The sequence below is a fragment of the Stegodyphus dumicola genome, chromosome X1 (assembly GCF_044657685.1).
Source record: "Stegodyphus dumicola isolate Sdum_Otavi_A_Nest chromosome X1, ASM4465768v1".
Lineage (NCBI taxonomy): Eukaryota > Metazoa > Arthropoda > Arachnida > Araneae > Eresidae > Stegodyphus > Stegodyphus dumicola.
Window position 1 is genome coordinate 233098744 of NC_140780.1, and position 72089 is coordinate 233170832.

General features: G+C 31.6%; 3 long non-coding RNA genes across 3 annotated transcripts in view; 1 reads left to right on the forward strand and 2 right to left on the reverse strand.

Moving 5' to 3' along the window:
• Positions 1 to 27375: 27375 nt before the first annotated feature.
• LOC146993438 (uncharacterized) lies at positions 27376 to 33793 on the forward strand. Its single transcript, XR_015038675.1, has 2 exons — positions 27376 to 27570; positions 33625 to 33793. It is a non-coding gene; the product is annotated as an uncharacterized LOC146993438 (long non-coding RNA).
• Positions 33794 to 33847: 54 nt separating this feature from the next.
• LOC146993439 (uncharacterized) lies at positions 33848 to 42205 on the reverse strand. The gene is made up of 3 exons (XR_015038674.1): positions 42071 to 42205; positions 40724 to 40807; positions 33848 to 35653 (listed from the first exon to the last, which is right to left on the reverse strand). It is a non-coding gene; the product is annotated as an uncharacterized LOC146993439 (long non-coding RNA).
• A 27562-nt stretch (positions 42206 to 69767) lies between these two features.
• Positions 69768 to 72089, reverse strand: part of LOC146993440 (uncharacterized) — a 4720-nt gene continuing 2398 nt past the window's right edge. The window contains exon 2 of the long non-coding RNA XR_015038720.1: positions 69768 to 69932. This is a non-coding gene — a long non-coding RNA (uncharacterized LOC146993440). The remainder of the gene's footprint in view (positions 69933 to 72089) is intronic.

Consider the following 72089-nt stretch of genomic DNA (forward strand, 5'->3'; position numbering starts at 1 on the left):
TTCTTGGGTAGTTCACAAGTAAAAGTTTCTTGGGATCATGAATTGATATTAGCGCAGGAAGAATTTTTCGGTCAGCTTTGAAGCGAAGTGAATTCCAAAATAACACTAGTAACATCGGTATCTGATCTATAATACGGACATATATACAGTACTTTACATAAATTTTTCGTAATATATAGGCAAATGTCTATGATTAAGAATACATGATTCAGATATAGTACATCTGAAATACACCTTCTGCAAGAAATTTCGGCGAGAACATGGGTGTGCGTCATATTTACATGACTGCTCATCCCATCTGTTCTACCAGTCAGCATTTAGTTCATTAAACTTATTTTTATGGTTTTAATCAAAGGTTTCATAAGGAAATTCATGTAAGCAGAGTGAATTTCATTCTGATTGCATCACTCGCTTTACAGTGCTGTTACATTGATTTTCAAATGACCCGCGTACACTGGTTTTACGAAGTACTAATAAATTGCATGAAATCTTGTTGAATAGCACTATAAATATATGTAGCATGTTTGCACCGGAAAAAAAATTAGAGGTAATTCGAATCTTAAATTTCCTATAATCCGAATCCTGAAATACTATCGAATTTTTTTAATCTCAGATTTGACGACTTTTTCAGGAAGAACAAGAAAGATGAGAAAAACTTAATTTATTATCAAGCTTATAATCAAAGGTTTAAAATGATTAATATTAAACGTTAAGATAAAAAAAGATATGAAAATTAATGAAAAATAAATTTAAGAATGCAGTTTCTAAAAATACGCCTGTGCTTATTAAAAAGATACAAATAAAATCAGTAAATCACTTACGTAAATAAATCCTTAAATTTTCAAGTTTGTTTTCTCAAAATAATGTGTTGTTGTTGTTGTGTCTCACCTCACTTGTCTGAAAGTAACATCATAACAAGACCACTAAATTCATCGTGGCAAGGAGTGCAAAATTGCGCCTGTCGTTGGCGAGGCCTTCAGCACCATATTGGTGACAATATGACTTTGCTCAGTTCCGCTCCCAATTTAAATACCATAGCCATTTTTTTTAATTTGAAATGTGTTCTAATATTATCAAAAATAAGCAGAGGGAGTGTCTCAACATGAAATTTGATTGCTTGTTATAAAAATTTAGAACTCTTAACAGTGTTTCAAGATTTTGACAACGTTATTTTTTAAAGGTCCTTTAAGCGTCTTTGTGAGAGTTCTAAAACTCTATCAGCGATCTCGCGATCAAAGCAGTTTTTGGTCAACAAAAAGTCTATAGCAGAAGTATCAGGATACGTTGCGTTAAATAATAGAAAGGCTATATCTGATGAAGAAGCGTATATTACAAATGCTATATCTGCAATGTCTATTAGTGGTTCAGCCGTAAAAATACTGAATACTGGTAGTTCGACCTGTTTTCAGATCCCAATAACCACGGGTCGGATGCAAGGTTTCATGGTTTCGTCCATATATAAAGTATATGAACGAATATTCTTTAAAAAGTTTTTTACTAAGGCAGTGGTTCCCAACGTTGGGTACGCGTACTAGTACCAGTACGTGGACAAGCAAGATAGGTACGTGAAATATTTTGCAATTTAAAAATCTGTATTACGAAAAAAGAAAAGAAATGACTATAATAACTAAGAATCCATACGTTTCAATAATTTAGGTTACTTTTTTAATACTTTTTTACTTTTACGTTTTTGTAACATTTTACTTACTTATTATTTTTACAACAGCCCGATACAATGAAGAGATATATAGAGTAATCTGGAAGTTATAATTTCAACCTAAAGGAAGATCAATCACGCCACTGTCAGGTGGAGAATAGATGATGAGATCACAGGTTGAAGATATTTTAATCCAAAAATTAAAAGCAAGCCAGTTTTATTCTCCCCAGCTAGATGAAAGTACGCATATTTCCAATTTGGAACAGCTAACTTGCATATATTCGGTTTGATTTCAACAATGAAATACAAGAAGAACTATTATTTTGCAAACCATTAACAGCAAGAACAATTTCGCAAGAAATATTTAAAATAATTAATGATTATTTCATTAAAAATCACATAAGTTGGCTCAAATGTGTTGGAGTTTGTACCGATGGTACTCGTTCAATGATTGGAAAATTATCAGGCGTGGTAATCAAAATTAACGAAGTGGCACCATAATGCTAGTCTAAGCGCTGCATCATTCTCCCTGAAGCTTTGGCCACAAAAAAATATACCAGTGAATTTAAAAGAGGCTTTAGACGCGTTGATAAAGTTGGTTAAAAAATTTATCAAATTTCAAGCACTCTGTTCGCGTTTATTTACGGTTTTATGTGGTGAAATAGGAAGTGCTTATGCCACACTTTTACTTTACACCAAAGTACGGTGGTTGTCATGTGGTAAAATCCTTAGTCAATTGTTTGAGTTACGCGGTGAAATTTATATGTTTTTGACCAATTCAAAAATGTTTGAACGGAGATAATTTGATTAACGAGCAATGGTTTTGCAGACTAGCATATTTTTCAGACTTTTTTCAAGATTAAATAAACTACATTTGAGTTTGCATGGAGTTAACAATTCTGTATTCGACTTGTATGACAAAATAAGTGCGGGAAGAGAAAACTGCAATTCATGCAACAGTAAATTGAAAAACAAAATGTTTTCGTGAAGATTTCACAGCTCAAAACTGGATTTGCAATCCTTTCTCATTCACAACGGGGGTTCCAGATGAATAGTCCACAAAGGCTCAATAATACTGATATCTGTTAATCGTGGTGGCCATGGTAGATGTGAAAGTTTATCCTCATGCTCTGAAAGCCAGTCCCTAGACGATGTGAGCTAAGTGAATAGGAGCTCTCCCGTCTCGGAATACGGCATCAACTGTGGGGGAACAAATTTGTATCATGGGATGTATGTGATCAGCCAAAATGGTCATATAATCTTTGGCAGTAATGTGATCTTCCACAGCAATGATGGGTCCCATGGAATACCACGATATGGCTGCCCATTTGTACTAATCCTAACTAGCATGTGAATCGCTTTTTGTGTACAGAGTTTTTCGCTCGGAACATCTCGTCGTTCATGCAAAGCCAAATTGCTGTAAATTCGTTTGCTATTTAAATGGATGATATCTTTGTTATTCAAAAGTTTCATTGGTTTCTCAACATGATAAAAGTGACAAAGCTTTGAGAATTATTGCATTAAGTGCGATAAACACATTTTGTGTATAGTAATAATTAGAAAAGTTCTGGTTGAAGATATTCCGTGATTAAGGTTTAATTTTTAAATTTATACTTGCAGAAGCGCTAAAAAGGGCAGATAAGAAATCTGATTGGAAATAAACTCTTAAAAAGTATAAAAAAGAGCAGTTTACTAAAATTAATATAACAAATTTACAAGGACAATTTCAGATTTAAAAGAATAATAAAAATGTGATAGTGAGAAAATATATATAGATATATATTATCATTCTCTTTTAGTCTAACGCCAGTAGAAATTCTTTTGACGACTATTTTAAAAAGAGTTTTGCCCTACTAGTGATCAAGCACTTCACGACTCATAAATACTGCTAGCTCGTCTGTGGTTCAAGCCAAAGAGAATGAACTGGGTATAGAGTTAATTTTCGCTTTTTTTTTTTTTTTTTTCCTCCCGTGTGTGTAATGTGAAAAGTAGCCATTTTTCTTTATAAAGCTCTCCTATCTTTTAGGCAGGTAACCCTCATGTGCTTTGCCATATTGAAATAACCTAAGATCTTTTTTATACTTATAAATGATTAACTTCTGGAATAAAACTTTGAATGCAATAATATAATTCTAAAATTTACAAAAAAAAAAGAGAGAGAGAGGGACACTTCCTTTCAGTTAGATCGTGAGCAATCTATTTTGTTTAACAACTTTACTATGCATGAACAGATATATGCTCATGCAGTTTCTGTCAGAAATACAGAAATATCCGAGCTAAGCAACAGTACATACCACTTGAATTAAGCGTTGAGTGGGACGTCTTTTTATTGAGCAAATAAGGAGCACTTAATGAAAGTTATAGAATATTTTTAGGATGTAAAGCTAGCTTGTATTTAAAAAGTTGTACTAAAAGTTTTCCTCTAATCCTTCCTTTATGTTTTTCTTGAAATAAATATTCGTAAACAAGTTGCTGTTTAAAAACCAAATGAAATGCGTTTCTTTGCTTCAGCCAAATTTACTATAGATCTACATTAGGTTCGATTATTGTAAAACACGCAGTCTAAAGGAAAAAGATGCTTTCGTAGAAGACCTTCTGAGGTAAACTGGCTCGCATTCACCTTACACATAGTGAAAACCAGGAAAAAATACTCATGCAGCCTTTCCAATCGCCCAGGTTCGTGCTTAAGTCGAACTAGGAGTATTAGGCGATCTTTTAATTATTCGGGGTTAAATCTGCATCAGAATGAAAAGAAAATGTGAGAGCTCAAGGAGGGGTCAAGAAAGAATTTAAAATAAAATTAATGCAATTTATTGTTCAGTGGCTTTATTGAAGTTGAATGAAAATAAAATTTCTTGGAATATTTCTGGATACCACTGCAGAGTTCGTATCTGATTTTAAAGGAACAATGTAGAATACCTTTGCACTGAAATAGGCAAAAGACGGAAATAAAATTTTACATTGATTTCCATTTTCTGTTAGTAAGCAAAATAAAATGTCACCTTCATTGCTTATTACAGAATTATAGTGGATTGAAATTTTAAATCTAAGAAAATAGGATTCATAGTTGTGCTAACAAGATTGATCTTTCAAAATACGAAGTGAGAGCTATCAACATTGAAAATTGTTGTTTCGATGCAACAATAGCAATTGTTTTATTATTAAGACATGCAAATACGAGGAAGAGAAACTGATTGTGTAGATTTTTTTTAGGACAATTTGGCTAAAATGTAATCATGTAAAAATCTCCATTTTGCTGGAGCTAATACAAATACTTTGACATTTTTGTCAACTTCGCATCCGAGTTTTGCTTGCGTTTAGTACACCTTAGCGTAAAGTTTTGTGTGATGTACTAGCATTTATACTTGTAAAGTTACTCATATCGTACACTTGAGTAAAAGGTACAGTCAAAAGAAATCTTTCAAACATTTTTACAAAAAGAATTTAGTTCCTCAATTAGTACACGAAATCTGTATAAAAAAAAGCTCAAACACGCTGATATGCATAATGTACATGTTTATGCATCTTTATTCGTATACGTAGCTGCTTTATTTGGGAAAACACTCTCAATAACTGCCAGCCACTTTGTTACCTTCCCCTACAAAGTAGTAAACATTCAGATTAAAATACACTTTATCGACTACAAGCGTGCTCACCAAAGACCAGTAATTAGAAGAATGTTTTTTTCATGAGTGTCAGCCATTTTGCATAGGCGAGCAGCCTATAAATTACTCATAAAGGGAACGCCCGTCTTCCATATCAACACATTATTCCGACGCGTGGTGCTTTAATTAAGAATCACCATTAAAATTCAGCGACTCTTTTCAAATAAGTCGTGAGAGTCGATGGCTAGTCTGCCTAAACAACGCGAGGTGAAAACGATATCTTTTACCCACATTTAATACGCTCGAGTCGCGTGATTAACGAAGCCAAGTCTAGAGTGGTTTACCTCGGTCGATACTAACAGTAACAAGTATGCACGAGCAAGTCCGATGATTCTGGTAACGCGCACATTGACGTTCATAGTAATATTCCGTAATCATTCTTTTTTAGATCCTCTTTGCTTTATAATATATCTATTGATTAGGAGATTTAAAGCATTTTATAGTTATGGAAAGTAGAAGACTACGCAAGTTTCTTCTCCACAGTCACACAGCTGCGTCAACCAGGTAGTGAACCAAAAAAATGTGATATTGAGATAAAAATGTGATAGTGAGAAAATATATATAGATATATATTATCATTCTCTTTTAGTCTAACGCCAGTAGAAATTCTTTTAACGACTATTTTAAAAAGAGTTTTGCCCTACTAGTGATCAAGCACTTCACGACCCATAAATACTGCTAGCTCGTCTGTGGTTCAACCAAGTTTTCACCAGCTAAATTGTGGTTCAACCAAGTTTTCACCAGCTAAATTGTGGTTCAACCAAGTTAAGTTTCACCAGCTAAATGTTTTCTGTGAAATGTAAGCGATCAAACGAATAAATCAATGTGTTTTCGCTGTATCAAAAAGGCCTCTCAAAAAATTCAAAAAACTGATCTAGCTATGGAACCTTTTTAATTTTTCATTATTTTATAATATATTTTTAAACTCTCTCCGAATAAAAACACCTCATTAATTTTATAACTAGGCACTGGGACAAAACTTTGTTTCCGAGAAAGAAATTTCTCTGCACGGTTGGTATTCTGACTATTATTCATCTTCTAACGTGTGTTCTAACGCTGTGTGTTGGCGAAACTCCGATCATAAAATGTAAACGAATATTCAAATTATTATTGTGAGTAAGGAAAAGTGTATTTTTGAAAGCGCATACACATTTGATTAATATTTAAGTAACAGATAACGAATATATCATTATTTCCATAAATAATAAACACCTTCCCTTTGAAGAGGCGAGTTTACATACTTAACTTTTTAGCGAAAGCGCAAATTAAGTAACTAAACTTTTGGTTATGAAATTCCCAACTTCAGGTAAAAGGTTTACGTTAGTTTGTTTTGCGTATGAATATTGTTTTATCATTTCAACTTTTGCCTAAACTGAACAGCAATAAAAGGAAAGGAAAGAAAATTTCTGCGCAGGAAAGTTTTTATTCAGTAAAGATACAGTTAGGCCATCGGAGGAGAATTTTAAAATTATGTATACAGTTAATACCTGTTATTAAAATCTCGAATGTACGATAGTTTCGAGCATAAGAAAGGAAAGTAAAATTTTAGTATAAGATGTGTTATATTATAACACGCTTTTAAGCTTAAAGGTGGTTTTTAAGTTAAATTTCATGTATTCTGAATTTGTCCACTATGCATCATTTAAAACGTATTTTCTATCGTTTATAGGCTGAAAAATTTCAAAATATATTTAAAAGCGACGAATGAACTGGTTTTTTTCTTACAACAGAGAACCCAGAAATTAAGAAATTGTTTCTTTCTCATTTTGCCAATCAGACGTTACTACATGACTATACAGTGATATCTACAGGACTACAGGCATCTAATTATCTACATAAATGACATCCTGCGGGATACCTAATACTTTTAGCCTTTGCCAACTAGTTTTGCTAATACAGATACTGTACTTATCCTTTTCATAGGACGCGCCAAGAAAATCCCAGTTGAGTCTGCAGCTAGCAAATGCTTGTTTCTATCTACCATTGTAAGTATCCTTGATGAATAATTCTCATGAATCCTATAAGAAATAGAAGTATCCCATAAGAAGGGGTTAGCGGGGAGACCACATGCCCCGCCCGCGGTCTTTCATTCAAGTCGAAGAAGCTCGGAAAATCAGCTCTACTAGGACACTGAAACCTATAAACCTATGGCATTTACATCGCATAACTGTTTTTAGTTATTAAAATCAGGCTTGTATGAGTCATGAGATGAAATTCACAGAAATTTTTGTAAACAAGGTTTACTCATAAAATCACTTTTTACTATATTTTGTGCATTTGTTCACGCATAATTCTTGTTTTGGATATAAATCTTTTTTGGGTAAAGCAATGAAAATAGTTATGTTTAAAAACTACATTACTCTAAAAATTTGAATATTAAAAATAGAAATAAAACTCTGAGCATTTGTTTCTCACTGAAATGAAATGTACAGAAATCTGGATTATTATAATTTAAAAATATTAAATTTGTATTAATATCATTTTAAAAATATTACTCATAAAAAATTCTTCAATTGTTTAAAATATTAATATCAATTAAAATATTATTTGTTTAAAATATTTATTTTTAATTTGTTTGAACATTTTTAATATTTTAAACAAATTGTAACATCAGTATTATGTAATTAATTATGTAACATCAGTATTAGGTTAGTAACATCAAAATTGTGTAGCTGATATATTTATGTTTCACATTGTAAACTGAAATTTCGTTTATGTGTCTTTCTCATTTATACGTTATTTGTGAATGGTCTCTTGAAAAGAGGTATAAACAGTACTGTATTATTCTTTTAAACTAAATTAGATGTATTATTTGATTAAATTAAGCCTCAGATTCGAGAACGAAAAATAATTTTACATTTTTAAAAACTTTCAATATTGCGGTATTTTCAGTAGTAATTCCCATTCAGAGTTTCCTTAAAATAACAATAATAATAAATTTGTCGGTTTCGCAGGAAACATGTGTGCAGTTTGCAGAACATTTTAAACATTCTGGAAAAAAAAGTTAAATTTTCAGGTCCCTGCAGCTTTAAAAAAATCTCTTAACCGGCCATTTATATATTCTGAGGAAAGTGGTGTATTTAATTTAATTATAGCAAAGCACACTAGGGCTATCTGCCTAAGGGGAGGGATGCCTTCGTGGACGACTTTCTAAGGGAAACTGGCTCTATTCTGAGGAAAGAACTGTACGGAAAAGCTAAACTTATCACTGATAGGCATGCTTTTTTTAAAGCTTTTAAAGATATGCAAATATGGAAAATACAGCTGGGGAAAAAACGCTTATATTCTATGTTTTAAATCTTTCCCTATTATTCCAGACTAAAATTCTCAAGAATACGCAAGGAAAATAGCATTATTGCGAGAAGAATTTCAAAGCAGATTTGAGGAATTTAATGATTTGAAGTCCAATTTTGAATTATTTTCATTAGCATTAAAAGCGGACGTGAATAACATAACAAAAGATTTACAAGTAGAACTAATTTACAGTATGATGTAAATCTTATTTAAAGATTTGAAAATCTAGATATGATTAATTTTTATTCGTACTTCTAAAAAGATAAATATTGTTAGAGAATTTGTATTTGGTTTACTATTTTTAGTAGAAATATAATTAAAATTGTTTTATATCCCCGTGCAATGCAGTACGAGACATATTTAAAGATAAATCTACGCCGGAAAAGTTAAAATACAGGAGCACGCGAATTTAACATTTAATAAATAGATATCTCGTAATTGTAGTCTTTTGCTTTCCAGAAACGTCGACAAGATAAAAATTACCAGAATGTTTTCGTACATGATTAAAAAGCTTTAAAAAGGCCGTAAAAAAACATCTCAGTTCAGTTGTTTACTTAGTTCTTGTTGTTGATTGTAGCGAATTCGCGGTGAGAACGGATTAGCTTTCTCTGCACTTCGAATTGAGTTCTATTTAAAGTTTTAGTAGTTTAAAATATAACTACTGTGAGATATTGTAATACTGTACGAATATCTATGAGGAAATTTTAGCCTTTTGTTTTATTTCTTGGAATAAAAATAAATTATATCAACATTTTATCGACTTTTTATCGACAGTATTTAGAGAATAATCAAACTATAAAACATTTTATTTATTACACACCACACATAAACAAGCAAGCCAATGGGAAAAAGAAATCTTTTAAAAAATATGAAGTTCATTTTATTGTACGGTGGATAGCGTTTCGAAGCATTCGATTCTTCTACACGCTATATATTCGAAACTAATTTTATAAATCTTAATTTGCATTAGAACTCATTTTGCGTATAATATTACATTGTTTTGTTAAATTACTTATTAAGCAAAATTTAATTATAAAACGAACCTAGTGTGACACTCTTCCGAGCAGACTACGAAACAGCAGCTGCAACGCTTTGCGCTTGCAGCCTTCTATGAGTGTCATATGATTTCATCTGTTGGCTAAACGCAGACTTCCCTCGTGTCTTCGTTTACATGTCTTTTCGCCGGAGACGTGCTTTTCGTTCTCCGATTTAAATGGCCGACGTAGTCGTGTGAATAGACCTTAGGTCCGTGCAAAGAGGAAGCTTTGGGTTTGAATCTTTGTTGAATCCTTGATCTTTGTGAAGTTACGCTTTTCAAATTTACTTTAAACTTTTTGCTGCCTTCCAGTATCACTATAAGTACATCTATGTAGCGAAGAGTTCTAAGCATCCAGATATCCAGTTATCAGGAACCCAGATCATTTGTTTGTCTTTCTAGGTCAAACAAAATTAAAGTTATTTTGAGTTTGTTTACTTAGAAAGACATTAAATTAATTTAGATGAACATTTATGACATTTCGATACAATATTTGGCAAATAAGCAATCTCTAAATATTAATTGGCGAAAAATATGTTTTGTGAGTCTACGTTTCTTTGCTAGCACCGTAAATCTTTTTCCTTTAATCCAATGATTTCTCGTCGCCTTAAGCCTTAACTACTGAATGGTAAAAAGAGAAAAAAAAAAAAATTCTCCTGAGATACCTATATCCTTTTTAATTGGTATCTAAACAATTCAAATTTATGCAATATTGAAGATCCTTTTGTCTCCAGATTAAATATTTTTTGTAGATTGCAATCATTTAAGCTTCTGTCTCTCTCACTTCAAGTTTTTAACTTCCGCTCGCATCTCACTTCCAATTTTAATCTGAATTTGAAACATTTCTTGATAATTATGTGTGCTGGACACTTTAATTGCTAAACTCCTATTTAAAATTATCATGCCCTTTTTGAAAATCTCTCTCTTCCTCCCCCCCGCCCCCGCGTTAAATACATATGTAGTAGGCGTAGAAAAAGTCTCGGAGTGTGAAGAAGTAACTTTTGTTGATCATCACACTCTCTCTTCCTCCCCCCCCCCGCCCCCGCGTTAAATACATATGTAGTAGGCGTAGAAAAAGTCTCGGAGTGTGAAGAAGTAACTTTTGTTGATCATCACAAACACCATTTTTCAAAGGCACACCAATCACCAATCTTAGGGGTTGTCACTCTCATTACTTCCAGCTCATAGCTCCACGTGCGGCGTTATAGGTCTGTGGGGAACCATGTAATCTTTGCATTACGATGTAATCTGAAGTTAATATTTCGGAGAGGGGGAGAGTAAAGCTTTCCTCGCAACTAAACTGGTTGCGTGGGGTGGAATGGCTTCGACGCACGTCGTTCCTTACCCCAAGAGACGTCCATACTAATCCCGGCACCACGCACGAAATGCATTTGCCCCACTGCGCACTGATGCGATCGACCACGCCGCACCTGTTTCGTTATTCTCGGTATTCGCATCAGAACACTCCTCGACTTCGGAAAGACGGATCGAATTGTAGGGTAAGGTCAAGCCCGCAAGGCATTGATCAGGCTCTCCGTTTGCTCAGCGATGGTGTATAGGGTCAATTTTTTAATTCATTGCATTTAAAAATTACAAAATATAGACCTTCTTAGACGTCTAGCTTATAAAAGGACGAAATAAATAAATGTTGAAGTAATATAAAGTCTTCGTAAAACACAGATATAGCAATGTGCCTGGGTATTAAACTATTGACAGCACACTGTCAAAGTACACGAGTGATTATGAGTGAGTAGTAGGAAAAGGGACAAAATTTGTATCAAAAACGTTTATGCGGTCGAGAAGTAGCTTCCTTTGTATTTTTATGTAAGAGTTTTACATTTATGTTACGAATTAAATGGTTCTTGAACCAAAGCATATTTTAAAGTCTCATTCGAAGTTGGTTTCATTTTCCGTCCCACTACAGAATACGTTTCTTTGGGATATGATGGACATAGGACACTTTAAATGAGAAATTACGTATTGCAATAAGTATTAAAGTAATCAACTCTTCTTTAATTAAAAAACAACTTCTTTAAAAGCTTTAATCGTACATTAAAATAAGTGAAGAGAAAAACTAATTTGTAAATATTTTAACCTTCCTGATGTAAATCATATAATTTTGCAGAAGAATATTTGTAATACATGCGCAAATAATTGTCTAAATATCAAGCAGTTTAGTAGCTAATTAAATAAAAGTGTGTGAGTGATTATGGCAAAGCCTCGAGGGCTATCTGCCTAAGATGAGGGATGCCTTCGTGGAGGACTTTCTAAAACTGACTCGTATACACGTTACACATGGGAAAACCACGAAAACGCCCATGCACACATCCCGTTCGCAGGATTCTAACCTCGGACCGAACTACCAGTATTCAGCGACTTTACCGCTCGGCCGCTGGTGGGTCTTAATTAAATAAAAGAAAGCACTTGAAGGAATCGCGAGATGCTATAAATTCCATAAAATAGTATGCGTATTTGGCTATTCATTTGCTCAAACTAAGCTTTGAGTTCTGCTTTAGAAGGGAATACCTAAATATTTTTGCTGCTAGCAGCGTTTTGCCTGCAGTCAAATGTTTTATCAGAAATTCTCATTTCCTATGAGTAGTGAACCCCTTTAAATCTGAATGAGAGGTTTAATTTTCAATTCAATATATTCCCAACGTTTTCAAATTATTTGAAGATAAGATATATTTAAATATGATCATATGGTCTTAATAATCTTCTTATATTAGTCGAGATTTTAATTAATCTTTTATCAGGTTTCTTCGGATCAGTAAAATTCTCTTAAATGATGCATTTCCCTTTTGAAAGCTTTTGATTTAAGCTCTTCAAAACTAGTAAATTCCAGGCCAAGCAATAATTGTTCATCGTCATAACACGATTTAAGAAAACAATCCAGTTCATGTAAATTAAAAACATAAAATGCTTTCTGAAGTTTAAAAGAGGCCCACCAGCGGCCGAGCGGTAAAGTCGCTGGACTCTGATAGTTCGGTCTGAGGCTCGAATCCCGCGAAGAGCTTAGCTGCATGGGCGCCCTTGTAACTTTCCCCATGTGTAACGTGCACAAGTGTCAGCTTCTCTTAGAAAGTCCTCCACGAAGGCATCCCTCCCCTTAGACAGATAGCTCTCGAGGCTTTACCATAATCCCATAAACCAAACCAATCAGAATTTTAAAATCGTTGTAATGAATATTCTCACTAATTTACATATTAAAAAAGTTCATACAAATGTATTATTCAAGGAAACTGATAAATGTTTTCTTATGTCAAGTTTTCCTTTAAACTTCCCAATTCAAAGTGTGCTTTTGATGTGGAATTATTTATTTCTATGGAATATTTCTAATTTAATATTAGTTTTCTAGAATACTGCGATCATTCCCGAAGCTCAATATTATTTTAAATAATGAATTTCAATATCTTTGCAACAAGCTGATTGTTAAAATATTTTCTTCGAAACAATTTCAATTTATTTACTTTTTTTTTTTTTTTTTTTTTTTACATCAGTTATTGCAGTTATCACGGTCAAATCATTATCAGTTGCTTGTCTTCCTTCTCCGTAATATAAACTAACATTCTTAAACTCTTTCCTAATCGTGAAAGCTTTTGCACTTCAAATATTATTACTCTGCTTCTTTCAGAATAAAGCTCCAACTACCTTACAAATGATTCTCATAACTAAAGGCGATACGGTGCCGACGTTAATGGATAAATTAGAAACTTTAATAGAGATCTGGTCAATGAGCATTAGTCTAAATGACTTTCGCAAGCCATCTTGCTGAGTGAATTTTTATTTGACTGTAAGTTATGGGATAATGGATTGAACCGCTTAAAGGAAAACGGTAATCGCTCTTAGAAACCTCATTGGAAACGATGTCCCATGGACCCCTTCCGCGGATGATCATCTATCAAAAGCTAATTGGACAGTGCGGCAAAATTTTCATTTTTAATCTGTGGTAAAGTGGCAAGTTAACATTCGTTCTTTTGACTTTCCGGCTTTTCATTTCCCCATTACTACCATGCATCTCAGTTAACACAGCTCGTCTCAAACACTTTTAGATGAGAGATACTTTTAAAAATTAAATTGTAACTAGCGTTTTTGAGTAGATAATATCATTCCTGGATGCACAAAAAACAGGCATTCATTCTCCAAATTGAAAGAAATGAGGAATGATCATGAATCGAATTGACTATTTCAGTTTAGCCTATTAAAACTGCAAGAAGTTTTGACTTGTACGCTTTCACGAATTTGAATTTGTAATTTTCCATTGTCTATTATCAAATCATAAATTGAAAAGGTCATATATTTCTAAGAGACATGTCTGGATCAATAAAAGCACATAAAGCAAATGCTTTGACTCCTAACATACGTTTTTAGAGGATCTTCACCACCGCATAATTTGAGAAACGCATACGCGTTCATTTAATTAATTAATATGATACCAAATTTAGAAAATTGTATGAGCTGCTTTTTTGAAAGATTGTGGATTTTTAATTTTATGTAAGCAAAACTTAGCTTAGTTACCTTTTTTCCCCCCTCCATCCTAGATAATCTGAAAAACCCTCAAAAGATGACGAAGAAGCATGTGACTGGTGACATGCCAACATTTACGCCTTTTCGCCAAATAAACTTTCTGAAAATGTGATTTTTCATGTAAAATTATTCTGCAACGTACTTTTATATTTCTTTAGTTATATGTAAATTATGAGCTGAGAAAATCATTTAAAAATATCACGGAAATTTTACGAATTACAATTATGGAGATCTGCCTCGAACTGCTGCTTACCAAACGTGTGAAATTTAGCATTTGGTATTCAAATGCATTTTCTGAGATGTAACGGATGCGCCGAACTGGGTGAATTAAACTCTTGCTAACGAGTATTTATTGACTTATCATCTGAACTTATATTCGATCGATTAATTTTTCCTCCAAACTTATTTACCTCTGTATCATAAGAAGTGAATGATACTCAACTGCGCGAATTTTTTTTTTTTTTTTTTTCGTAGCAATTTGTGTGCTGTATACCTTAAGGTTCTCTTTATTAAAACAAATAATTTCGGGTAGCCATCTTTAAACAGCAATTTATTGGGCAAAAATGAAATAAAAAATTAAGAATTAATATCTTTTTTTACTCAATCATTCGTATACCCATTGTTACAGTTACTAGTACAGATATACATATGCACTATTTAGATATTCATGGTAATTAAAGACCACCATGAAATCTCATCACACCCAATAAAAGTGTTAAAAACAAAACTGCATTATCACATATGACTTAAAATACCAATATGTATGAAGTGATTATTTGATGTACTTGATCTTAATGTAAGAGTTTAATCTTACTTAAAAAACACTTTAAGATTCTTTAGAAAGTCTTAAGAAAATTTTAAGATTAGTCTTCTATTATATTTAAATGGTTATGCCCAAGAAATCCTTTTGAATGTTTCATTATTATGTGAAAGCTTACAAAATTTTTTAACTTAGAATGCAGTTTCAAGAATCCCTCAGCATTTGCTTTCACAAACTGTATTTTCACGGTTTGTATTCACATGTTAAAAGACGAAAATTTTTATTTGTAACTCAATAAAACATGGATTCATTAGTCATTTCGGGAAAGCAGCTTCCCTTCTGTATTTGTCAAACAACAATTAATCACGTTCATGTGAAATCCATCAACAAGAAGTTCGTGACTTCATATTTTGAAAGAATGGGCACATACTGTTTCGATGATGGGCATTTCATAACAGCCACAGGTCACATGAGAAACGTGTCGTTCCAATCGTCGTAAAAACAAGACCTTGTAACGTGATTCGCCTCTGTAACAGGCTTAGAGGCTAGAAGACCGTCAAATTCTTTCATTCGAAGTGACAACTAACTCAAGAAATATTTTCAAATGACTCTATTTAAAAAAATGGAAATAACACTCTGCGCATGCAGAATGAATTCTTAAAAGCATAAGTGACCTCGCTTCAACTAAATAAACTATTTTTCGTTATAAATATTAAAAAAATCCATGAAATATTAAAAATTACGGTATTTATTCTTGAAAGTAAAAAATTTTATTGCGTTTTCAGTCTCTGTCTACCTACCATCTCTCCTTTCTTTATGAGTCGAAAATTTAGAACAGGAAAAAAGAGTTTCCTGCTTGTTAAGTTGTTCGAAGTATATTGCCTAAAAAAAAATATTTTTATTTTGCAAAAATATTGAAACTTTTCCTTTTTCCCCACTTGAAATTAATTCAGTCTCTTTCATGTACCACTCGAAATTGATTCAGATTTTCCGCCGATTGATAAAGGCCCGTAAAATATGAAATTTTTTTATGCATTAGGGAATTATTTTAAATTTCCGTTCTTCATATTAAATAATTTTGTAAAATTATTGAAATCGATGCAGTTTAGAATGTCTTAGCACAGATTATTAAAAGCCGAAAGCTGTCTTTTTTTTAAACTATTAGAAGTTTAGAAGCTGGAAAACATGAGAATACTAATGCGCTCTCGCCAGGATTCGAACCATGGATCTTCGAACTGCCAGCTGATCGAGCTGGTAAGCACTTACAAGCTTTCCCATAGAAGAATTTGATAATTCCTTGCGTCCCTACCGCTTAAATAGTATTAGAGAAGGGTACGAGATCCAGTCAATCAAGTCCAAGAAGCCATAAATTACCGTTCATTTAGTTCGGAAGCCATTTCAGACACTACGGAGATTCTTGCTCCTATTAAAGATTAAAAAATATACTGCTAAATTTTCGAAACTTTTTTTATTCTGATCTTAATATTTCAATTTTCCATTTCACGTCTCCCCCCCCCCGCCCACCCTACAGAAGTTGGAATTATATAGCTTGAGTCATTCTGTAAATTGTTATTTCTTCGTACTAGGAAATGTTTAGATCGCAGGGTCCAAAACTTCCTGAATTCATCAAGATAGTTTAAGAAATATGCTAAACTGCTTTATCGCAGAACACCATAATTTTCCTTTATTTCTCTACAAAAAAAGTTCCCTTCATACCTCAATAAAGAAAAATTCTGATTCATTACAATGTAAGTACTTTTATCATAGCATTCATGAAATCAAGTGGATCGATTGTTTAAATCAAAGACAATGGGGGTTCATTTGGTTCAGTTAATATGTAAGTTTGGTAGAACGTGTATTTTGCTTCCTGCGGTCCATTGTTAAAATTCCAACGGGCAAAGTTTCAATATAATTTTTTTCAGAAAATCTTATAACATGCACCGAATCGTTTAATACTGCACAAAATCATTTTCGTTATGCAGTGTTTCAACGTAGATTTGTCATTCTCCTAGCAAAAGATTGTACTTTTCTTTGCATTTTTGATTGTACAGAAAGGGTGAAGAGCGAAAAAATTTCAGAATGCAATCAGCCTCATCGTGTGGCAAAGCAATTACATCCCGTTATTTTCTAATACGTTTCGAAAATAATAATATCGTATAATTAATATGCAATTATAAATAATTCCATAATAACATGTAATGATCCAATATTATTTTAGGACGAGTGCTTTATTTAATAAAGTATAAATTGAAAATAAACCCGCACGCTGTTGGGATGTAAGTGGTTAGCACGTCCAGCTAGTAACTGAAAATCCGTGGTTCGAACGTCGGAAAATTTAGGGCAGTTGATTTTCTACAATCCCTGGCTCCTAAAAATCTAATGACCTCTACAAATTAAAAAGTTACACAAATGACGCGGGCTATTAAGCATTCAGCTGACACTTTTATGCGAAATTTGTTCCTTTAAACAAATCTCTTTCAATAAATACTAGTCAGCTAAGTTTCTGCTTCAAAATTTTTGTAAATCTTTAATTTTTGCACTGAAAAATGATGTCATGATTTTTTTTTTTTTTTTTTTTTTTTTTTTTTTTAGCCCAAAGGGCGTTAGCCCAGAAGGGCTATTAATTTCGTTTTGGCATTTTAAATCCAAAACTTTAAATATATGTTTCACTTTTCAGATTGTTGCCCCAATGTTATCGCCCTGTGTTATATATAAAGGAATTAAATAATGAAGAATCTACATAAATGTATGCATGTTTTTAGCATTGTGATAAAACAACGGTACCTAGAGCCATCCAGTTCTGAATAACGTAATCCTCCACTGAATATGGGCATTTGGAAGCCCTAATTTGGAATTTGTTTTATTATCGATTTCATATTTTATTACACTTTAACGAATTTTTGATTAACAAACTCAACGATTTCAAAGCGAGCAATGGCAACATTGTACAAAAAAAAAAAAAAAAAAAAAAAAATCTCAAGCGCGCGAGACTGTGTATCAGAAATTCTAAATATATGCTCATTTAAAAATTACTTTGCGACATTGCTATTGAACTAAATTTTATGGTTTAAGTACAAAGAACATGATATTTAATAAATAAAGGTAACACACAAAACGTTAAAAAAAAGCAACTTTGGGCGTAATGTAAAAGCTGAAAGCTTTCAGATTTTTTTATGTGCGAGAAGCCTTAAATAAAAGGGAAATCTAACATAGCAAGATCATATAAATAGAAACAAAGCGCTTGGAGTCACGAATAGGTTTTTTTCTGTCATCGGAAAACATTCAAAACTGATGAGTGAAGACGCATTCCTGCTTCAGACCGATTCTATGTTATATAGCGGCGGAATGGAACGCTCCTGCAGCAAAAGAAATAAACTAGCTATATATTGTATTAAATAAGTACTTCAGAATTATCACGATCTCTCCCTTTCCTGTTTGAAATTCTCTTTTACATCGCGACCTCAAAACCGAGGAAATTAAAATCTATCTTTACTGCACAAATGAGAAATTTTAGTATGAATATTTAATTATTATTTTAGGATTAATTAAAGGATTAGTTGTTAGTTGTTAGTTATTATTTCACTTGAAAAATTTAAAACTAATGTCACGGTTTGCAATACACGAATCGCCGTTCATTAAACTCAGCTGCTTAATAAACTCAAATACGTTTGGAATGGAAGGGATTTTACTAAGCAACGGATACTATATATATTTTCAACATACTTTGCGAAGTTCCCTGGCGTTTCACCTTTAGACTATTGGTTCTGTCGTCTCTTGAAAAGAGCTCTTTCTAAGAGCAAACCCAGAAGGACTGATGGATTCCGGAAGGAAGTGGAAGAGGAATGGAAATCAATACTTCTGGAAATTTAGGTCATAGGGCGAGTTTACTTACCAGGTGGACCGGGCTTTGCTCTTATCATTAATCCTGGAAATTTGACGAAACCCTCCTGTCTTGGAAATTATGATGCAGACTCCAGATAGTCCAGAAAAACGGCTAAAGATCGAACATTTAAAAAAGTAGGAAATCGTTCTAGAAATGTGTAAACTAGAAATGTGTGTATTTCATAACTTATCAATTTATTTAATTTAAAAAATTAGAAATTTAATTTATTTTAAAAGATAGTAATTATTTAAATAATTTAATTATCTCTAAATTGCTTGCAAGCATTCATATACTATTTTTTTCCTTTTAAAAATTTAAAACTAATGTCACGGTTTGCAATACACGAATCGCCGTTCATTAAACTCAGCTGCTTAATAAACTCAAATACGTTTGGAATGGAAGGGATTTTACTAAGCAACGGATACTATATATATTTTCAACATACTTTGTGAAGTTCCCTGGCGTTTCACCTTTAGACTATTGGTTCTGTCGTCTCTTGAAAAGAGCTCTTTCTAAGAGCAAACCCAGAAGGACTGATGGATTCCGGAAGGAAGTGGAAGAGGAATGGAAATCAATACTTCTGGAAATTTAGGTCATAGGGCGAGTTTACTTACCAGGTGGACCGGGCTTTGCTCTTATCATTAATCCTGGAAATTTGACGGTATGGATGAACGGTATGGATATATTTTGTTTTAACGGTATGGATGAACAAGATTTTATGGATCTGCGCAAGCAGAACTAATTCATTTCCTGCAGGAAACTAGTTCATTTTCACATTATATATGGGGAAAACAATAAAAACACCTACGCAGTCAACCTGTTCACACTTGTAGTTCAACCCATTTGACCTTATAAGTATTCAGCGGTTTTGTTTACTGGACCTTTGATAACTTTTACTGCTTTATGGATCTTAATCTTTCGAATCTTAAAGCTGTACTAACGATAGTTAAAATTAAGGTAATATCATATTTCTAATAATTTATACTTAAGAGTTTTTACTTATTTATTTTTCGCATGCTGAATATTTTGCAGCCTTACTCACAACTCAAATTCTGAGCACTGATGTTGGAAGGGGCTACGTAATTGTTAACAAATCTGAAAGCTGGAATATCTAGCGAGTTGGTAGCTGACTTCTCTGTCGTAATATATTCTGAAAACTAAGTACGTTGTTTTTGCAACAAAATCTTTGTTTTGGGAATATATTAAGATAGAAAAGTAAACTTCCCACTCACATAATATTTACATACTTGTATTATTACTGCTAAAATAACAAAATGTAAACAGAATCACTAAGCCTCTGTAGTTGCTAAGATAAGTTTTTTGAAATATGAAAGGAATTTTTTTTTTAATTCAATGTGTGTTGTCTTTGACGCCATCTAACTTAAGTGAAGATAGCAGCTTGATAAAATAGAACGTATTCCTTTATTTTAAACTAAATTCTGCTTATCATAGTGATTTTTTTATAGAATTTTTAAAGAGGAAGACGAATGGATAAAACGAAATGTAAGATGATCTAAGATTTCATATTAGAGTTAGTTCTAAAAAATATCTGAAATAAGACGGCAACGAATCCTTAAAACTTGCGCAATTGGTGCAAGCGTGGATGCAGAATGAAATGTTTTGCATATTCTAGCAATTCCTTAACGTTTAGTTAAATAAATCCACTTTAAATATTCTATGTATTACAATGTTAAAGCTTCATTTGAAATATCGTGAAGTTTATAAGAAATAAAATTTTCTCTAACTGAATTTTAACCTCCAGTAGTTAACGATATAAAATTCAAGTAGAAAGACGCCTGATTTAACCCCATGCCATTTTCTTCCCCATTTTCCTCTTTGTTTCAGATCACGCTCTCGAAACCAAAAAATGCAACATAAAAAAATTGTAGCCGCCTCCTAGCGGACATAATGCTTTGAAACCTGTCCACGACGATGAAATACTAAGCAAAAGAGAAAAGCAGAGATAAGGAGTGATTAATTATTTTGTGCGAGGCATTTTCAATAAAACTCCTTCACTGTATGCTTTCACATTCTTGCAATCCATTATGATTCTATTAGTTGTATGCATCACGAAGTTGCTTGGGGCCCTTTTTATTGCTCAGTCCCTCCCCATCGTTAACCTCGCAGCGCTCATGTATTATGGTTTAATCAGGTCGGGGCATCCTTAGTAGCAGTAAAAGAATAAATATTGGTTCTAAATTATTTTTTCGTGCTAGCATTTAGAGTGGTGACTTGGAAAGCGCAGTGATTTTGGTATCACGTTCCTCAGAGATTCGGCAGACATTTTGTTTTACGAGTTAAGGTAATTTGAATTCTCAAAACATGCATTTTCACACATGGATTTGCCCCAACGAGCTTCAAAAATGACAAAACTATTACAACATTATGTATTTCTTAGTTTATTAGAGATGTAAGATTGCTGCAGGTAATAAAAGTAAAATAATCCTACTTTCCATAATATTATACCGAAAAATTTGGCGAGCTGCTCTACGCTCATCTGAGAAAGAAAGCAGAACAACTCTGGCACCTACAGTTAAAACGGATAACCTCATACTAAATCAAACATTCAAACCAGGTATTTGGGAAGTAGTGTACCTTTAAGTAATAATAGGAAATCTCTCCATTTCCCATCAAATGGGATATAGTGACTAAATTATTTGTAAATGCTAAAATTGTTTGTCTGGGTTTTACATGCTGGTCAACCGAAATTCACTATGCTAATACTTAATTTCATTCTTAAACTAGAATCCATTCAAAAATCTCTCTAGAAAGTGTTCTAGTTTTAAAGATAAACTAATGCATAAAATTAAAATTTAGCAAAAGTGTAGGAAACTATAAAAAGTTAAGAAAATATATATAAATATACGTATATATCTATTTAAATATTAATTTTGATTATCCCCTAGGAAGTGAAGAGAAAATATATCGTAATAGGATATTTACTAATCAAATTAATTTCTTAGAAGATTGAAGATGCACTATGGAAAATAAAACTTATTAGAAGCATTAAATTGCGTCTGAATTAATAATAGTAGCACAAAATAAAAAAAAAGCACATATTAAAAGGAAATTAATTATTGTTGATCCCATGGAAGCAAGCTAACTTTTCAAGAGGAATTAGTCTTTTCCACAAAATCACCAATAATCAGGAAATGATTGCTTTCGTCTTTTTCTTATATTTGAATGAAATCCCCTTCAAATTGCAAAAAAAAAAAAAAAAAAAAAAAGGCAATGTAAAATTTTTGAATTTAAATTGGTGATTTTGTGGAAAAAATTAATTACCTTTGAAAATTCAGCCTTCTTCCTTGGGATCAATAATAGCATTTAATTTGTGTTTTTCGGTATTTTTTGTTATTATTATTAATTAAAATATGATTTAATGCTTATAAGTTTTATTTTGCATAGGTTAATCTCAGTTTTCTAAGAAATTAACGTTTAATAAATATCCTATTGCAATATTTTTTGCTCTTCATTTCCTAGGGGATAATTGTCCTACCCAACGACCGAGTGGTAAAGTTGCTGAACACTGGCACGGCACGGGTTTCGAACCCCAGCGAACCCGCTGACTGCATAGGCGTTTTAATGGTTTTTCCCCATGTGTAACGTGTATACCATCCAGTTTCCTTTAAAAAGTCCTCCACGAAAGGATCCCTCTCCTTAGGCAGACAGCTCTCGAGTGCTTTGCCATAATCAAATAAACCAAACCTAAGGAATAATCAGAATTAATAATAAGATTTATATTTATAATCTTAGCAGCGTTAGCGCTGGATTTACTTAGAAAGTCCATCTATGCTTTATGTAACTATTACTTCATGAGTTATAAATACATACATATATATATATATATATATATATACAGCGAGAAGATGAAATGTAGTGATGAAAAAATTCAACTAGAAGGTTTATGAATTTTACAAATAAGTTAAGACTTCATGTAAACAGAACCGAGCCTAGGTACACCTGAGGCAAAGAGGTAAATTTCTTTACCTGAGGCAAAGCGGTAAATAAGCTGAATTTATGGTTTCTTCATTATCATATTTCATTTCTAATTCTTTATTTTACCAAACTGGAACCCAGTTCTTCGAAATAAACATTTTTATTTAATTGGGTATATCTACTTTGACTGATTGGCGTGTAACTACCATAGCTGTGCCTAGGTATTTTTTCTATCTGAGGCATTTCTATACTCAATCAAATTAACTGTATCTGTATAATTTTATATTCAACAAAACAACTATACTAAATCATCATGTAACTCATATAACACTTTTAATCAAAACTTATGTATTCAGAAAATTAATGTGTATAATAATTTATAAGAAAATTTTTTCTTTTATCAACTGCTATAAGTCTGATTTAATAACTTTTCTTTTTAACTTGTCTCCATATTCTGTAACATTTATAGTATTTTCACATTTCTGTAGAATATTTTCTCGCATTTTCTGTAAAGAAAGATGTAAGCCTTCTATTATGTTTGTTTGTTTAATTCAATATAAATAAAGGCTATTTGCCTAAGGAGAAAGATGCCTTTTATACCGAACTTTCTAATGAAATGAAGCTCGCATTTGCATTTTACGTGGGGAAAATAATGAAAACACCCATGCAGCTAACCCATTCTCCGACATTCAATGTCAGATTAATCCCTCTATAATAGGTGCATCTTAATGTATATTTAAAGTTTTTGATGGTATGGTTTTATTTACTATTTCTTTTTCTTTTGGTATTTAATTCAATGAAAACATGCATAAAATTTTAGACTGATTTGCTTAAAGAGGCGATTAGGTTCAATTCATTGTAATGCTTTGCCGTTCGCTGGTTTATGTAATTTCGAACATTATGTAAATATAAAGTATTACCAATGAATTAAAGATGATATAAAATATGTAATAATGGTATTTTTTATACTTTAAATGTTAAATAAGCACGCGTGGTGTGCAAATACTCAAGAATACCGCGCCTTTCTAATTGATTTAAATTTGTAACTTTAAAATGGTGTCCTTCGATATGTTTCAAAACTAAAAGTTAACTATCATAATTTTTTTTAATGAATTTTAAAAATTTCATAGCTAATTTTTCTTCCTCCTAGCCACTCGTCTGAGGCACGTGCCTCACTTGTCTCACCCTTCTCCCGGTTCTGCATGAAAAGTAAAAATTCAAAATTATAGGCTAAACTAGACAAGTTAATAATAAATAAAATACCCTCAGGTAGAAATGAAGTGATAGCAACTAAATATATTATCATAAAAATATGCATAAGAACCCGCTTCTAATAAATAATTTTAAATATTCCAAAAATGGCACACATGCATTCAGGGAGTAAAAGAATCGTCTTTACAGAAAAAAGCAGTTTCTTATTCTCTAGGGAAAATTATATACCCAGATCCATTTTTTTTTTTATGTGTGAAAACCTTATATCCTGTAATCGGTACTCTTCTGTTATCAGAAATGTATATACTTATGTACACGTATGTGCATATATATGTGTGCACACACATAAGTACATATGTAAGTACATGTATATATATATAGAGAGAGAGATGCATACATCAACATATACATGCATACAAACATACTTTTCTGGACCCGGTCGTGATAATAGAACATTGTCCTGTAATCTACAAATTGAAACATCAGTCTTTTGAACAGAGACTATATTTTCTACTCAAATTTTGCACTAAGAAATCTGTCTTCGAAAGAGTGAGTGAATATGTGAGGTAAAAATCCAGTTGTTCACCGAATTACGCAGGGTCATCCAAAAAGGTTTCAGACAAGCCTTAAAGATAGATCAAGAATACAGGAATATGTAACTGCAAACAACTCAGAGGTATTATTAAATTAAAATGCTATGTGCATTAAACTACAAGATATTTAACATTAATATCAATGTTTAATATTTAAAAAGAGTGTCCTTATTTGATATATTTTTTGTACATTCATAAAGCAGTCTCATTAATTTTCTTGTAGCTTTTATTCATTTAGAAAGGGTCCAATTTGTAGAGCTTCTTTATCTTGAAATACTTTTATTCGTAGACCTCAATACGTATACCGTAAGGTAATAATTAGTAGTGTACCATAAAGAGTAGGAAAAACTGAGCAGTGAAAGTCAGTAGCTAACTTCAAAAAAAAAAAAAAAAAAAAAAAAAAAAAAATGAGAGAGAGAAAGAGAGAAAGAAAATCTGGAGAACGTTTAGAAATTTAATTCTTTGTGATATAAAGTCAGAAGTTCCTCGTAATTCTGTTTTTAAGCCTTTCAGAAAACGCACATTAAATACTCTAAATATAAACATGTACCAAACTTAAATATTTTTGGAAGAAAATGCTATAGATTAAGTTTTTATCATATCTATCATATTAAATCCTCTAAGTGAATCTTATAAATTTAAACCTTTTTATAAATAACTTTGTAAGATATGTAGAGGGTATTGAAGAGACTCAACAAAATTAATTACATTTGCCCATAGCTAGGTTAAAATTAACGAGGAAAAGTACATAAACATATTCTTCGAATTAATTGGTCATTAATATAAATTAAAAAGGCAAAGTAAATTCTAGCTGAAATTCTAACAGAAAATTGGATATAATACAATATAACAAAAAATCGAAATAGCAGACTGAGAGAGACTGTTATATGATATTTTGACACAATAGTGTTAAAGCAATTTTGTTTTTACCTCTACTGAAATGCAGTGATGATAATCATAAAATTTCACCTAACTATATAAATACGAAGAAAGCATAAAAGAAAATTATTATTTTCCCATTAATATCACAGAGAATTTTTTTAAAAAAATTCCAAAGTGTAAGATTTGTCTTCACTTTATCTTTGTAATAAACATTACAAAGATATCTTTATCTTTGTAATGTTTGGTTTAAACAAACCCATCACAAATTAAATATACGCGAAATGCTGCTTCTCAGAAGAAAATATCAATTATTTTCAGAAACCTGCTATTGCACGGGACAGAAATACCTACCTGTAAAGCTGTTACCTATAATTTGCATTAATCATACTCAACTTACCCATATTCAAAAATTGCATTACTACTAGCTGAGCATAAAGCGAGGGTAACGACATCTGAACCGATACAGTTAGTACTAAATGCTTTTACTTACTTTTGCATTCGTCTTATCTATTGTTATTAGTTACTAGTTTGCATATTTCAGAAGCGAACAAGTGCTTTTGAAATAAAGAACATTTCTTCAAAATTCCACACAAATTTAACTCCTTGCACGTATAACTAGATACATTTTCAGGATCCTTCGTTAAAATTCGACTGCATTTCTAACATTACGCTGAAAAGATTTGTATTTTCAAAACCCGTTGCTTATTTTAGCATTTTCCTTACTATATAGTGATACTGAACAGTTATAAATACAACATTAGTGCTCATCATTGTTTGCTTAAAACTGAACATTAAAATATGGCTATTCTATATATTGTTCTAAATAAGAATAAGCAACAATTAATTTTATGCTTTTAAGTAAGCAGAGTTGCTTTATATATGAGACTAGATCCAGAACGAAAGTTATCTTCTGTTCTGAACAGTTTCTAAGTAATATATATCAGTACTGAGAACTAAGAGCTCCATTTTCCAAAAAAATATTGTAATATAGACTTCTTGAGATGGGATAATCTTTATATGTGTAGAAAGTTAATAATATCTACGGAAGGCTTCTCAAGACTGCGTAGAGCTGAATGTATTAAACCTACCTAAGCAACTGAGATCTGTGTTAATTAATCGCGGGGTCTGCTACTTGTATTAATATTATTATTATTTAGTTTATTGCAGTTTGGTATTACCAGTATGTTTTATTTTAATACTGCCCGCAACAAAATCATTTTCATTCTTCTTTTGGTTTTCTTCTGGTTTTTGTGTAACTTATTCCGATGCCTACATTTACTATAAAATTTTGAGATTTTTAATCTTGATTTCCACGAACACTATTAGTTCATTGCTTTTCGTTTCTGAAACAAACAAACTGTTATCATTAATCCTTGCATATTTTCATAAATAAATTTACATCCTTTCGTGTTCTTTGCTGTTACGCTAAAAATTTTCAGTTCCTGAACCGAATAATAAAATCCGACTATTAATAGTAATAATTAATAGCTATTAATAATATTCATATTAATCATATTTTATCTTATGAAGGGATAGCAGGCAAACAAATTTACTGAATGAGAGATATTGATTGGAAAAAATCAAGTGCTTTGAAAATACTCTGCGATAAGTAAATGTAATTAGTGAAATACACTGCGATTAGTAAATGTAATTAAAATTATCAGTTGAGTACTTTGAGTTATATAATTTAAATGTATTATAAATTGCATCAATCAAGTATATTATTTGAAAATAAAATAAAGTCATAAGGTTTAAAGAAATAACAGAATGACAGTATTCTATAATCTGGAAGTATTGCATAGAAAATTAATTAAAGATTTTACAGTTGGAATTGGCAATACTTGGCCAGACCACACGGTAAAAAAAAAAGTTCGCTCTTTACAGGCAAAAGTTTTGTAAAGTTACAGAAATCAAAAAGTTACAGAAGAATTTCCTGTAATGGTAACAGGTTGAAAGCAAACTGTAGCGGTAACAGCTGATTTGCTTGTAACATTACAGATAATGTTTCAGTAGCCGCGCGGAAGAATCACGTGACTGACTGGAAATTAGCCAATCAGGAGAAAAGTGTTTGAAAGCTAGTTGCAGAAAAAAACATGGCTGAATGCATGTTGGTTGTATAGCGCAGGTAAGTAAGAAAATGTTAACAGTTACTACTTGAAATATTTATTGTTCATTTTATGCAGATTATTCTCATGCACAATTGCACTGTTATATGTAGTGAGTAAGTATTTAAACGTTTAAGCTTTGCGATTAATTAATATCAGTGTTCGTAATGTCTAATGAGTTGAAAGAGTGCAAAATATTTATTCCAAATGCAGATCTAATAGTAGTATTTTGTCATTGTGCATCCGATAAATTACGCCTTAAATTGCCCGTATTATTATTTAAAACTAATTATTCCAAAATTTAATCACTGTTTGTGGTATATAATTGAAATGGTAATGTGGTTGTTGAAAACAAAACTAATCATTTTAGCGTTCTTTTCCAATCGTCTGACCAAAGAACGTTTGACATCTTTTTCCCGGCAGGCCTTGCGAGAAACGTTTATATAAACATTTAGAATTCTGAATGTAATGTATATATTTTTTTGCTTACTAGGTTTAGTTTATTCTTTTTCTAGGATTATCTAATTAGTTATACCTGGTTTATAATTCAGTCTAATATGTTTATGTACGAGTGTGTTATGAAGTAAAATTACAAAAACTTGAACAACGCGGTCGAGAATCTCGTTTATTCCTTTAGTGTAATAATATTTTTTTCAGTGGTATTAATTTCTTACAAAAATATTATAACTCCAAAATGAAGTAATTATATTGATTAAAAATATGCCGTATCATACTTTTCGTAATGTTTTGTTTTACTAACTAGATGCAACTTAATTATCCCATATATTTTAATATACCAATATCAACAGGGGAAAAATGGAAATGACCTAAAATATTTTTCTAACAATTCGTTAAACTAATTATAAAACAAAACTAAAATTTTGTGCATTATTTCCAAAAATATCATTTCATTAATATTTTATAAATGACAACATATATTATATTGTATATATAACTACCATTGCATACTTATAAGTTTTTAAACATTTAATGTAGAATTTACATGGATTTTATTTTGCCCAGTTTTAATACAGTTTTGAAGTATGATAGTCTTTTTACTAGGATAGCATGAATCTGCTAATACAAGTTTAATACATTTCTTGACAAATGTTTGTCTTATTTATGTAATATAATATATAAATCATAAGTTTTCTTAAAAATAAATTATTATTGTTTATTGGAATTTAAAACAATTCTGTATCTGTATGTTGTATTAAAAATAAAATAATAATGAATTTTTAATGAAGCATTGATTTTAGCATTAACAATGTAAATATATATATATATATATATACACACATGAATAAATGGAAATGCAAGCTACTTTTCCTTACAAAACCGCCCATGAATATATACTTCCCTTTAGGCTGATAGCCTTTGCATGCTTTGCCATATTCTATCAATCCAAATGATGCAAATATGCAGAAAATTTTACTTTCTTTGAAAGTTAATACCGGAAATAAAATTCAGTGCATTTGTAAACTACATTAGTTCTCTTATAGCTTGGCATTTAATTGCCCAATAATTTACTAGTCCAAACTAAGGCAGAATTCAGATATCGTTCAAATAAAAGAAAATTAATAAGGTCTGATTTTTAGACGTACAGTGTCTCAAAAAAGTGATGGGACACTTGTGCTTTACAAAAGGAAACTGCAATAAAATAAATTTAAAAAACATGTAGAATTTTTTGTGGGTGTGTTTCATACTTAAATTTAGTAACAATTATTACATAACATACATTTTCTCAAAATATTAAAATATTAATTTAATAAAAAATACAATTGTTTAGAACGGAGCAGAAAATGGCCCACTTAAGTGATGGGACACTTACTTTTCCATCAAATATTTATCCAAAAATTTTACTTTTTAAAAGGTTTTAATATTTTGTTGGATTTCCTTTTACTTTTAAAACATGATTTAATCTTCTTGGGATGGATTCGACTAATTTGTTTGTGATTTCTGGAGTGATTTTACCCCATTCTTCTTGAAGCGCCGATTTTAATTGTTGTTTTGAAGAAATGGTGTGTTTGTGAATTCTTGATTCCAATTCTTGCCAAATATTCTCTATGGAATTTAATTGTGGAGATTGTGGGGGTGTTTTTATTATTTCAGGACAGTTATACAGCAGCCAGAGTCTAACGTTCAAAGCACTGTGCTTGGGGTCATTGTCCTAGTAGAATTTAAAATCGTTATGAAGGTTCAATTTTCGTGCTGAAGATTTCAAATTTTGATTTAAAATGTCAATATACTTGTACTGATCCATTATACTGTCAATAAAAACAAGATTACCAACTCCAGCGGACAACATACACCCCCATACCATAACTCCTCCTCCACCATGTTTTACTGTTGGCACCAAGTTCTGTTTGCGAAATTCTTCCCTGGGTTTTCTCCACACCAAGATTCTACCGTCAGAACCAAATATATTAAATTTACTCTCATCAGCAAATATAACTTCATTCCAGTAATCAGAATTCTTATTTATGTTGGATTTTGCGAAAGCCAGTCTGAGTTTTCTATTCTTTTCACTTACGAAGAATTTTTTCCTGGCTGCTCTACCGTGATATCCAGTAGATCGAATTACTCTTCTAATAGTCTCAGAATTAACAATTACTCCATATAATGCTTGTAAATCAGCAGCAACTTTAGGAGCACTCATTCTTGGATTTTTTTTAAATATTTCGAACGATAATTCGCTTTATTCCATTGGATAGCTTTGATGGTCGGACAGGTCTTCTTTTATCCTGAATCATATGATTCTTTTTATATCGTTTAATGATATTGAAAACTGTTGAATGATTGAAGTTAACTGTTTCAGTAGTTTCTCTAATAGATTTTCCACTTTCAATGTGCAAATTAATAACTAATTTTCGAATTCCAGGCAAAGTTTCTTTTCGCTTAGCATTCATGGCTGCACAGAGCTAAACAACACAAAAATTCCAAAACAAACTGGAGAGAAATACTGCAGACGATTTTGTAAATTATTGGCAATTGCTTTTGAGTAAAAATAAATACCCCAAAAGATATTTTTATTGCTTACTTCAGACGATTTTTGTTGCATAGTACGTAGTGTCCCATCACTTAAGTGAGCCATTTTCTGCTCCGTTCTAAACAATTGTATTTTTATTAAATTAATATTTTAATATTTTGAGAAAATGTATGTTATGTAATAATTGTTACTAAATTTAAGTATGAAACACACCCACAAAAAATTTTACATGTTTTTTAAATTTATTTTATTGCAGTTTCCTTTTGTAAAGCACAAGTGTCCCATCACTTTTTTGAGACACTGTATATATGAAGATTTATTTTTTAAATATTATTTTAAGTCAACCAAATTAATTTCAAATTTAAGTAAGTATTCATGCCTTTCAGTAGCATTATTTTTGATATCTTAAATTAAATAACTGAATGCAATATTTCTTGTTAATAAAAGAAAAGCAATGTTATGAAAGACTAGCGAAGTGGATTTGCAAGTTCTAATTACGAAAGGTCCCATGCTTTAAGGGGTCATTTTTAAAAATACTTAATTAAAAAAAAATATTTAACGTAAAACTTCCAAACTTCACACATGTGGAATATTAATTCTATATATTTTATCTCATTCTTATTTTATTAATTAATTTCATAGCCTTTTGTGTGACACTAGTAGTAATTATTAATTAAATTTTATGCTGTTTCTGATCTATGTTTTGATTTTGTTATTAATTACGTTAGTTTACATAAGATTTAAAATTATGTAAGGTACAAAAACCTTCTGCATCTATTAATATATGCTGAAGTGAATGAAATTATGCCAGTGAAATTTTTTAAAATCAAAAACAAATTTCTGTGGAAAATTAAAGTTATAAATTCTAAATGCAAACAAAGGAGTGAATTTGAAAGTTATCAAATAAGCCAAAGTGTTGGTCATTTTTTCAGTTTTGCAGAAAAATTTTTATACTTTGCAGAATGGGAATATGATGTTTGGTTTTGTTAGTATTAATTATTACAACTGAATTATTGCAACTTACATTGCAACACGTAATTTAGCTTAAAATTTATTTGAACTTAATTTTCTAATTTATTTTGATTATGTATATTTCATGTGTCATAAGTCTTTGAAATGAACTTAATTCTATTTATTTACACAATTTTTTAAAGAAGAAAAAGTCACATTTGGTTTGCTTAGTTGCACACGAAGATACATACCTATATATATATAGAGAGAGAGGGAGAAAGAGGAGTTGTGTTTACTTGCAGACTTTTTTCTTCCTTTTTACTAATATTATAGTATGAAAATCAAGGGGGAAATTAAGCAATCAATTTAATTTTGAAGGATGTGATTACAATAAGATCATAACTAATCAAAAATATTCATGAATGAACTACTGGTAACTATCATAGTGTTATTATTTAAAAGAAACCTACATTCCAATAAGAACGTTTAGTAACATAACCATTTAAGTTATCTGATAAAAGTAATTTTCATTCCTACTTCCCTATACCTTGAATTTCACTCTTAGTATTGCCCACTGCTACTCCCTAGACCTCAAAGCATTTAATGCATCTGGAACTGCAATTTGTGTCTTCTTCTACAGCATGCAAGTTATCACCGTTTAGTTTGTATTGCCACGAGCAATGATCTTCAGAATTACCGTATTGCGTTGCATATTCCACCCCACCCAGCTTTAGAACCAGATTCTGAAAATTAAAAAAATATTTACATAATTTTCCCCTTTTAATGCATTCAGAAAATGAATATCTCAAGATTTTAAAATGGATTTATCAACATAATGATTGTTTTCGTCATACTAACAAAGGCAAACTTTTGCACACTTAAGGCCCCGTTGAATCTTTCTCTTCTAACTGTTGAATATTATGTCAGTCTAATACAAACAATGATCTATGATAGTGAAAGCAAATACCAACTGCCATTCACTGTGCAATTTTGCCATATCAGCTGAATGTTCACCCTAGCAAGCATCGAACCACAACCTTCTCTAATTATTTATGTATGATCTGAGGCCTAAGGATTTGCAAGAACAACAATGAGAATGACAGAAGTTCAAATTATAAAGAAGAAATGAGATAACTTATTAGATGTTGCAATTATGTGTATTCTTATTGAAATAGAGGTTTCTTTTAAATAAATAATATTGTGATAGTAGTAGTTTATCCATGATTACTTTTCATTTGTTATATTCCTACTGTGACTGTGTCCTTTGGAAATTAAATTATTCGTTTAATTTTTTCCCTCTTAATTTTCGGAAGATAAAATTAGTAAAAATAAGTGGGAATATGGCATCAAGAGCATTAGATATCCCCATTTTCTTGAAGCTGTTCACTATTATTGTTTCATCAATGATAGGCCATGCACCCAAAATCCACTAGCAAATCAGTTAGTAAGATGAAAATGACCACTATGCGGACAAAACATTTAGGGTAACTTGTTTTGTGACCGCCTTAAGGAAGACAAACATTACCTAAATCTTTAAAACATATTCAGAATCCTGTGCTAAAAGAAAGCTAGGGCGAAAATGTTGTCCGAGTCTCAGTGATTCCTTTGGACGAATATGTAATATTGTTTTAGAAATTTAAGGTAATAAATATAATATTTTTCGAATGCTAAAACAGTTCGAGAAATTTATTCAAGTTCTGAATTCTGAATATAAGTATACTATATATTATATTTAATAACTATGGTGGCTTCATTTATGAAAATATTTGCATATTGGCTGTTTTTGTACAATGAACCTTCTCTAAGCTAGCTATACGTGATTCCTGAAAATTTTTATTTTTAAATGATAGTGGGCATCCTAGAGAAGTTATGTTTACTAATTAGTTATTTTATGAGGAATGCTGGTTAAATTTAAAAAGTGATTGACTGAGGTAGCTTGTCGTAATGAGACGGTTCACTGTAATCCAATTTTTTAAAGAATTTAAGCTGTTCTTAATTAATTAAGATATCATAAAGAAATATGATTAAAAGTGTTATATAAGAACATGTTTAAAACATCTATTAAAATAATTTTTATAAGCTTTTTAAGAGCGTGATTATGATTTTAAAAGAAGTGTTTTTTTTCTTTATTTAGGAGACATGGTTTACAAAGAGGAGAAAAACCATTCATTTTTTCCAAGCAGTCGAAACGAATTTTTATGAAATGTTTATTAAATTATATTATGTTATTTTTTAATTAATTCTTTTTTTCAGGTTTTATGTAAAGTTTATGAATTAAGTAATAAATTATTTTTACTTCTGTATTTTAATTAGCATATCATTTGCTTCATAGTGTTTCACAATAAAATTATAAATTCAATAAACTTCTTAATTAACATGCTGTAATATAGAGAGAGCATAAAGTTTGTTTTCTGTTGTCACATGTTTATTTCACAATTTTGTATGCGAATCTCGAAATTTATAATAACTAGGAATACTTTTTAGTATCACTTTCGAAATGGTAAATATTAAGCTTAGATTTATTACATATTATGTTTGTAAAAAATTATAGGTAAAATTAAAATGCATTAAATTTTAAGCTAAACTGAAGTATTAATTTTAGAAATAAATTTCTTAAAGGCATAATTGTATTAAGAATTTTAAGGGAAACAAGGCTTTAAAAATTAAGGTCAGTTGGCAAAGTTTTATGCTTATTCAAAAAGCATGACATTAGGTTTTTAATGAAAGACTTCTATCTGTTAATTCAAAGGAAATTATTTGAAGGTAAGTAAAAAAGTTATGCATTATTTCAAACAATAGCAGACTGTTGACAAACACTGAGTGCAGATAAGAAGGGGACCTTACATCTTTTTGGAGGCTAGAGCAATTACAAAATTTCTCAGTAACATTACATTAATTTAGATCCTCATGACTATAATTGTTTCTAATTTGAAGTTCCAGATATGTCTTTTGGGACTTAAAATTCGAATTCTATCAAATGCACTTTGTAATTTTTTCTTTTCTGCAGCATTTGCAAGTCAGGTATATTAATAGTTTGGATAGCAGTTGCTTTCAGCGCCCTTTTTTATCGGTAATCCTAGCAAACTGTTTGCTACATAATCTTCATAATCAGATTCACTGTAGTAACTACTTGATATTCTAGTATTCTTAGCGTTGACAATATCCTCTTTATTGACTCTTTAACATATAATGTCTTTCATGTCAAAGTAGACCTAATGAAAACCATCCATAGAAAGAGAGATGCTGCACCAAGCGTTTTGAAATGTCTCACTTTAGAGGTCATTGCGGCTAAATATCCACCTACTAAGTGGCTGCACAATTTTACTGATGGTTCTCAGTTTGAATGTCATTTCAAGGTTCAATATCTCTATAACATGGTCGGGGATGGTGTGTTTTCGAATCTTCTTTCTTTTTACGCCCCTACAGGATACATTGGTACCTCCTTTGATGGTGAACTAGTAGCCATCTATATAGCCCTAAAGCAATTATTAGCTATTCATTACAAGTTTGCAAAGGCAGTTATTTTTTCTGATTCTCAAGCAGCCATTCGATCAATTAGCTCTGTTGAACACCCACTAACACTTGAAATTTTGCAATGTCAAGAACTCCTGAGAACTCTCACTTTAAAGGGGAAACAAATCGTTCTCCAGTGGGCGCCTGCCTATTGTGGTCTTTGGGGCAATGAACAAGAGAACTTGCTTACTACAACCTGGCCAGCTTACTACAACATCCTAATGCAGCCATTTCTTAATGGAGAATTAAACTTTTTAGAAAGTTTATTTACGTCTAATATCTTACGAGATCTTCAGACTCGTACAGCCTTATGATTGCCTTGCCGCCCATCTGCACCACATAGGTACTTCAAGCGATCCTATTTGCCCACTTTGTGATTCTGGAGAAGAAACGGACAGAGACCAACTGCTTCGATGGTGGGCTCTTCGTGGTCTTACAGAGGAGTAGAGACACTGGGAGTGAAGAGCGATTCTTAAGCAATGACTTCGGTCTTTTTGTTTTTAGTTCTGTTGCTTCAGAAAATTGATAGGGAACAGATCAATTTTTGAAATAAGGCTGCGAAATAGGAGCTATAATCAGTTATGCTGATTTTTCGTCAAAGATTTCGATTTCTTGTTGCACTTCACTGCTCGAAAATGCAGTTCACACATCTATAAAACAAGATATTTTAAAATTAGCTTATTGTCATTGTAATAATTACACATGTGTTAATATTTAATAACAGAAGTCAATGACTAAATACCAGTTAAAAAGCCAGTGATATAATTTCGATTAAATATGTAATTTCCTAAGTAATTTGTAATATCTAGAAACTCATCATGATCACAGTTTTATTTACATTTAAAAAAAATTTATAACACTGAAAAATTATAGGCCAAAACAAAGACTGAGTATCGAACATAATAAATTACCCTAAATACATTAATGCCAAGCTTATATACATCACTAAGAAGATGTCAAAATTAAACCTATTATCATTATCCTTGCCGCATAAATTCCCTCCTTTAAAATCAAAACATGAATTTAAATGCACTTTATCCATCATAATAATGATAGTTTTACCATTTTCTTCTAAATATTCAATAAAATAATAGTAATTATTGTCGTATTCTTTTTAACATATACTAAAAGAAAAAAACCCATCATTAAATTGTTCAGTAATAAGATTAACAGAGAAATTTGAACGAATTCTACTAATAGCACGAGGGTGAGGAATAAAATAGTAACTGTAATAATTTTACAGTGTAAAAATTTATATGCATGTTGTAAGATCAAGTTTAACAAACGACAAAAAAATAAGTAAGTCTGAAGTATATATATATATATCAATATTTCTCTAAGTTCATATTCAGGTTAATTACTTGCTCGGAAAGGAAGTTTAGTTCAGATTATTTTTCAGGTAGTACGATTTTCAATTTTGAAGCATATCATCCATAATTCGTATACAGTTTTCTCGGTTTCGAAAGTTATGAGACAGGCTTTCAACATTCTTTAGTGCTTACTTCTAGAAACATATTTATGTTACTAATTTTTAAAGAGATAAAATTACCAATATATGTTATAGAGATATTCTTAATATAAATGGATGCAATTAAATCCTCATTTACCACTACCGATTTCAGAATATCTGGAGGTGTCATTTAACATTGTAGAATTTTCAATATGCACAGTCGTCCAAAATTTTTCAAATATTTGATGTTCTAAGCATATACTGAAGTTTTCAAATGATGGTTCACCATCATACTTTTATTTGCTTTTAAACTTTCTTCTAATGGTTTCTCCATGTATTTTTTTTTTCAGGTGACTCTTTGTAAGATTATTTTAATTTTATTAACAGTTTTAATTTTGAGTTAAACTTATTTCCTATCAAATCTTTAACTTACTACTTCCGGTTAGAACGTAGTTTTAGAATCACGTCTGAATACTTAATGAGGAGGAGCGGTATTTAAACCGCGAAGTTCTACTTGCTGAGTTAGAGAGAATCAGAGTTTCTGATTTGCACGCGTCTGCCTTTTGGCTACTCTTTCTCAAAGCTGTTATTACGCTCGGCCGTACTCAGGCCCTTGATAGCTTCGTAGTCAAATAGAGTTAAGGGGCCAACTCGATTAGAATCTTGATAGCTTCGGCTATATCTCTTTTTTTAGTTTAAAATTAGTTTTAGTTTATTTCTTAGTCTCTTAAGTTCACGCCCAAGTGTCGGCTTTTATTGTACACTCCAAGACTGAGTTCTGTTAAATCTTATATGAATAATAAAGGGTTAGTTACCCTTCCATCTTGTTGTTTCTTGTCACACGAACTTAAGCGATTATTCGCTTAGCAGTTCTTAAGATTCTTCACTTTCTACAGTAACTGAGAAATACACAAGTGAAAATCCCACATCTTGATGCAGAATCCGATGACATGTAGGATGGGCCATCAGGAAACTGACAGGGAACAGATCCCCTTTTCAAACACGGCTGAGACATAGGAGCTTTAATCAGTAGTGCTAATTTTTCTTCAAACATTTTGATTTCAATTCATCTGCTCGAAAACGAGTTTCTCACATCTATATATATCTATACATTTTATTTACATTTTAAAGAAATTTATAAAATTGGGAAATTATTGTGTATAATAAACACTGAGTATCGAAAGTAATCAATAAATTACCTTAAAGACACTGATGCCAAACTTGTATACATCAATACGAAAAGTTCAAAATTAAAGCAATTATCATTATTTGGTAGTTTCTTGTCTTTTGACATATAAATTAGGAGATTTTGGAATAATTGAAAAATCTGCCTACACAATATACTAAAACTAAATCTAGAATTTTTCTGATGTAACACTTTATTTCATTCATATTTATCTTTCTCCAAATAAGAACTATATGAAAGTTAATATTACAGTTTTCGCGATTAAAATGTTTGGCTTTGAAGAAAAATATTTGTTTAAAGTGATTAAAACCGGCGAGACTGAAAGTTATGAACTATAAACTTCTCATCAACAGACCAAAATCTAATAACAAAAACATAAACATCACAAATGCATCAATAAAAATAATTAAAAAAACTGATAAAGACTTTAAAAAACATAAAAAATACAGCAAAATCGAACTTATTTTTAATTATAAGATTGCGAGAACAATTAATATAAATATTGAAAAGAATCGCTGCAGGTTCGTCGCTCACCGAATACTATGGAGTTCTGAGCTTGCTGGAAGCAGCCCGTGAGACGACTACCTGTGACTCCAAAACTTCCTCTCACTTCAATGTCTTGGCTTTTTTCTGTTAGGAGGTGGTGGCTCTGGTCAGTAGGCGAGGTAAAGAACCCAGGGACGCCACATAGCATAAGCTACTCAAGGGGGCTCGAGTCAACATCGTTCTCCTCAAAGGGATGATCCAGCCCTTCACTTTGGCACAGGTCAGCTTTTCTCTCTGGCCTTCTAGTTGCGTTGCACATGTGCAACGCAACCAGTTATTCTCTTGTAGACAGACCATTGCCCCTTCTCCTGAGCTGTAGTCAATGGTGGTGAGGGATCGTAAACGAATTTCGCTTCTTCAAAACCATCTAGTTCATTGTCAATGGTTAGTCAATTACTCATTTGGTCACATTAGATTCTGAACAAAAACGCCCTAACACAATCTAAGCTGGAACTTATTTTGTAATCTGAAAGCGAACTGATGCAAAGCCACATTTTTTTTTTTTTTCTTAAAAACTCAACTTCGTTAAAATTCATGACTGAGCCTGTTGAAATAAAAACTAGAAACAGAAAACCTTGCTTAATAGTTGACAGATATCAGAATTGTCTACACATAGAACACCGCGTCAGTCGGGTATGTATGGAAGAATTAAAAATATGAATGCGAAGAGAATGTAAAGGATAGTTTGCGATATGGAATCATAAGGCCAGCAAACCATTTCTCCGTACCCATTATTGCAGGTATTAAAGTAAAAAAGACGATAGATATGTGTAAAAAGTTTAGAGAAATACATGAAATTTTTCGCAAAGACTTTTCTAAGACTCTTTATTTAATGGATACGAATTAGTGGTTGAAGTTCCAAAAAATGAAAATGCAAAGACGTCATTGCGCGAAGAAATAAGAAAAGTATTAGGATATCTTCAGGAAAAAGCGTTAAGTAAGAACATTTTCTTTCCTCTTAATGTCAATTGTTTGTCGAATAATGAAAGTTTCATGAGATTAGATATAGAGAACGATTGTGCCAAAAAGAAGTCTAGCATTTGCTGGATAGAATGTTAAAAGCCTTTTGACAACATGAGAAATATATATTTTTTTTTTCCGGCAGAGCATTTAAGAGTTGTTTTGTTCCCAAAGTTTCTGCAATAATCTCTTATTCACAATGATTGTGGAACACCGCAAAATAAATATTTATCCGGCAATATTTTTTTTTATCGGATAAAAGAGAATCTACACGTATTATGCTTCGTTTTAAAATTTAAAAAATGGTTCGAAGAATGGTCTTCGAAAACTGTAAACTTAGACTTCGAAGTACCGACAATTAATGATTTAGGAATAGTATTTTCACGGGAAATAATGTCAAGTTGCATATTTCATTATAATCTGTGCCTATGATGAAAAATCCAAATAGAACTAGCGATGGATCACAAAAATACTGAAGAAATCAGAAAACAATACGTAAAATATGTTCAGCGGTGACATAAAATCTCCTTACAAACATGGATGATACATTGAAGCACCCGCTAACACAGTGTCATCGAGGTTGTCGTCTACTAGGGAAGTGGTTGGATAATCCTGTTATTCCTGACAACGTTATGGAATGTTCATGGACAGCGACGCAAAATAATCCACTAGAAATTCAATGCAAAATAAAAAAGGAGTGTTGAAAAAAATAATTAAACATCTTCCTTTTAAGTCAGTTTAAAATTTTTAAGTTCTTTAAGGAGCAAGAAGAATATGTATAGTTTTGTTTAGAACTAGAAAAAAACCGTTGGAAAAAGGAAAATGAAATATATATTAAATTAGATTAAAGAACCTACAACATTATGAAGAAACATGACTTAAAAATGGTTTAATACTTTGAGCTATGTAACGAAAATGGATTGGTGAAATCAATGCTGAACAACATTGTATTTTATGAGGATAATTTTAGTCGATTGGTTGATTCACCGGACAAAAGGCTAAGACGAAAAGTCTACAATTTTTAAACAGCCAGTGTCATTTAATATAATGCCCTCGTCCAAAACGTCTCAAAATCCCAAACTTGGTGTAAAATATGTGAGAGAAAGTTGCAATGTTAAATATAATTAAAATCTACATTCAGGATATTCTAATTTTTGACAGTTAATGGCATAATTACTTATAGCTATAATAATTAATAATTTTAATTACATTTATAATTATTTTATGGGTCATTAAATCATACCATTATATGCATAATAATTTGAGAAAAGCCCGGGCGGAATGGAGCACAAAATTTAAAATTCAAAATGTGTCAGAAATTAGGACAAGTAAAAAAAGCCATTGCAATACAATTAGAAAAGCAAAATATTACCAAAATACATTTATAATTTAATTTTGAAAATGTCGTGTTATTTGCCCTGATTGTCGTCATATTGGAGATATAATAAACGCAATTTAGTATTTCCCATCTGTTTTAGGTTATACAGAAGATTTTCTATTTTCTACTTTACGTAGTTTTCTGTGATATCAATTTTGCTATATTAAAAAAATTTGAAGTTTTCAAATATATCATCTTACCTATGATAATTATTTGTTCAACATTATTCATACCTTCAATTCCAATTCACTATCTGTTTTTCTAATAATATGATGTCTTAGCAGCTGAAACGAATCCAAAAAGGGGGAAATGCATTTAGAGTCTTATGTGATAATTTGTATAAAATTTTATCATGGAGCTTGTCCCATCTTACCTAATTAGCTGTTATGCAACAGGTTTACTGAAATCATGAAACGTGATAAAAAAGGAATAACCTTACTGAATTACAACTGAATAAAGCTACTTTAATTATCTATGTTAATAATTTTTTCACAGTTAAAAATACTGATCTAACACTTAAGCTACAAATATTATAACAGATTGATCAAAAGGTAAATAAGAACAGTTTTAGACATAAGTGGCTTAAAAACTGAGTCAAAATGAATATTACACAGGTAAACAAGCAAGCAATAATAATTCAAATGGTATCAACATTTCGAAATGAATGAAGACGTCCCGTTTATACCCCTCTATTCTAACCCTCTCCGACTTCCCTTTTTATATGTTCACTTCCTCCATTGTCTCGGTTCGCCGATGATACTAAAAATTTCAGTGGTAATTATTATGAATGAAGGACAATAAATTCAAAACAAGAGCATTCCCTAATGGGTGGACTTCTGTCACTTAATTTGATCGGAAAAAAAATAGTATACTAAATATATATGGAAAATATAACTAAATCTTTACAACTGTTTCGTAAAAATTTGTGAATCTTTATAGAATGTTCTAATAAAGATCTTTGAACTGTGTCCTTCCGTAAAAAATCCCAATGTGTACTTATTTAATAAAATAAACACCTGAATTTTAATTATATGATATTAAATACAATGAAAAATTATTCCGGAAGTAAAAGCAGTTTTCAGTTACTATCTAAGTATTCGGAGTTAATGAATATTATTTTTATAAATAAATAAGTGAAGATAGAAATTTTTTTATTGAATATTTACTGAAGCTGCAATCATAAGAAAACTTAATAAATGCATCGTTAAGAATTACGTGTGTTGAATCGAATTTGAAATTACAGGAATCATGAACAATTTTAATTCAAGTAGAAAAAGTTAAGTCTTAGATATGTCTTGTTAAATATATGAAATTTACAGCGCATGTCCATAGATCAGAGCCCTGCTCATAATACATTTGAAGGCAAATAAAATTTAAAGGAATAAAATTTTCGTAACAAAATACAATTATGCATAACATTAAAATTCTTAGTGATAGACTTAAATCACTTTTATAAAAAATATGTTTATTCAAAATATGTAGTCCAAAATTTAATTTCCCAAAGAGCTTCGCAAGTAAAAAAAGGTCTCGAAAATGTCAATAATTACCGGAGTATACTCAAAACTTGCCAAACCTCCTCCATTCTCACACACTGTTATACCGTAACAACACTCATCACCCGCAAAGCAAACATTTCAACTTCTTTTCAACTTGTAACTAGGAAACCCAGACAGAAGAAGCCATTCCCCCTTCTAACAGGCACCTAATTATCATATAAATAATCTGTCTGCTTTAAAGTTTCATTGTCGTCGACGCAGCGCGGTCTATACATTATGAGGGCACGTGCTAAAACTTCGTCAAGAAATCACTCAACTTGAAGCATAATACCCTAATTTAAAGTCTTTCGAATCTATTAAGCCCCAGGCAGACCGGACCACCCAAAGAGTTCATTCCTATCGTTTATTTAAAAAGCGCATTTAATTCCGTGGAAAAGTAATTGTAAGTGGCACATGTTGGAATTGTTTATGTATATATTTATTGCTGTTTACGTTGTTGCTGACCACATGTATGGTTTCGGAAGGTAATTTAGGGTCAGAGGTGAGCAGGGCTGAGGTGGTGATAACCATCTTTGAAGTATGTCCCGTTTTTACTTCTTTTATATTCTCTTGCATGTTGTAAGTTTTCCGCGAATTTCTTTTGCTCGAATTCGTTCCTCTTCTTAAAGGGTTAAAACTGGTTTAACTCACTAAAGTACTGACCTTTATAGTGATTTGTACATGAAACAATCGGTTATATTTTTCTCCCCACTTTTTTTGCATACTATCAGAAAAAAGACATGATTGAAAATCGAAGTGCAAAAACTGTCTGTAATGCAAGATGGCCAGTATTTCCGTTAACAATATAAAAGCAATCGCATGCAAACTACTTCTAAAATAAAACTTTCCTAAGCACTGAAGCTCAGATATTTATTGTTAGCTAGAACAATTTAAGCTGTTAAGTTACTAGATATTATACAATATCAAAAATCTTTATGCAACTAGTATTTTATAGTAACGTGTTAAAAACATTATATAATTGGCATTACCAATAAAATGTAATTTTTGAAAGAAGGAAATCATACGCTATTTTATAATCTCACTGTGCTTAAATACATGTGCTTTTAAATACATGTGTTAGCATGTTTCTTTCTGGATTTTGGTTCATACTGGTCATTTTCCAGGATATGTTAGCCCACCAGCGGCCGAGCGTTAAAGACGCTGAACACCCGTAGTTTGGTCCGAAGTTCGAGTCCCGCGAAGTTCGAGGCGGGCTGCATGGGCGTTTTCGTGGTTTTCCCCATGTGTAACGTGTATACGAGCCAGTTACCCTTAGAAAGTCCTCCACAAAGGCATCCCTCCCTTCAGGCAAACAGCCCTCATGTGCTTTGCCATAATTGAATAATCCAAATCCAATCCAGAATATGTTAAAAATATGTCACAGTAACTTTTCCCTCCTTACATAAATTAAACATTTGTTTCCAGAAAAATTTTTTCGTTCATGGCGAGATTTCTTTTTTACAGTTTTTTTTTTTTTTTTTTTTTTTTTTTCACACATGATGCGATGCAGGGTTTCGTCTGAATGTATACTTCTATAAGAAAAATCATTCCATATGGAGCTTTGGATATGAGTATCCGTTTATTCGCCTTTGAACCATGGCAGATTTAATGTCTGATGTGCCACGTGAAGACGACATATTACCTCATATCTCTGAAACACCCATTTATTCTGAGGCGCATCCAGAAACTGCCTAAAAGTTCATAGATTTACTGCAGGGTAAAGAACATCCATTCTAGTATATAACAAGACTATACCAAGTCCCATAGAACTGATTTCAGCATGAAGACGCTGGGGCGGAGTTTTTTTTTGGGGGGGGGAGGAGTGGACAACAGAACAACATCTAAAAACTGTGATCTGAAAATTTTGTTATTGTTTATTTTCTAGAAAGAGTGTAAATTTCTACTAGATATAACTACGTGGAATGAGGGACCGTAAAATTTAAGCTTCGTAATTTTGCCTCCCCCCCTTTTTTTTAACAATACCATGATTTGAATATTTGCATCATTTAAAGCATTTTTCTAATTGAAAGGCCATGTCTGCCTCCAACGCAAGCGGAAATGAAAGAAAAGTAATAATTTTTATGGAATGCAGTATGTATAAGGCCTATACATAAGGATTGTGACAAATGTTATATTGTTGGATTGCCATAATCTCATTCCTCGTCACGTAATGCGTACTTTAATTCAACACATAATTTTCTAGCTTCAATTTTTAGGTTGCAATGAATTTTCTCCTTCCTTCCCCGTACTTTCGTAGTGTAACTGGAAGCGTATCCGGCTAGCAATCTGGAGGTCCGGATTTCGAATTCCTGCAATGCAGATTTTTCATATTTTCTGCTCCAAAATAAGCCTAATGACTCTTGGGGTTATTAAAAGTATTAAGTTATGTTATATTTGGGTATAAGCCTAATCATGGTAATAATTTCAATACAATTTATGAAAGAAGTGTTGTCACAAGATCGTGCGTCATGTACGAGGTGAACAGTTTATAATCATTTAATAACCCTCTAGTTGATATTATAAGTAATTTTTAATGATGGAAGGAAGTCTAATCTTGGATGTATTTAAAATTATGTGCTTAATTCCTTATTAAGCTAATCTATAAATATATAAAAGGAAGAGTCTGTCTGTACGTGTGTGTGTGTCTTTCGTTCGTGCCTAATAGACCCAGGGCTACGAATTTTGGTACATAATTGCATCTAGACAAAAGCCAGTGCACCTCGAAGGATTTTTTTTTTTTTTTTTTTTTTTTTTTTTCAAAATTCGAATGAGCTTTTATTTTACTTTATGTTTTTTGATGAAATCGCGTCAGATGAATAATTTTATCTCCTTATATCAGCAACAATGGCACGCAGCCATTGTTGCTGCTATATCACTGTTGCCATTGTTGCTGATATCAGCACTGTTGCCACTCGGAAAAATGAGGGCAATAATTCTGTGCAGTTTTAAAATTTAATGTTTCTCTTGGATACTTTTTCGAGAGAAGGCAACGGGAAGTTGGTTAATTTATTTATTAGGGTAATTAATATTTGTATTAAGGGCTATTGCTTATTTCATTGTAATTTTTTTTATATGTAATACATTTTTATTGAAATTTGTGTGTGTTTTATAAAGTTATTCTGCAAAGTAAAATTCTGTGCACTTTTTGAATTCAATGTTTGGTGTTCCCTTTAGGCACTTTTCCGGTACATTTAAAAGTCAGACGAAAACTGATAAATAAAATATTGCACGTGAAATCATATTATATGCCCTTATAATATGATAATTCAGAATAATTTAATAACTGTAGTCAGAATAATTTAACAACTGTAGTCAGAATAATTTAATAACTGGTTTTAAGTATTAATGTCAAATATTGTTTATGAACCTCATCCAGTAATCTCATATCTGCATTCGTAAAACTGCATGTTCTGTAAGTTAATGGCATTAAATCGGCTTTTTCAAGAACATGAAAAAACAAGCATGGTACAAGAGAAAAATATTGATAGCTTAAATTGTTTTATAGTTAAGAAATCATTTATTATGAATTTAATTAATTACAGAAATTGTTTTCTTAACAGACCGTACTACATAATGCACTAAATCAATAATATAATAGATTTTTTGATATTTTAGTAAGAGCTGTTTAATAAGAAATCTTAACATCTTGACATCATCAACAAATGTTTTAAACTGCCTTTAAAATTTACCTTATCCTACAAAATCTTATCTCAGTTGTGAAAAATATGTTTCATCTAAAAAACTGCTATGAATAAGGTGGGAGTTTATTCTCGTAATCCTAACGCACAAATCAGTGTTTCGGCAATATATCATATGATAAAATTATATCAGATATTGTGCACATATTGTACGCAGCCTAATTTAATTCAAGACTAAACTTATCTGAAAGTTAAAAAAAAAAAAAAAAAAAAAAAACTATTCAAATTCCCTAGCAATGTATTAAAAAATAATTTGCAAGCTTGCATCTTAGAAAGTTGAACTGTCATGTCGTCGGATTCGTTCATCCTGTGTGTGGTCATCATATCATGTCCATCCATGTAATCACGATTACAGAAAAAATGAAAAATATGTTTTAAGATGAAAATTTAATTGTAAATAAATTTAATTAATTTTTTTTCTTCTGTAGGAAATTTGCATTTTGGAGGAAAATGCTTAAGAACGAGTGACAATATGAGTTTTCTGTGCGCATGAGACAAATGTGCATGAATGTAGGAGTGTAGGCAAGGAATAATTCAATTTCTGCATTAGAAATGAAGTTATAAAGAATCCCCTTCCCCTATACACCCAGTTAAAGATGTAACTTTTTGCAACAAAAGCGATATTTGAATTGGAAGTACAAAAGATAAACCTAATTTCCAAATGTTCACAAAATTTTCCTCTCATTTAAATCCCATCAGGGGCCGAGTGTATAAAACAATTTGGAATACTGGTAGTTCGGGCCGGGTTCAAATGCATCAAACGGTCTGGTTACATGGGCGTGTTCGCGATTTTCCCTGTGTATAACGTAAATACTGAACAGTTTCTATTAAAAAGTCTTTCATGATAGTATTTCTTCCCTTAAGTAGACAACTTTTAAGTGCTTTGCTTTAAGCAATTCAGTTAGTTTTGAATTTCATAATACTTTCTCAGAATAAATATAAAATAATTATGCTTAATCTGTATTTCGGGTTGTGGAGTTGTGGCTGACTAATCGTAAAATACTTTTACATTATAAAAGAAATCCGGTCCACCTTGTGAATTTTAGTTATTGTAGCTTTACACTGGTGATGCAATTATGAAATCTCGCTAGTGTTAATGAAATTTTACATTTCATATAGCAAATAAATATCAATTACAAATTAGTATCTCTCTATAAAGAATCAAGTAAACTAAGTTACCAGATTTATCCCTCTTTTCATGAATTATTGGGTATGATCAGTTACTAATTGTTTGACTAAGATACATGTAAACTATGAACGATGGCAGTCACTTTAGAGTAGTAAAAATAATTAAATCATACGCAAAAATATGGAGAAAAATGTATAAGACAGTATTAATAGATTTTTATTCATTTATATTATTAAAAAGAAAATAAAGAATTTGTAGAGTCATTAAGGTTTTTTTGAAGCAGAAGACGTGAAAAATGCGCAGTACCCTCGACGTGGCTCGAACCCTGGCCAGTTCATATACATGTCGAGTATGCTTCCAGTTACACCTCGAAGACATGCGAAAAGGAGGGAAAGAACCTAATATATTTTTTTTCTTTTCTGAAATTTTTTAATATTCATATGTGAAGCTGAAACATATTTAGGGGAACAGTGACCTTTCATAACCTCTGTTGATATAGCACAAACCTACTGTGTGATTGATACAAAGATAAGCCAAATCACATTTACTAGCAAGGTTTTAAAATTAGAAGATCAACTAGTTGTTTGTTATGCAAATTATGCGTTGCGTAATAAAGCAAATTCTTGCACCATGGTCACTTATCTCTTTACACTAACGATTCTTAAACTCTTTAGTTACTTACGAAAGAAGAAAAATTATTTAAAACAAAAATTTTGGTACAAAACTTTAAAAACTAATATTCAGGATTGGAAAGTGATTAAAAAATCTGAAAACGAGTTTTATTAATACATAATGAATCAGGAAACCTAGTAAGTACTGAAAACAGGAAGAAATTTTAAATCTCGTACATTTACTTAATTTTATCTTTACCGTTTTTAATGAAGGAGAATATCAACTTCAAACACTAGAAATGTTTTCTTTTGGCTGATTGAAATGATTTTTGTCATCGCGTAATCAAAATATTTTAAAGACTGCGAGTTGTCTTTATACAGAACCCAGTTCATGTTTTTCCTTGCTTTCGTATCCCGTTTTATTTTGCTTATCCCACTCACTCTAGAAACTGTCATTTAACAACTAAATACAGTTACGTAAGACGACAGCGCGAGAATGATTGACTAAAATAAACTGAGACTTGTTTGAGCATGACCTATTTGAACTAGGTCCATTTCTGGCTCTCCGGCCCTGTGATCTGCGGAAATTTAACTTCTGCTGCTTATAAATGAATTAATATTCTATTCGTAATACAATGAAATTTCCCGAAGCATGTGAAATTGCTTCTGAGATTTCGTAATTGGTAGTTACACTGGTCAATACTAAAAATAAAATACTAAGAATTTAAAATCGTAATGTTATACAAACTGTGGAGGGAAGAGGTATTATGCTTAGTTAAAATCAAATTTTGGGTGCCTAACTCCAATTTTCAACTTTAGGGCGAAGGGAGGGTTAAATGTTTTAAAAACCTTACTGAGTGCATTTTTTTTTCTTTCTTATAGGATTTCAGAAATCGGAATAAATTTTAAGGTTTGATAGTGGGATGCCTCGGGTCTCATGACGTGTTTCTTATCACTTATCTCAAAGGGAAAATGCAGAATCATTGAATTTGAAAAATGCTATTTTATCATTTCAGAAGATTGCTACGCGTTTACACCGAAATGTCAGCACTGTTAGTGGTTGCGAGAACAATTATAAATTCTAATGACACCAAACGGTTACCGGAGTAACACATTTGCTCGGATGTATTTGATTTTTGGTTTGGTTTATTTGATTATGGCAAAGCACGCTATGACTATCTGCCTAAGAGAAGGCTATGACTATCTACCTAAGAGAAGGAATGCCTTCGTGGAGGACTTTTTAAAGGAAATTGGCTCGAATCCTCATTACGTACGGGAACACCACGAAAATGTCTATGCAGCAAGCCCATTCGCATGGAATCGTTACTGCAAGTAAACTTCGACGTGACACAATGAAATCAAGAGGTCCAGCGCCTTCTCAAACCATTAGAAATGCTTTTTTACGAGTCAGATAACCAACCACTATCCATTGGCTTAACAAGTCACCGCTGTCAAAAACTTAGTAGGCCCAATAATATTCTTCTAATGGTTAACTAGAACGAGACTGCACGATATTGGGTTATGAGCGAGATGACTAGTGACAGGTGTTTTACAGCCCCCAACCTAATGCTTTCAAAGGCAGTCATGGTGTGCATCCATGGGGCAATAGAGGTTAGAATGGAGAAGTATAATCTTCAACGATGAATCTCGCTCTGTCTTGGAGGAAGTATTGGTCGCAGATTGATCTGGAAACCCTGTGGCCACTGCCATCAACAAGCCTTCACAAGTGAATATCATGCTGTCCCTGCTCCTGGAGTAATATCATGAGTCGGCATAATTTATGGTAGTTTGGTAGGCGAAATTATATATTATTCCCTTTCGGTACAATAACAGCTAAACGTTAAACTGATTTGGTAGCGATGCGGCTGTTCCTATCAAGTGTCCGGAGATCCTTGTTTTCCACACGGCAACACAAAAGCTACATGTTTCTCTTGCTACAGAAGGATAAACAGATTGTGTGGACTTCTATAGAAGACATAATTAGTAAAAATAATGAAGGTGGTAATAATCAAAAACTTAAATTATTTATTCGAGGAAAAGCTATATCAGGAGCCCCTAATATTAAAGGTACTAATCAATTTCCAAATCCACCAATTATAATGGGTATAACTATAAAAAAATTATTACAAAAGCATGAGCAGTAACAATTACATTACTTTAACTCGTTTTTTTGCTTTTCATTTTATTTTACCTTTTGTAATTTTATTTATTGTAAACGCCCTGCCGTGTCTGCAGCATCTTCGGATTTGTCTTCCATGGACCACATCTGGAGCTTCATCGTTTGGTTATTGCGAAAGGAAAAATTCAGGAATTATTGTTAGGTTTTTGCGAAAAGAAATGCAAATCTTCTTCAGGCAATGATTCATAATCTCACTGACAGTATGCCAAGTTGTGTAAGTGAGTGCATGTCTGAGCATGATGGTCGTACTCTATACGTAATAAATCGAGCTGATTTGAATATTTTGTTTCCAAATTTTATCATTTAGCAATGATTAATAACGTCTGGCAATTCGGTGAATTTCAGATTTCTATGAACTTTCCTTCTTGGTGCTGCAGTTTAAATGCTGAACATTGTATTTATCTTGAAAACTAGACAGGGATGATCCTCTGGATTTTTAATTAATTTCCGCACAAAAATAGGAAGAGATGAACACTTTTTAACTGATTTTGTTTCAAAAACTTGCGTTTTTGTTTAACAACTAGTATTGTTTTAAACGTTGGCTCATTAAAGAAGTGCCCAAAACTCACTGTACGAAAAATAAGCCAAGCTCAGATAATTAACTGTTGCTCAACTAAAGTATGGGTTGAGGAATTGGCTAAGGGAGTTTTCTCCTCATATAGTTGATATAAAAGAAAAATGCTTCTAAAATACCTCAGATTTAAATGCACCCTTTTGTAAAACATATTCCTGGATATCTTAGATTAAAATGTTAATATAAAGAAAATCATTTAAAAGATTTCTAGTTAATTAAATTTCATATAAAAATATGTTCGAAACTCACACGCACTTGTCTTCTTAATTCTCCGGCATAAACTTTAAAAAACTTCGCATTCTAATCAACTTAATTTCTCCTCATTAACAGAAATTATGTTTAATTATCAAAATAACCGAAGATTAATATCGCACTAGAGGCTTGGCATACTTTATATATTTGAGAAATTTCATTAGCTGTCATAAGCTAAATAAGTATAACTTAAAAATTAGTATTTGACAAAAAGTAGATAAACAATTAATATTTTTTTTTTTTTTTTTTTTAGTAAAGAAATATGCCAGTAAATTTCGAGCTTTGGCTTCCTTTTCTTGAACCTTTCTGTTTTAGTTTATAATTATTTGTAATTATTTTATAGCTAAGTTTTATTTATTATAGTAAGTCAATAAATTAATTGAGGCAGTAATTGTATCTGTTAATAAAGAAGTGATCGATTAGTTTCTAGAAATTGTCTTTTACACTGTTTTCCAGTTTTAACGCAGTATTATCAAAACTGGTTTCTCTTACACTATAACTACAGAACTGGTATTAAACGATTCTGACAGGTATCCGACTTTTATATTTGCACGAATTTCTAATATTGGCTTAATTCTTTATCTAGCGATGAAATATTATTTACCGAGACTCTCAGAGCTTACGCTTTTGATGTGTTCCTCATGTTGCCTACATGTATGAGTACACATATTCATACACGTATGCAGCACAAGGATCATAATTAATATATACGTCTGTGTATAAACACCCATACACGCTCATTTGTGTACGGATGTATAAAACGGGAAAGATTAATCGATATATTCTTAAAAATGTTTTGCTGATCGTGTATGAAACTGTCAATTGTTTAATTTCCTTGATTCTTAATTAAATCCAAACTTCCAGGGCACTTCAACTCCTTATGTAACGAATAGGGCTGAGACTTCATTTGTGATGAGGAACTGATTCATGAGACAAGAAGCACAGGAATCAATCATCTGTTGGTTTCATAACCAGCCGGTTAGTAACCGATACATAATGCCTTAGACAAGCTGAAAAATAACCACTGCTAAGTGTTATCAATCACCAGTTTGGCTTCACCACCTACCTATCTTCACATGCCACGAGCAAGCTAAATGAGCAGGCTTCTCTATCCGTAAGTTTAGTAAACGTCAGATATGTCAGTCACTCGAATAGGCGGGGTAAAGCCGACGGGCCTCTCGTGTCAGTGATTTTTTTTAATTTTATTTTTATATCAATAAAAAGAAAATAAAAATCGCTGCTGGCGTTTCTCTTCTCCACCCTGTAATTTATAGTCTTTCCTAGGTTTTCCTCTCATGCATCAAACTGGGAAAGGAGCAGTTAATTTTGAATGAGATGAAGAGCAGTTGTTCAGCTTTCAAGCCTTTCAGAATTTTCATTGCACTGGCTGCACGGTGATCATGTTAAGTAGAATTAATCAACATAATTATGCCATTAAGAATACTATTGTAATAATTCTGAGAAAAGTCTTCAGGAGCTCGCATCGGAATAACGAAGCAGTTTGGCGTATCCGTTAGAATTGACAAATGTGAGACCGATCTCCGAAAAAGACTAATATCCTCAGGTCGATTTCTGAAGTGTTTTGTTTCAGATAATTGATCAGCTCTTGCTGTTAAGCTAATGTGGTAAGCGATATAATAACTCGGTTAGAGTTATAGAACTTTATTAAGTGAAATAATACATAATTGATTTTAAAATAACTTTCAATAACAATGTGGCAGCATTTTTTTAGAAAACATTATTTCAATTAAACTTTGCATAATTTCCTTTAAAAATTTATTTAGATAATATGAAAATGACACAGCACACGATGACTACCTATCTGCCTTACTTTTTAAGAAGGTTTTTGAGACTTTTAATGTTCAGTTCATTTAACAAAATGTATTTGAGAATTCTGGTGAAACTTCTGGAGGCTTCGCTTACTTTATTTTACTTTTTTTATGCTTGCATAAAACTCATGCATCAAAAAATAATCATAATATATGAATCCAGATCTCTAAATTTCCATTTTGATGATACCTTGCAGATGCGTAATGAAGAACAAACTTGCAGCCGAAGCACATTTAAAATATTCCTTTTTACTTTAGATTTAGATGAAAGAATATTTCTATAAGCCAGCATAAAATAAATTGTCTGCAATAAGTGGGCCTGTTCCAGGGTTTATTACGCATTTGAAGAGAGCATCAGCAGATGTAATTTGGCAGAGGGAAAGCAGAAAGCGAAATGCGATGTAATATAAGATAGAGGCCTATTTGGAAAGGAAAAGGTTTAGGTTTTTCAGACTTCTCATCGACTATTAAAAGTTTAGATATCGGGGTAGTTGACTCTCAGTTTGCAATATGGAAAGAAGAAATAGCGAAATTTAATCAGAATGTTAAGGTACTGTTGCCAGTTAAAACAAGAAGTTTGCTTTATATACTTTTACCTTAACATAACACCTTCCCCCTTCAAAAACCATCTTCCCTTCTTCCTTGGCGACAAAAATGCCTATTTAGAGAAAAAGCATTAGAGTATTAGAAAATGAAGAGAAATATAATTTGGAAAGTACAAATCGTAAAATTTGACAGAAATGATTTTTTTAAATAATTTTGAAATATAAATTTTGAATATAACATTTTTGAAAATAAAAGAAATTTTTAAACTCCTCTAAAGTTTTCAATATTCAGTCCAATTTTCGAATGTCTTTATTTTTAGGGTCCTTTTAATATTTTAATATTTCAGCCCAAAAGTCTTTGTGTTTTAGAGTCCACGTAATAATTTTTCAAAGAACGCTTTCTAAACTTCTTCACAGAGTATCACAAATTAATACATGTTATAGAACCGTTACTTACTTTTAATCATAACAAATATCAAATAAGATTAGTTTTCACATTTAAAAATCGCATTTTAACGTCATAAACATCGTAATATTATTACTGAATTTATGGTTTCATCGTTATTGTATTTCACTTCTAATTCTTTACTTTCCCAAACTGAAAGTCCCCTCATTACTTCAAAATAGCCATTTCTATCTAACTGTGTGTATTCACTTTGGCTGATAGGTGTGTAACTACTGGAGCCGTGCTTAGGTATTTTTTTTATCTGAGACATTTCTATACAAAATGAAATTAACTATTTCTGTATAATTTAAAATCAACAAATGTAACTACAGTGTCTTAAATGTAACTACAATAAATTATATCATAACTCTTATAACATTTTAAATTATAATTTTATATGTTTAGAAAAATAGTACATAAAAAAAAAGACTAAAAAAACTGAAAGATTTCAGATTTTATATTACGCCCAAAGTGGCGTTTTTTTTTAACGTTTCGTGTGTTACCTTTATTTATAAAATATCATGTTCTTCGCATTTAAACTATAAAATTCAATTCAACAGCAATATTGCAAAATAATTTAAAAAGAACATATCTTTAGAATTTCCGATGCAAAGTCTCGCGCGTTGGAGATAAAAATATTTTTTTCCGTACAGTGTTGTCATTGCTCGCTCTGAAATCGTTGACTTTCTTAATCAGAAACTCATAAATGCTTTACAAGATATGAAATAGATAATAAAACAAATTCTAAATTCCAAATTGGGGCTTCTAGATGCACATATTCGGGGGGGGGGAGACATATGTTATTCAAAATTTGATGGCTCTAGGTACCGTTGTTTTATCACATTGCAAGAAGCATACATACATTTATGCATATTCTTCATTATTTAGTTTCTTTAAATATAATACAGGTCGACAATATTTGGTGGCAACAATTTGAAAAATGATTCAGACTTTTAAAGTTTTTGAAGTAAAATGCCAAAACGAAGTTAATAGCTTTTTTGGGCTAACGCCCTTTGGGCTAATAATTTATAATTTTATGTGAAATCGTTTAAAAGTACCTTTTTGATAAACAGCAAATAATATTCAAATAATATATAGTATAGTACAATCATTACAAAAAACATTGCATTAATATCCAAGCCTTTTTTATAATTTAATTTTTCTTCTGCTTAACAAAGTAAAATCGACAACAACTTTTTCCGAATTCAACTTGATTTTTAATTTAGGTCATTCCAAAAAAAAGGGATTTCTGTAAGTTCTTTTCTCCCTTTTGAGGAGTGGCAAAGCAGAGCTTTAATTGCGCCGGAGTCAAGCTCTAGTACTTCTCAGTTTTTGAGATTAATCACAGTTCTCTCCAGAGCTCGTCAGATCCCTAAATAAGAAGAGCTTTGAAACTTCTTTAATGAAACTGAGCCGCAATCAGAAGGAAATTCTTTTGATCTCTTAAAGTTTCATTTTAGTAATTAGTAAGTCTTAAAAAAGAGCGGAGTTTGAAAGCTTTAAGGAAAGAAAAGTCCCCATCCGCAAGATAAAATTTTGTTCTTCAAGAAGTATAATAAATTTTTATGAGAGCTTGCTTGAGAACGGGTAAATTTTTCAGTCCCGAAAGTAGTAGAAAATATCATTTTGGCCATGGCTTCGTATTCAGTATCGGCAATTCCAGTTATTCGCGATTTACAATAGAACGCAGAACTGTAACCGTTGTTTATGTTCCTAAATGCGCTCCAAATTACGTCGGGCTTAACATAGTGAAATACTGAGGTAAACGGCTCAAATACGTTCAGCGTTAATAATTTCCCAGTGAAAAACGCACCTACAGAGCTTTCAATGTGGAATGAAACTTAAATAGAACCTTAGGTTTATTTTCAACTTACAGTTCAACCCTAGGATTCAGCGCAATGATGTACCCTTGCCACATTCTGCTTGACAACTAGAATTATATCGGAAGAAGATTGCGATTAGAAAGTATTGGTCCTCTCTTTGTTCGTTTTCATAATTACATTTCGTTAAAATTTTCCGCCGCACAAGAAGTTCGTTTATGTTCAAAATTCGTGTTAAAAAGGTTTGCAAGACTTTGTACTTAATTTCAGACACTGTGATAATTCGTTTAACGTCTGTTAGAGTTTCGATAAACTACCTCTACCCCCCCACACAAGTCAAACTTTATAATCTTAAATGCTCTCATATATGCCCACATCATTTTCTGTCATTTTCCGTAAAAGAAATAGTCTTTCTGTTATGGTTTTTGTTTAATTAAGTATGGCAAAGGATACAAAGGCAAGAGATGTCTTCGTGGAGGAACTTTCTAAGGAAAGCTGTCTCGTATTTACGTTATGCATGGGGAAAATCACGAAATTAGCCATACAGCCAATACATTCGCCAGAATTCGATATTACGTTAATCCCTCTATTAACCGTGCAGGTTCATGTACTTAACTGTACATAACTGTAATGTACTTAACTGTAACAGATTTTGATTGCAAAGATTTATTTATTTTTTCTTTTCCATTAAGCATTACATTCTACGCATAAGATTTTAAACAGACTTCCTTGAAGAGACTATTCATTTCAATCCACTGCAATGATTTATTATCTGATGACTTACATAAATTCGAAACATTTATACAAATATAAAGCAATAATAACAAGCTGAAAATTATATAAAATACTCAATAGTGACTGATTTTTATGTTCCATTTCAAATATTAAATCGTTATTAATTAATTATGTTTTTTGATTTGCTTTTGTTAATTACTTAAGGAAAACCTCACCAGTGCACAATTGCTTCTAGAATGTAGCACCCTTATATTGCTTTGAATATGATATCATAAAACAGTGCTTCTCAATATATTTAAAAATTGAAAGCTGATAATCATAATCTTTTATAATCTTTTTAATCTTTTTTTCATGTATTTCTAAAATTTCATAGCTAATCTGGTACTTCTCAATATCTTTCGAAATTGAAAGCTGACAATCATAATCTTTCATAATCTTTTCTTTTTTATGCATTTCTAAAATTTCACAGCTAATTTGCTGCCCCTCTACTCCGTTCAACTGATGCAATTACCTCACTTTCTCCAGTCTTTAGTAACTACATCAGGTGTTAAGGGAGGCTGGGTAGTTACTTATAAAGTCCTTTATTCTTTACATAAGGTAACCGGTTTTTGAGAACTGAATTAAAATTTCCGTAATAGTATAAAAAATTAATTCTATATTAGGATTGGATTATTTTTAACTACGGCAAAGCACAAGAGGGCTATCTGCCTAAAGGGAGGGATACCTTCGTGAAGGACTTTCTAAGAGAAACTGGCTCGTATACACGTTACACATGGGGAAAACCACAAAAACTCCCATGCAGCTAGCCCGTTCGTGGGATTCGAACCTCGGACCAAACTACGAATGTTCAGCGTCTTTACCGCTCGGCCGCTGGTGGGCTAATTTTATATTAGATAAGATATTACACTTACTCATAAAATGAGAACCTTTAATATTTTCTCGTATGAGGAGAGTAAAAGGAACAATTATGCAAAAGTAAATTACAGGCCTCTATTTCTGAACCAGTACTCACTCGATATACTCTATACACAATTATTAATTAATTAAGTAGTCATTTACCCCAATTTAAAATTACGTTTCTGTATTAATTTTTATTATATTATCCAGAATCAGTTTTATTATAATTGTTCAGTTCCTTGTATTATTCATATTTCTTACATTCATTATAATAATATTGAGTATCATAACATTTAATGTTTGTTATGTTAATACTCAACAATTTTTATACTATTTTCTATACCAATATTCAAAATTATTTCATAAATTCTTCACATTTTGCCTCATTTTCATGATAATTCAATAATTTTCAATATTTTTCTCCAATAATAATATTCAATAACTTTTTCAAATTCAGTAATTCTTAATTTCAAATTTGCAGCAATAGTTCAAAAATATAATTGTTAATGCATTACGTTTTAATACCTTCCCTAGGAATAATTAAATAAGTCTTAAAATTCGTTACTTAATTAATTCAACATAATTATATAAAATTAAATTTCTGGTACCACACAATTTTTGTTTGATATTTTCATTAAATAGTGTTATATTTTTAGAAGCCAGTATAATAAGAAAACAGCATTACATGTTCAAATTTGAAAATAGCATTAATTACTAGCAATTTTCTATCTTATAAAATAATGTTATATACGTTATGAGTGAGTACATTTTTTATTTCATGGCCGTGAAAAAATTTCATTGTACATGATTATCAAGATAACAACAGCATCTAATGTATTAAAAAACTATAAATTCAAAGCTATTCAAATTATTATTTTAATTTTTTTAACTTATTTTTAAGGAGACAGAATTTGTTATTCTGTTTCTTCAAAATAGCAAAATTAGAAAGTAACTTTAGCAGGGCAGACGCCCGTAACATATTTTTCAATTGAGCCTGGAAGTGAAAAGAAATTTTGAATTAGTTTTAATACCAAACATTCGTTACGCATAAATCAGATGATGGAATAGCTGAAGTAACACTATAATATCAGTGCCCTACAGAGCACTGGAAATGATGAATCTTTTAAAACGCTTGTAAATACCGAAAATAAAGGGACTTTCTAAGCAGGAAGAACTGAATAATTGGAGCTAAAATTTATTAAATCATTTGATAAACAGACACTTTCTTCTTCGTTCTTTCATTTCTTGATATTTTCATTAAAGCGACGATTTTAACAGGTATTACGCAGGCAATGCGGTGAACTTGAATTGCAACTCAAATTAATACAGCTTTTTTAATATCTTAGAGAAAGTTCTCGTTGAACTTCTGTTGAAGTGTTCGAGCACTTGAACGCTATCCTGCTGGCTATCAGAATTTGCTTGTTTTAGATATGTATATATTATTGGAAGCATATTATTGTAGATCGGCTTTATAACAACTATTTGAACAAGAAGCAAAGGAGGAACAATGGTGAATTGCAAGACGCAGAATGGAAGCAATAGAAGAGATAAAAAAATCTTTTGATAATAATTTGTTTATGATGGACTGTCTTATAGGGGGCGGGAGGCAAAGCATGCCATACAATAAAGCAACACCCTTCGCATATCTGGGTGCCTCAAGTACACTTATTTGCATTCACATGCATCATTTCTGATCTAAATTAAAGTGTGTATAGTTTTAAAAAATAGAGAAAGCAAAATTCTGATTTTAATTAGGAATAATTAATTTTAATCTGGGTATTGCCCCTTTCTATCCTAAAAACAGTACCTACATATAATATGTTAATTTAAACTGCGTCATTCCAAATTAATCAGTATCATATTATCTTACATAACGCTGCAATGCAGGTACATTTCAGGCACTTAGCGAATAAGATTTCAATTGGAGTCAAAACGTTTTGAGAGCCAAAACCTTTTGATGCTCTCCTGAGTTCCCTTCTGGATGCGTCGCACTTTCCCGCTTGCTTGCTTCCATCTAATTCTTAGTGGGTCGCTTCTCTCTGTCATTCATTGTGTTACGATGCAGTAAACTTCCAAAATTGGGAGGTGTAGATTGCACCCGTGATGATGCGGGAGTCAGAATACGCGTCTCAGGAATATTCTTTTTTTTTTTTTTTTTTTTTTTTTTTTTTTTCTGGGGGAAATAACTTTTGAGATGCATAACTGATTCACACATTATTATGTGCGCAATATGTGTCCCACATTTTCTGAAGATTAGAACATCTTAAGACAATGGATGACACGAAGAAAAGCGAGCTGCTACAAGTGTTAGCAAGAGAATAGCAAGCGAAAAAGCGACACATATCCAGATGGAGCCTGGGAGAGAGTCAAAAGGTTTTGGTTTCATTTGAAATCTAATTCGTTGGCTATCTAAAATGTACCTGCATTGCAGTGTAACGTAAGATCGTATGATGTAATAAAATTGAAATGACTCATTTTAGGCACCGTGAATAGTTACTATTTTAAGGACAGAAAGGGGAAATGCCCAAACTAAAGTGAACAAAAGGGGCTATTGCAATTGAAATTAGAAGCTTGATTTGATATCATTTTCATCTTATATGCATACATAAAACATGTGTATACACATGTTTATATACATCAGGTGTATATACATCATGTGTATATATCATTCATATATATATATATATATATATATATATGTATATATCACATATATACATATATATATATCACATATATACATGTATATATATCACATATATACATTTAATAATAAAATTCCATAGTCAAGAATACACTTAAAATTCTAACTATATGTTCTTTTCATTTTTAATGGCGATGTTCTCTTATTTGAAAGTACGTGGAATTAAATCCACAGCCGTAGTCAAGTTGTTTTTCCCGCCTTTTCTACACGTACAGTTATAGAATGTTCTGGAAATATTTAAAGCGAACTGGATTGGCTGACGTCATTTCTTGGAAGCTCCGCCTTTCCATAAAAGGACTCGCAAAAGAATATCGGGGGCCTTTTTCTTAAATGTCACGATGCAGTAAACTTCATACAAAAAGTTATTAGTAATTCTTTTTATTTACTCCGGATATCTGATTTTGTAACTGCTATTTCTCCTGAATAATAATAAATGGATCCTGTTTTTTTTAAACTTATTGTCTGATAATTTAAGCTGCGACTAAAGCTGGTACGTCACATACATATATATATATATATATATATATATATACGTATATATATATATATTTCATGTGTATATACATGTTTATTTATTTGTTGAACAATTTTTGAACTTTTTTTTTTAAGTTAAACTTTTCTTTGAAGTGTTAGACTGTGATGTCAAGCTATCATTAATTTTTTTTTTAATCATAAGTTTTCACTTAATACAAAAGTGCGTTAGACCTTGATGCATCAAGAGGAAGTTTTATATAAAAATGATAGAGATTTATAGCAATTTTTATGGAACATTATAGGTGATCTCCTACAGAAACGCTATTCTATAAAATTCAAAAGAACTCCCACAGAAGGGAATTATAGAGAAATGTTGCTTTGCAGAATCAAATAGTTTTATAAATCCTTGTATATACAGAAATCTTCGAAAATTTTCAAACTGTAATGAAAGGAAAGTTTTAGCAAAAATAAAAAAATTTTATTCATACGTATTGAAAAATATTTGAATGGAAATTTTTGACTTTTCCCTAGCTTAGCTTTTAAATTTATGCAATATCTTCTGAAATTTTCTTTATGATATTGCGTATATAATGCAAAAGGTAAATCTAGTAAAAGTGTAAAATGGATTTAAGTCATAATATTAGTTAAAAAATTAAAGATTCATGCTGTTATTTTTAGTTCTTGAATTTAACCCTTTAAGTTACTGACACAGGCGTACAAAAACAGTCTTCCTATTTGAAACAGTGATCGACTTTAATTTCCTCGCTCAATTTTATTTAGCATAATCACCAAGGAATCATGAAAGGAAAGGTATTTTGCACGTTTACAAAATTAAAAATGTTAAGGTCATTCTGAGTTCATACCTTGCTTTTTATTTCCACACTGCCTGCATCAGGCTTTCATTAACTGTACTGTCCTGCAAACTTAAAATTAATTATGCCTGAAGGCTATCTATGTGCAAATGAGAAAGCCGCAGAAAATAAACTGGAATAATATTTTGACTTTGCCATATTTTATTGAAAGACTTTCTAAAAAGTCATTACAATAATGTATGCTAATATGAGTCAGTTTATTTGAGTCTTCTTTTAATTTGCATGCATTTCGTTCACTGTCTAATTATACAGAAGACCTGCTATTAATATGACAACTGTGTGCACAATTACTACCTTTCTTTTCCTCACTCTTCTCGTCTTTTCTACCGCTTTCTTTCTCCTCCCCTTTTTTTAAAATAATGCTGGTATGAGAATCCAATATTTGAGTTGTAAGATAAATATGTCAGATGAAAAGAAGCTGTAAAGCTTAAGCACTCATGCTTGCTTGAAATAAAATTCCTTTAGCATTTCAACTGCCGTTACTATTTCCTTTTACCATCCTCTGCTCTTGCACACAGAGGAAAATGTGAATAATTTGACAGCTGTAATAAATACTAAATGGTTTAATATAACTTCAATGGTTTTAACTTTGATCGCCTCCTTAATTAACATTTTTGATTGAAACAGATCTTTCATATTCTTTTGTTCCATTATCATAGAGGAAAATCTATTGTCGTGAAAAATATTTGTAAATTATTATTCATCAGAAGAATCAGTTAGTAGAGAATAAAAAAGAATAACAGGTTTATTTGATATAATAATTATTTATTTTGTAACAACCACTGTGAAAAGACTAAATGATTGAAAAATGACCTATTGAAAGCTCTTTGATTATTTTGTTCGTGACATATAATAGATTAACTTCATTTTATTTCCTTCAATCATAATTGATGGCACTTTTATTTTTAGATGATTGAAAACACGTGAAACGCTAACATGTAATTAAAATGACAGAAACCTATCGATTAAGATACATATTTTTTCAGCTTCAGTTTTACAGCCTAATTTCCGGTTGAACAAATTTGTGCAACATGTTGCATACTAATCGTATTCCCTGGCATGGATTCGAATGTGTGTACTAGTTGAACATCTTTATAAGTAGTGCATTTACCTTGCCAAAACTTTAAATAACCGTTTTTCGAATTTTGTCGTTTTCGAGTCCGCTTTGACTGCACATGTGGCACATTTCTAAGGAAAATATTTTTGATTCATTTGTAAATATTTCTTTTTCTCTATTTCTCTATATATGAGTATTTCAGTATATGTAATGTAAATTAGGTATACGTGAGGGAAAGGAATTTTCATGAAACTTTAACAATTCATTTCGACAGTTTAAAAATGCTGTTAGTTTTTAGTGATGTCATAAGACTCGGGAACATAAAAGTGATTAGGAATAACTGAAATTATATCTGATTAAAATTGTATCTCTCTTTATGTGTAGGAATAAAAACCGGAAGCACTCAATTAAAATTATTAACAATCACCCTACTTTACGTGTGTATACACACCTATATGTATATAACATATATATATTGGGAATGTGTGTGTGCGTGTGAGAGATAAAAAAGGAGCTGCGATGAAATATTAAAGTTTATTTGCAATAGTCTCTTAACTTTTCTACTCAGTTGGCTTAAAAAATTAATGACTCAAACACTTATACAAAGGTTCAGACAGTAATAAAATTAAATTTTGCGAAGTGAAATTCAAGCAACCGATTGCATAAAAGTGAAAACGGTAATCGAATCAATCTTAACCAAGCCTTCGTTTGGAGAGTAAGGTATTATCTCGCTTCTCAGACCTACAAACGGGCTGTCCGTGCTTCTTTGTATAATCATATCGAGTTTGACTTCCTTTGGGAGCATAAACTAGCTCAAACTGCCAACACACGTAAGGCGAATCATCGCTGTGTCTGAAATGAAATACATTAAACTTGTCTTGAATTAAGTCTTGAAAAACATTAAAACAACCTTTTTATTTAAATCAGAACTTGAACACGAAATGCACGTCTCCTGCTCATATAATCAGCCATCACTTGTAGTGATGAAATTTAAAATAAAAGTCAGATTCAAAATCTTAAATGTAAGCTAGTCGTCAAGACTACACAGTTTAAACTGCTTCAGAAATTCAACCGGGATAACAATTTAAATGACAGCAGCTATAACTCAAAGCTAAGTAATTTCAATCTTATCAGAGTTGGTGAAACCTAGTAACGAGGCCTCGAGAGGCAGAAACACGCTCTGTCTTAGAATCCGACAACTTCAGTTAACTATTCTGTAAATTGATTTACATTTCTGGTGAGGAAACGGAAAAGAAACGTTATAATAGAGGCTGAAATTATAATTGATAAATTTAAATAATAAATGCTTCACTTTTCCCTACCAGAATTTAAGTAATCGCAATGAAGTTTTTAACGCACTTGCTAAGGTTTTAAATTCTATACCTAATATCATAAGCCATCTTTTACAAATATAAGATTTAAAAAACTAAAGCTAAATTTAAATTTACATCATGGGACTTCATTTCAAGACATTTAAAAAGAAATCTGGAAATCTGGAAGGAAATATATTTTAGCAAAACATCCTCTTAAACATTTCATAATTTCTCTTGCTATTTCAACTTCATTAAAATCTTTCATACATTTTCCAGTTACTCTACAATTAATTTTTCTCCCCTTCTCTCCAGCATTGTGTTGCATTTAAGATGTGTCAATTGTACAAGATATGTCAACACTAACACCTGACCGAAATCTTACATGCTAAATACTTAGACATACTGGATCTCAATGAACACCTTAATTTCAGAACTACACGTAATGTGCTAAGCAGGAAATTTTCTAAACTTTAGTGTTGGCTGGAGAGCCTAATTTAAACTATTACATCCATAATTACTTAATTTATCATAATCTGCTAGTTTGCACTTAATTACCTCACACATACATCATCAGCTTTTCGTTTACACATAGTCAACAAAAGACTTTTAAGTTTACAAAACAGTTAGCAAACACGCTTCGTGGGCATTTGCAATTCATTTATATTTAAAAGATTACTCAGTTTGCACTTTACATCACAAGGTACAGAAACTACTTAAATTTATTCTGCAAATATACCAAAATTTCTTAAAAATAGTCTCGTGGACTAAAATCAGAATATCATTTTCGTACTGAGAACTCAGAATCATTCAGATAAATGCATATTTAAAATAAAAAGCGTCATGCTACATACAAATCTAAAATGTCCTCACTTGAGGCAAAACTTAAAATAACCATCAAATAGCATTTCGGCCTTGTCTTTTCTGTTTCACTTCTTCGGGTCTGCTTCCTTTTTTGCATACCTTGCATTCCCGATGTTGAAGATATATCCACCGTCTTTACCGCTAGCCCTACGTTGCTCCTACAATGTGATTCTTGCAAAAGATCTCTAAGCAGATGCATATCAGTGCGCCCATTATAGTGCTTTATCTGATCTGCGTTGGCTTTTGAAGTTTCACCTTCCCTGACTTTAAATACACTATAGTTTCCCTTTAAACCATATCACATTATATTTTCGCGGGACTGACGTCGAAAGAGAAAAAGGGACAATTCTCAGGACGCGCGAATTTCCAGGAAACCCACGTAGCTAAGTTACAATTTTCACTTACTACAAAGACTTCAATTCCAAACAATAATCGATTATCGCTCAGACTGGAAACACGTAATCCTTCAGAAGCAGAATTTTCGTCTGATTGGTTGATCTCTACCTGGGACATAGCTCCAGCCAAAACATTTTCGGCCAGGTGTCAAAAAATCCCGCGTAACCGGTACCTCGTTTCCGTAGCTAGGTGGGACTTCGCTTCCAGCTGTGGTCTTTTTTCTAGGAATCCTTCCGTTTAAACCAGTGCTACCAGAATCTCTTTTCTCAGAAAAGGTCCCGTTTAGCAGGGACAGTCGCTAGATGTGGTAACCTATTTGCTCTATCACAAACAGCCCTTCGAACTTAGAACAAAATGTCCCACTTTACATTTATGGTCGCATCAAAGAGAATGTTTCATTTTCAAAACTTTATCTTCCGCTTTAAAGTCAACGTGCCGCCTTTTCTTGTCATAACAACATTTCTGCTATAGTCTAGTCATATATGAATTCTTTACAGCTTCATACACTAGTTTCTGGATGGCTGCCATCTTAAACTCCTCAGACCTCTTTCGAACAAAAAAGATTGTATCAAGATACGTAATTAACTTCCCGCTAAGAAATAATTCAGCTGACGTCTCGGTAGTATCGCGTTCAGCTGTCTGCAAGGCAAGTTTATAGAGGTAACTATCCCAGCCTTGATGATAAATTTTTACGTAGTTGCGAATTATTTTAAGTATGTTTCTATTTACCCGCTCTGAAGTTGAAAAGGAACCATTTCAAGATGTTGTATGTCAAGTCCTGAGCATAGATCCTCGTTGACTAACAAACTGCTTTCCATCATCCGAAATTACTTTTAATAGAGCTCCATATTTTAATATATATTTATTTAAGAACGACTCTGCTACATTTATAGTGGAAGCTCTTTTGAGGGGATCTGTTTCTACCCACTTCGAAAAAATTATATGAGATTAAAATAATTTGATTTTTCTCCTCCAAAGAATTTATCTGTGTGCGTGTATGTGACGTGCGTGTATAAGATAAAAATTTAATCTTACTTTCAGACCCTTTAATTTTAATTTTGAAACTCTTCCTTTTCAAATTGCATTTTACTAACTATTTGATTTCAACTAAAATTTAATGCGTAAATGTTAACTGCTTACCTCTTTGTGAAAACGGTTTGTTAATTAAAAATCTCTATTTGCAACGTACATCTCTTTAACCCCACTGTACATTATCACTGAACCTATCAACTATGTAAAATTAAAATTTCGTATGCTTATAATTTTATTTTTAAGTTCCAATATTTTGCAACGATCCACCTACCTCTGTTTGTTTATGTTTTTATCTTAGTAAATTAGCAACCTAAGCCATATGGAACGCAGGTTTCACATAATAATGTGAGGCTAATAATAATAATAGTCGTAGCAACATTATTCCTGTCAAAAGTCGATATATTAGTTCTTCCTTTTATGGAAAGTGGTAATTGTTGATCTGAATCTGTCATTACTTTATTCTTATGAAAAATTATGTTATTATGTCCTATTAATTTCCACTCTCTATTTCAAAATAATTTAAGTTGCTCTAAAATAGAAAAAACATCATTCGTTATTTATTAAATTTTCTAAGCATTGTTAAGATCATCAACAATCTTTTGAATTTGAACTATCGCTGGAAGTTTTAATTCATATGCATCGTCGATTTTTTGCATTTCGAATTCTTCAACCATGGGTCTGATATAAATGTTATCTTTATCACATTTATATTAAATTCTACTAATAATGTCAAAAAATCAGAATGTGTTACTGTGTGGGGAGTGCATTAATAGATGTATAACGCTCGTGAAAGAACATCGTGAATCAGATGTTTTATGTCAGGGTATTCTGCCGTCCAGCAGCTCGAAACTTTGCCACTGAATTGCAAATACCGAAGCTTGTTGTTGCTGTTGTGACTTATCTCACTTGTCTAACTTATCAGCCCAAGCCCACGAAATTCATCGTGGCAAGGAGTGCAAGATTGCACCTGTCGTTGGCAAGAACCTTGAGCACTATACAAGTGACAGCATGACTTTGCTCAGTTTCGCTCCCCAAATTTGATGGACAGAACCCCGGGAGGACAGGTCAGAGGGTCTCTCACCCTTATTTCTCTACCAAAGATCTCTCTAGACGACGTTCGGCTCGCCGCATATTTAGAGTGCCCCCATACCGCACGGACACTATGCATTTATAAACTTCCATGCCTTCTCCGGAATTCGAACCCGGGCTCTTCAGTACAGCAGTTAGTATCAGCCATATCCATAATAACCACTATCCCGGTTGGACGGCATACCAAAGATTGTACAAGCAACATGTTTCAAATGTTCGAAAACATAAGATTAAGGAATTTTAGAAACGATCTTTAATAAATAGGCATCTGGGTTCTTTGTAATATCACTGGAGGAGAAAAGATTTTTCTAGCCACCGTTTATCAATATTTTTTTTCGGGGAGGGAGAAAGCATTATCAGTTTTTAATCTATGTTTAAGATGCCAGACGGAAAGTTTAGCAAAACTTTGCAATATCTTTGGTGCTTTTTTGCTTTTGAAAATTTTGAGAGTGAGATGGAACTTAGTCAGGCAAGTGAGAAATGAATTAAAACTGGCACAATTATTGGAAACAGTACGTAAGTATTAGAAACAACTAACATTGCAAGACTTCTAAATAGAGCGACAACGATTTGTCCTTCCTCAAACAAAGTATGTTCTCATTTCTTAATCAGAATCATGTACCACTGGTAAGTACTATTAAGTGCCTTGAACAGAATAAAAATCTCGTTATGCTCGGTAGTGACTAATGATCGTTATGTATGTTGAGTGTTCGTTAAAAGCTAAATCAAGAAAGAAAAAAACTGAAATAGGTAGAAAGTTCTAGATAGATTTAACGCAAACAGTATTAAAATTGTTGTAGTATAAGTTAAAAAGCGAAACAAATGTTTCAGGTATTTCATTGCCCATTCACCAAATTTCAACTGTCTGCCCTTACTCATGTATTCAAGTCCATTGCTTATTTACTCTTTTATTCGATTAGTTCAAAACACGCGATTTCGATTACAGCTGTCTGGCTAAGGGATAGGATGTCTTCGTGGAAGATTTTTCTAATAAAAAATGTCTCGCATTCATCTTACACACATACTTACAAAAAATCAAGGAAATGCTCATGCAGCTAGCCATTTCACCGCGATTTGGTGTTACTTGGATGGTATTACTAGTGCTCAGCTGTCTTTAAATTTGACCACCGACAAACGTATTCCAGTCCAATTAATGAATCTGAAGTCTTTTGAAACCCCCTGGCTATGCCCATGTATATAAATAATTATATATAAACATTCATATATATAAATAATGAAATAATTTAGGATGCACGTGGGAGGAGAAACGACTAACTTGTAATCATAGTCGATGGTTGCAGATAGTGCTGGTGTGGAGAATGCGTAATTTCGTTATAGAGGGATGAAACTTGGAGACAAATGTAGCTGTAGATTCGTATAATTTATTTCTTTAAAAACTAATGCTTGATACTCATACTCTGATTCACACATCATTATGAGCTCACTTTGCGCTCCACACTGTAAAAAAAAATCTGTAAGGTTACTAAGAAAACTCATGGAAACTGGGATGCCATGGGTTATTTGAGTAACAGAAACAGGTGTTTTCTTTGTAACGTTACAAGCGTTTTGCCTGTAATGGTTACAGATCTTTTTCTTGTAATATCACAGCATATAGTTATGTAAGTAGAACATATTTTTCTCATGTAAATTCCCAAATGATATATCTGTAATGGTTACAGATTATTTGCGTGTAATATTACAGCAAATAATTATGTAAAAAGAACATGTTTTTCTCATGTAAAATCTCAACAGATATATCTGTATATCTTACAGGTTATTTGCTTGTATTATTATAGCAAGTTATTATGTGAGTAGAAGATACTTTTCTTACGTAAAATTCCAATGGTTGTATCTGTAAAGGTTTCAGATTATTTCCTTCTAATATCCCATTAAGTAATTATGTGTGTAGAATATATTTTTCATAGATAATACTAAAGGATATGTCTATAAAAGTAATAGATTTTTTTGTCTAAAATGATGCTTATTGTAATAAAATATACTGAAATCAAGATGTTTTGAGTAAAACAATATCTGCATGTGTATATCATTATACAGATATATGCAAGTGAAGCATAATAGTTTGGCTTTTTAAATTAGTCAATTTGACCTCATAGCATTAATTTAAAAGATGCACTTTCAACAGCAATGTTCTTTTTTCAAAAAGTAACATTAGTCTGTTGCAGAGTATTTTTGTTTTATGAAGAGAAACTTATGTCTGATATTATTGAAAGGCCTTTCATATTATCATTTTGATTAATTTAAAAGTTCAAATTGATATACTACTCCTTATATTTGCCCTGTAAAATAGCTGAAAAAATAGTATGTTTTATTTGCATGTTTTAGTGTAAGTTAATAAGATATGTTCTAGAACTTTCTTTTTAGTAATTTTAGCTAAAATAGACACATGTTGCTTTAGATTTAACTTTAGAGTAAACGTGTTGCATGTTGATATGATCATATTATTACAGTAAAAGACATTTTGTGAAATATTTCTATGAAGAACTCAGAACAGCTGTTCTTAATATTTCAAAAATATATTCTCTCCTTCTAAAAAATGACATTTTCAGTAAATTAAAGAATTCAACATAGCAATGAACTTCATTTTGTTACTACAAGGAATTCAAATTTTGTTCATACGCTTGAATTACAACGTCTAAATAATTTTTTTGTTCTTATCTGCACTCAGTGTTTGTCAACAGTCTGCTATTGTTTGAAATAATGCATAACTTTTTTACTTACCTTCAAATAATTTCCTTTGAATTAACAGATAGAAGTCTTTCATTAAAAACCTAATGTCATGCTTTTTCAATAAGCATAAAACTTTGCCAACTGACCTTAATTTTTAAAGCCTTGTTTCCCTTAAAATTCTTAATACAACTATGCCTTTAAGAAATTTATTTCTAAAATTAATACTTCAGTTTAGCTTAAAATTTAATGCATTTTAATTTTACCTATAATTTTTTACAAACATAATATGTAATAAATCTAAGCTTAATATTTACCATTTTTACCATTTCGAAAGTGATACTATAGTTATTATAAATTTCGAGATTCGCATACAAAATTGTGAAATAAACGTGTGACAACAGAAAACAAACTTTATGCTCTCTCTATATTACAGCATGTTAATTAAGAAGTTTATTGAATTTATAATTTTATTGTGAAACACTATGAAGCAAATGATATGCTAATTAAAATACAGAAGTAAAAATAATTTATTAATTCATAAACTTTACATAAAACCTGAAAAAAAGAATTAATTAAAAAATAACATAATATAATTTAATAAACATTTCATAAAAATTCGTTTCGACTGCTTGGAAAAAATGAATGGTTTTTCTCCTCTTTGTAAACCATGTCTCCTAAATAAAGGAAAAAAACATTTCTTTTAAAATCATAATCATGCTCTTAAAAAGCTTATAAAAATTATTTTAATAGATGTTTTAAACATGTGCTTATATAACACTTTTAATCATATTTCTTTATAATATCTTAATTAATTAAGGACAGCTTAAATTCTTTAAAAAATTGGATTACAGTGAGCCGTCTCATTACGACAAGCTACCTCAGTCAATCACTTTTTAAATTTAACCAGCATTCTTCATAAAATAACTAATTAGTAAACATAACTTCTCTAGGATGCCCACTATCATTTAAAGATCAAAATTTTCAGGAATCACGTATAGCTAGCTTAGAGAAGGTTCATTGTACAAAAACAGCCAATATGCAAATATTTTCATAAATGAAGCCACCATAGTTATTAAATATAATATACAGTATACTTATATTCAGAATTCAGAACTTGAATAAATTTCTCGAACTGTTTTAGCATTCGAAAAATATTATATTTATTACCTTAAATTTCTAAAACAATATTACATATTCATCCAAAGGAATCACTGGGACTCGGACAACATTTTCCCCCTAGCTTTCTTTTAGCACAGGATTCTGAATATGTTTTAAAGATTTAGGTAATGTTTGTCTTCCTTAAGGCGCTCACAAAACAAGTTACCCTAAATGTTTTGTCCGCATAGTGGTCATTTTCATCTTACTAACTGATTTGCTAGTGGATTTTGGGTGCATGGCCTATCATTGATGAAACAATAATAGTGAACAGCTTCAAGAAAATGGGAATATCTAATGCTCTTGATGCCATATTCCCACTTATTTTTACTAATTTTATCTTCTGAAAATTAAGAGGGAAAAATTAAACGAATAATTTAATTTCCAAAGGACAGAGTCACAGTAGGAATATAACAAATGAAAAGTAATCATGCATAAACTACTACTATCACAATATTATTTATTTAAAAGAAACCTCTATTTCAATAAGAATACACATAATTGCAACATCTAATAAGTTATCTTATTTCTTCTTTATAATTTGAACTTCTGTCATTCTCATTGTTGTTCTTGCAAATCCTTAGGCCTCAGATCATACATAAATAATTAGAGAAGGTTGTGGTCCGATGCTTGCTAGGGTGAACATTCAGCTGATATGGCAAAATTGCACAGTGAATGGCAGTTGGTATTTGCTTTCACTATCATAGATCATTGTTTGTATTAGGCTGACATAATATTCAACAGTTAGAAGAGAAAGATTCAACGGGGCCGTAATTGTGCAAAAGTTTTCCTTTGTTAGTATGACGAAAACAATCATTATGTTGATAAATCCATTTTAAAATCTTGGGATATTCATTTTCTGAATGCATTAAAAGGGGGAAAATTATGTAAATATTTTTTTAATTTTCAGAATCTGGTTCTAAAGCTCGGTGGGGTGGAATATGCAACGCAATACGGTAATTCTGAAGATCATTGCTCGGGGCAGTACAAACTAAACGGTGATAACTTGCATGCTGTAGAAGAAGACACAAATTGCAGTTCCAGATGCATTAAATGCTTTGAGGTCTAGGGAGTAGCAGTGGGCAATACTAAGAGTGAAATTCAAGGTATAGGGAAGTAGGAATGAAAATTACTTTTATCAGATAACTTAAATGGTTATGTTACTAAACTTTCTTATTGGAATGTCGGTTTCTTTTAAATAATAATACTATGATAGTTACCAGTAGTTCATTCATTAATATTTCTGATTGGTTATGATCTTATTGTAATCACATCCTTCAAAATTAAATTGATTGCTTAATTTCCCCCTTGATTTTCATACTATAATATAAAAGGAAGAAAAAAGTCTGCAAGTAAACATAACTCCTCTTTCTCTCTATATATATAGACATGTATCTTCGTGTGCAACTAAGCAAAACAAATGTGACTTTTTCTTCTTTAAAAAAAATTGTATAAATAAATAGGATGAGAATTAAGTTCATTTCAAAGACTTATGACACATGAAATATACATGATCAAAATAAATAAGAAAATTAAGTTCAAATAAATTTTAAGCTAAATTATGTGTTGCAATGTAAGTTGCAATAATTCAATAATGTATGTAATAATTAATACTAACAAAACCAAACATCATATTCCCATTCTGCAAAGTATAAAAATTCTTCTGCAAAACTGAA